The 56,282-nt window shown below is 38.2% G+C and overlaps 2 protein-coding genes and 1 long non-coding RNA gene across 3 annotated transcripts; all 3 read right to left on the bottom strand.

Annotated features, from left to right (window-relative positions):
* Window positions 1-1,621: 1,621 nt before the first annotated feature.
* LOC134660251 (uncharacterized) lies at window positions 1,622-7,859 on the bottom strand. Its single transcript, XR_010097861.1, has 5 exons — window positions 7,676-7,859; window positions 7,053-7,138; window positions 3,463-3,572; window positions 2,291-2,341; window positions 1,622-1,754 (listed from the first exon to the last, which is right to left on the bottom strand). It is a non-coding gene; the product is annotated as an uncharacterized LOC134660251 (long non-coding RNA).
* Window positions 7,860-29,621: 21,762 nt separating this feature from the next.
* LOC134660071 (uncharacterized) lies at window positions 29,622-32,766 on the bottom strand. The gene is made up of 5 exons (XM_063515771.1): window positions 32,564-32,766; window positions 31,661-31,666; window positions 31,347-31,467; window positions 30,559-30,630; window positions 29,622-29,762 (listed from the first exon to the last, which is right to left on the bottom strand). Exons 1-5 carry the CDS (start codon window positions 32,764-32,766, stop codon window positions 29,622-29,624), a joined length of 543 nt encoding a protein of 180 aa, XP_063371841.1.
* A 252-nt stretch (window positions 32,767-33,018) lies between these two features.
* Window positions 33,019-54,770, bottom strand: LOC134660070 (uncharacterized). The gene is made up of 13 exons (XM_063515770.1): window positions 54,670-54,770; window positions 53,764-53,853; window positions 52,844-52,882; window positions 51,680-51,860; window positions 50,112-50,279; window positions 48,466-48,620; window positions 47,850-47,976; window positions 39,839-39,934; window positions 39,320-39,372; window positions 38,093-38,243; window positions 36,927-37,098; window positions 35,308-35,426; window positions 33,019-33,203 (listed from the first exon to the last, which is right to left on the bottom strand). Exons 1-13 carry the CDS (start codon window positions 54,736-54,738, stop codon window positions 33,019-33,021), a joined length of 1,605 nt encoding a protein of 534 aa, XP_063371840.1. The 5' UTR covers window positions 54,739-54,770.
* Window positions 54,771-56,282: the final 1,512 nt, after the last annotated feature.

The following is a 56,282-nucleotide window of genomic DNA, read 5'->3' as shown; positions in this document are numbered from 1 at the left end:
TCGCCGCTCGTTCCTCTCCACATTTACTAACACTCGCGCAACGGTAGTAAAAACTAGCTAGCGCCTTGTGTGCGTGGTGAATGGATACGCCTCCTTTAGACAGATTTGATGTCTGGCTTCTTAATCTGAAAGTTATTGTGGGGCAATAAGGCATGTTTACTTCGTTTTCGGTCAGTGCGGGCGAGTAGCATGCGAGCGTTTGCTCATAACCGGCGGCGACACATACCCTACTCGCATCGCCATTCTAACTTGTTCTGTGTGTCGCACTAATAATATGGAAGAGTGATAGAGAGAGATTAGAGGAGCTAAGAAGCTAAGGATTGGCTAGGCACCCTGTACTTCTCGATGAAAAATAGTTAAAATATAGCTGGTCAAGCAGATCTTGTCAGTAGAAAAAGGCGGCAAATTTGTAGGCGCGATCCGATATAGTCCCATAGACAATTTGAATTTCGCGCCTTTTTTACTGACAAGATTTGCTTGACCAGCTTTAGGTATTTTACTAATTAGATGTAACTCGACCTACCGGCTTCCCTGAAAATAAAAAAGAAAGCTTAAGATGGCGTATTTAATCGTGGTTATAAAGCAAAAAAAAGAAAATACTAAAAATTCGGTCACGATCTATAGACAAGGTAAAAAGATTTTACAACATTCAGGAACATCTTTAGTTTATTTTTTATTAAAATAAATGATTAAGACAAAGTTGGGGACGTGAAGTCAAGTTATTTTAGAATTCGTAATATTTTATTTTGAAATTATTTTTGCGCAGCTATACTTACTATAGCTGGTCAACCAAATCTTGTCAGTAAAAAAAGGCGCGAAATTCAAATTTTCTATGGGACTATATCCCTTCGCGCCTACATTTTTCAAATTTGCCGCCTTTTTCTACTGTCAAGATCTGGTTGACCAAGTATATATCTATTTCGTGGTAACCCCTTAACGCATGTAATAAAAAAATATTTGTTTAAATTCGAACTTTAACAGCTGTCAATAAACTTGAATATTACATCCGCCATATATGGCTACGTATGCGGTAAGGGGTTTATTTGAATATTTTACTTGGCCGTAATTGGGCACTTGGGCACCAACGGCGCCCTACGGAAGATAGTTTTGCTAAGCCAGAGGGGCTACCGCGAAAACCGTATTTAGCAAATTGCGGGGATCTTTCTCTTTTACTCCAATGAATGCGTAATTAGAGTGACAGAGAAAAATGCCCGCAATTTGCGAACATGTAGGTACTTCCAGCAAAAGAAGTTACAAAAACATCGTCAGAAAATTATCAGTAAAATAAAAAAAACACAAAAAAAAATATAATAAGGTCAACTGAGGTAAATGCGTCACTCGAGGTAAATGCGTCTTTTAAAGATTTCTTCTAACCGGTACATTTTCATGAAAATGCAAAATATTAAACAAATTAATAAGAGTTGTAGGCCGCCCGTACTGGAAGCGACGACCTATAAATTAAAAAATAGACGAAAAAAAGTTTTTTTTGAAGTGAAAACTTCTTTAGCGGCGCTGTGCACTTTTTGTGATGGGGAAACATGTTAAATTCGCGAGAGCGTAAGACGTAAGACGTAAGATGTCATTGAGTTTTCACTTCTGTCGGCACTCGTTGTTTTTTTTACTTACAGCGTGACCTCCAGAATATTCTTGGTGACGGTCGCATCTCCGTCCTTGAACTTGGCTTGGTAGTGGCCTGCGAAGTCCGCGGACATTTTGGGAATTTTGACTATTATGGTCTTTCCTTGCATGTCCACCTATAAGAAAATAGTATATGTATAACGTGCCTGGCAGTAAAGTAGGTACGAAATATCTTAGAACAAATGAAGACCGAACTTCGGTTTCATTTGGTCTAAGACGAAGCGTAGTTAGGGCAGGCGTGGGTCACTCCGCGATTTCGTCGCTTTGCTACAGGTAGCTAAAAGTACATCCGTTCCGGCCCCAATTTTGGGGAAAGCCATAAGCCGCGCGTGGCGCTGTCGCCACCTAGCGGCCATATCTGTGCTGATCGTAACAGACGCGTTTTGTTAGAGAGTGAGTCTTCTGTACTTAGTACTATTATTTATTCTGTTGTTAGGGTTACCAAATCCAAATTTGGAATTTCCTGACAAAATTCCTGATTTGCTGAATTTTTACCTGCCGCTCATATCTGTATTCCGGGCCCATTTCTGACAAACAGCCAAGATTCCTGACATGTCAGGAAAATTCCTGACGTCTGGTAACTCTAGGCGTAGTTGAAGTCGACACACATTTGAGTCGCTTAACTTCAAAATGGTGCAGTTTTACAACATACCTGAAAACCATCATCTGCATTCTTTGGCACAACTTTCCCGTTAACATGGACCTGTAGAAAAAGAAAATACTTATATGTTTGTACGTATACCTACCTTATTTTAATGAAAGAGTTTTGACGACGCATGTTGTGGATACTATTTTTGTGTGTATACTTCGTTTTTTTTAGGATTAGAAATTTGGTAAACAATCTTGACGTGTCTTTTAATTGAAAAACACATTTTAAAAATAAGTTACGGTAAATATGTAACAATTATGAATCTAATACGATCTTTTATAGTCTTCCGCTTTCATAAGTAATAGTTATTAATTTTTAAAAAGTGTTTTTCAATTAAATGACACATCAAGATTGTTTACCAAATTTCTAATCCTAAAAAAACCGAAGTATAGCAACTATGACGAAGCCTGCGCTGTGGATTGATATTGTATTTTCTTTCTACCTGGCTCATAGAAGGTAGCATCCTATAGAAGTAATCTACACGTGCCTCCGTGAGGGACAAAACATACGCAATGCGACACTATGATTGGTCGAATTTATTTGTTGCCCACCATAATCCATACTAATTTGTGGTGGGGAATTAAAAAAATGTGAGACTGTGACAAGGACAGACAATAATAGCACTTTCGCTGCTACTCTTACTGATACATAAGACTATCCCGTTCTGTCAGTTATCCCTACCACTCATGCCCAAGCCAGTTTATAGTTATACTAGATTCATGACCTGGCTATATATTGGTCTTTCTTTTTGAATTGAAGGAAATTCAAAACCTCACTGCGGTTAGAATATGCACGGAATTTTTGAATGTTAAAACCAAGTATGGTAAAACCTTAATCGACCTTAAAAAAAGGGATAGTTTTTTTTTATTCTAATGTTGCAGACATAACTGGTTTGTTAGAAAATTGATGTACTTTCAAGGCACAATTGCGCCCAATACTGCCCTCCTAAGCTAAAAAGCGGTATTTGCATATAGTTTTCTTTGAAAATACGCCTGAAACAAAAGTGCAGACTCACATTAAGGATGACTCACGTTAGACCGGGCCGTGTCAGGGCCGCGCTTACTTTTATGACAATGACAGGTGATCACGTGATGCTTTCCATAGAAAACGAAGCGCCGGAAGCTCCGGCCCGGGTACGGCCCGGTCTAACGTGAGTCATTCTTTATATCCCTTACCTCCTCTACATCGACTTCCTTTTCAGTCTTAAATGTGATTTTCTCATTAAATGCTTCGTCTGGTTTTGCAGTCTTCTTTTGTACCTCGATTGTAATATCTGAAAATTAAACTAGTCAGTATATGCCGTATATGGGGCATTATCTATGAAAAGGGACCTTATTGTCGATGGCACTTACACCGCACAACGTCGCGCGCCATTGTATTTATATCGGAGCATCGTTACTAATGGCGTAAGCGCCATCGACAATAAGGTCCCTTTTCATAGATAACGTCAGATATAAATGTACTACTAAAACAATTTACAACTAATATTATAAGCAGAATGAGTTGAAAATAGAGTTCCCGTTGATCCGGTTATAATATTAGCTAAAATTGGTCGAGCATTAGAGTTTTCGTTCGCCGCGACATCTATTGTCAACTAGCAGTACTGATAATGTCCGCTACTTGACGCTAGATGTCGACTACGAAATAACTCGCGCTTTGGTAATAAAACTGATGTATGGAGTTACCACTCTTACTTTACTTATATTTCTCTATCGGCACGGCAGCCAGAGCGTGCAGTGCGGCGCGTCAACCAGGATGTGATGAGCGGAGACGAAAAGAGACGCGCGGGCACAGAACAAGTTAGAATGGCGATGCGAGCAGGGTACGTGTCGCCGCCGGTTATGAGCAAACGCTCGCATGCTAGTACTCGCCCGCGCTGACCGAAAAACGAAGTAAACATGCCTTTTTGCGTCACAATAACGTTCAGATTAAGAAGCCAGACATCAAATCTGTCTAAAGGAGGCGTATCCATTCACCACGCACACAAGGCGCTAGCTAGTTTTTACTACCGTTGCGCGAGTGTTAGTAAATGTGGAGAGGAACGAGCGATGACACCGGTTCCGATTTCCGATACTAACTGCGCGCGATAGCCATTCTAACCTCTTTAATATGTTCTGTGCGCGCGGGAATCACCAGTAAAGTAAGAACGTTAAACACGAAGAATTTCGTACATTTGTCGCTATTTTTGTCGCACGCCCATAATTATTGTTGTCCTGCTCACACTGTGGCATTGACTGCAATATAACTGAGCGTGCGACAGAGATAGGACAATGCAAGTCTATATGGTCTATGTACGAAATTCGTTTCTCCATCCCTATTATTTGGTAATTAGGTAAGCTATTAGTTGATTCCCGCATGTAGGAGACATGCGGGAATCAATCAATCATCTCCTCCTTTATGGAAAGGCAGTCTAAAAAATGCAAACGTAATTCGCAAGCGTAGAGTCATAGATTAGGAATCCTCTAGACGGAGTTTAGAGCAATTATTTCATGAAACCGATGCTGCCAAAAATACTGGGGTGCGGGGGACGAGGTGAGCGAGTCCCGTGCCGTGATTGCTCCGTTCAAAGACACGGACGGCACACAAAGACACTTTGACTCGAACATAGAGTAAAACTACCGTATATTTGTGGCAGAGGGGGTAGCGCTACTATGCTCAGTCTAGAGGATGTCTTGTCTGTGCTTAGAGCTAAACCGTATTAACTAAAAAAAACACTGTTTTAGTTACTCTATTTTCCTGATCCTATATACAAGTATTACCACAACATTTATTATGAAGGTGAATATTGAAGCTACTAACATATAGGTAAAACGTATAGGTATCTAAAGCTATCAAAATATTAGTATGTTCACGAAAAAGGAACTTACCCGGAGCTAAAATACAAATATACATTGAATTTAGTAAATGTGTAATATAATATGTTTAACTTATTCATTGTTACATTTCAGGTTTTGTTTTATTAAATCATAAATAGGTACTTACAATCGTCTGCAAATTAAAAAATAAAACAATTTTAATTCCATGAAAATCATTTAAGTCAGGGACGATTTTTTAGTTAGCTACATATTTATTTTAATCAAAAATCAAAATATACTTTTTGCGTTGTGAGTTTATAAATTGTATGGAGATTACAGCTGTTCCCATATTATAATCACCCTTTAATTGACGTTTCTTTCTACTTGTAAAAATCAATCCATGAATACAAATACTGGTACCGATTAAATAAATTTAATTGTTATAATATTTTTATATTTTTTTAGTTTTAATATTATTTTATTGGGAAACAAACAGCTTCTAATCTTACACACTATGAATTAATATTAATAAAACACAAGACAAAACAGTTTCCACTAGTTAATTAAAGCAGATATGTTCAAAGGGAATTAGGTACATCATGAAAAACAAAAAACACAAAAAAATTATCCAAAGCAATCAAGTAAACCGAAAGTTATTGAACTGGCATTTTAACTGACACTTGCTAGTTAAATCGAGAAAAAAAATGTACATCCTAAATGTAAGTGTAAGGCCTGAGTGGACGCTCTTGTTGTGCGTGCAGCGGGGCGGGGCGTGCGGCGTGCATGTTAACAAATGCGCACGTATAGGAGCGGCCTTAGTGCACGCTGCTCACATCACGCGTGAGCCCACAGCCACGCTGCACGCCCCGCCGAGCGAGCGGCCACTCAGGCCTTACACTAAGTGTGTTAGGTACATCGTTGTTATTACTGAGTTAAGGTTTATATTTTATACTAATAAGTATATACTATTAACAGAAAACATTGTAAACCGTACAATCTCAAATACAACAGCGGTCTACAACAAAAGGTAGAACTTCAAAAAAAAAACCGGCCAAGTGCGAGTCGGACTGGCGTTCCAAGGGGAACCCACGGGTACATTAAGTCCGACTCACGCTTGACTGCACATTTCTAATAGGTTTTCCTGTCATCTATAGGTAAAGAACTATTTTGTGTATTTTTTTCAAAATTTTAGACCCAGTAGTTTCGGAGATAAGGGGGGATGGTCATTTTTTGCCTATTTTCTTGAATAACTGCTAAACTGTTTATCCTAAAATTATAAAAAAAATATATTTGAGATTCTTACAATGAGCTCTTTCATTTGATATAAAACCAGTGATAGGACAAATTTGCGACATTGCTCGCAATAATGTGGACATGACTCCAAAATTGATTAAATAATTAATCATTTAATTAATTTCTTACCTGAGGTTTAATTTTGATTCCTAATCAATAAAAAACACAAAGATTTCTTATAATGTAAATTTATTAAAGAAATTAATCAGTATGTTTTCCAAATTTTCTGTAGGTACTAATTTTTTTTATATCTATAATATATTTAAGTGCTATTTATTGACGAGGGAACAAAATTAAATCTCAAGTAAAAATTTATTAAAATAATTAAATGATTAATTATTTAATCAATTTCGGAGTCTTGTCCACATTATTGCGAGCAATGTCGCAAATTTGTCCGATCTCTGTATATAACACGATATAGTTTGAAATACTTTATTTTTTAATTTTCTCATTTACCCCCCAAAAATGGCCTCCATATTTAAAATTCATTTATTTACGTTACACCTCCATCTTTGGGTCACAAACTTGCATATGTGTGCCAAATTTCAACTTAACTGGTCCAGTAGTTTCGGAGAAAATAGGCTGTGACAGACGGACGGACAGACAAACGCACGAGTGATCCTATTAGGGTTCCGTTTTTTCCTTTTGAGGTACGGAACGCTAAAAAATGTACTTACTCTCTATAACAGCTACTGGTTGGCTGTGCTCTTTGCCGCTTACATCAAACTGTCCCATATACACACAAGCGTCTGTATCTGCGAACCTAGAATCAATAGGCGTACGAGTATAACTTGGATGCTTACTTTATTAAGAGACATCGGTTTGTCGGGAGCAAAACGTAATAACAGGTATTAACTCACATTTATATGTAGACGGGTCTATCGCGAAATTTTATTTACCGACGTTTCGACATTTCACTGGTCGCGACCAACCGTGGTCGAGACTAACTGATGTCCCAGCAAAATGTCAAAACAGAGATTAATACTGTGATTATAAATGTGAGTTAATATGTGTTCAAAACGCGAAAGTTTCCGCGAAATATTATAATAACAGACCAGGTAGTTCCCGAGGGGCTACCGCGAAAACCGAAATTCGCAAACTGTGGGGATCTTTCTTTTTTACTCCAATGAAGGCGTAATTAGAGTGACAGAGAAAAATGCCCGCAATTCATTTGAAAAAACAAATAATAAATAATAATAGTAAATAAATAATAAATAACAAATAATAACTACACTTCACTTCTTTGAGCTAGCAGCCTTCGCAGTCGTATGGTTTTGTAAAGTATACAAGTACAACTCACTTCTCAAAAGCGTAAGTGATCTTCTTAGCCGCCGCATCGGCCTTGACTTTATCAGCGGCAGCGTCAGCACCGTTGCACTTCACACCCTTGTACTCGCAGCCTTCGCAGGTATATGCTGTTTCACCAACGTCGCACTTTTCGTCCACTTTGCAGGACTTGGCTGAGATATCTAACTTGATGTCTGCGGATGCTAAATTATAAAAAAAAAAAAACAAAATAATGAATATACTTGGTCAAGCAGATCTTGACATTAGAAAAAGGCGGCAAATTTGAAAAATGTAGGCGCGAAGGGATATCGTCCTATAGAAAATTTGAATTTCGCGCCTTTTTTTACTGACAAGTTTTCGTTGACCTATGACGACGATCGTTGATATATACATGGGCCATTATATTTAAAGTCGTCCCCTACACTTTTTTTCAAAATTGGGAGTTTTTATTTTATTTCTACTCAGAATCATGAGCTCTTTTGATCCTAATAGGAGAAAAAAAGTGTCCCAAGATTTCCATACATTTTTCGATCTTTCCATTCGGAAACCGCCGTACAAAGTCTATGAAAAAATGGTAACCGAATGGGGAAAAAACCTTGGGACACTTTTTTTCTCCTATTAGGATAGAAAGAGCTCGTGATTCTGAGTAGAAATAACATAAAAAATCCCAATTTTGAAAAAAAAGTGCAGGGGACAACTTTAAGTAAAATGGTCCACATATTCTCTCTCTCTCACATGACGACTGTAGAGGCCAAAATTACAAGACAGAAGAGAAATACAGGTAGATAAAAAAAACTCAACTTACTGTCTCCAGTGCCGCTATCTTTATCTTTATCTTCATCATCTTTATCTTTAACTTTATCATCTTTATCTTTAACTTCAGAAGCCCCAGCTTCCCTGGAACCAAATATGAGCAATGAGACGGCAGAAGCTCTAAACCGCCGAATTTTTTTTTATTTTTTTTTATTTAGAAATTTAAATCAGGCAACAAGGCCCATATTACAAATAATCAAGCAAACACATTTTGGGACCTTGGTGTCAGGATGCCTATAGTGTATTTACAGATCTAAACACTAGAAACATTGCCATTAATCGGGAGAATGTAGCCAGCATTATGGGTACCCTTCCAGGGACCAGATTTGGGGGATTTCTTTCGTTAGTTTTTATTTAATTAATTAATTTTATTGGTCAAATTTTAGATAAAAAAATGAGTATAGTTTGACAAGAGTCATTCGTCAGTGGAGAGTGCAGCATAGGTAGAAACTAGAAACAAGGGCGTCACCAAAGTTAATGTATGTAGTAGAAGTTTTTCTTACAAAACTTACTCGCTCATTAGGGTTCCGTACCCAAAGGGTAAAAACGGGACCCTATTACTAAGACTCCGCTGTCCGTCCGTCCGTCCGTCCGTCCGTCCGTCCGTCTGTCACCAGGCTGTATCTCACGAACCGTGATAGCTAGACAATTGAAATTTTCACAGATGATGTATTTCTGTTGCCGCTATAACAACAAATACTAAAAACAGAATAAAATAAAGATTTAAGTGGGGCTCCCATACAACAAACGTGATTTTTGACCGAAGTTAAGCAACGTCGGGCGGGGTCAGTACTTGAATGGGTGACCGTTTTTTTGCTTGTTTTGCTCTATTTTTTGTTGATGGTGCGGAACCCTCCGTGCGCGAGTCCGACTCGCACTTGGCCGGTTTTTTTTTGTACCTATTATGACAATGGGGTTGGCAACTGTCAAAGGTTTGCATAGATGGCACCATCATAGCTTGCCCCTTTTTCTGTGAGATTTGGCTTAAAGAGCTGGCATCCAGGGCATTAAAAAAAAAACAAAATTTTGACACAATTCTAGGGATTGACAGGGCAAGCTGTGATGGCGCCATCTGCTAAATACTTCGACCGGCCGACCCCATTTCATAACTATTCGTAGGTGTATGATTTGAGAATAGCAGAAGATGACTACATGTACATACATTTCGACCTCCAAAACGGTCTTGGTGACATCGGCCGCGCCGTCTCCCTCTCCGACCTTGAACTTTACTTGGTAGTGACCCGCGTGTTGCGCAGACAGCTTGGGAATAGATATCTTTATGGTCTTCTTGTCCTCGTCTACCTTTTATCAAAAAGAAAAACAATAGGGTATTTGACTACTAGTCAAATCAGTTCCTATTTTCGAACTGTCAAAACGATTTTGCTACTATGGAATTGTGGACGTCACGAAATTACCTACTCTTTATAGTTTTATACGGGTTTTAAAATAGAAATTGTGTCTAAAAATAACTGCTGTCTACGTTTCTCTATTTAATCTTCTGGTGCTTTATTTCATGCATGGTGTAAAATAGAGTATTTTCCTACTAGACAAATCAGTTTCTTTTTTAGAACTGTCAAAACGATTTGCTAATATGGAAGTTATAATGAAACATTACATCGTGACACCACGGTCAACTCACGTACTTTTTATATTTCTATCCGATTTATTAAATAAGACTTGTGCTTAGAAATAACTGCTGTCTACGTTTTTCTACTAATTATCTGGTGCTTTATTTCATGCTTGGTGTGAAATAATTTATTTTAAATACAGGAAATACCCTATTGTTTGATCCGAATAGGGCTCCAGTGTACAAAAAGCTGCGCATTGTTCCTGTAACATTACTATAACTTGTATTTTTTTTAATGTACAGTTTTGCAACTTACCTCATAACTAACGTCCGGTTTGCCCTTTTCCACAACCACTCCGTTAACGCGTACCTACAGAAAACGATTAAATGTAAGGAGTTAGTTAACATAAATAATAAGTTATATTGCATCCTTGCTATTTGTGTAACTATAGAATATTTATTAAATAAATAAATATTTTAGGTAATCATTTGGTTATTTTTTTTTTGCGATGGGAGGATGGGAACGTTAACTGCATGTAAAAATACTCGAGTAAGTATAACGGGTTAGCACTGATTAATATACTTGGTCAACCAGATCTTGACAGTAGAAAAAGGCGGCAAATTTGAAAAATGTAGGCGCGAAGGGATATCGTCCCATAGAAAATTTGAATTTCGCGCCTTTTTTTACTGACAAGATTTGGTTGACCAGCTATAACTAATATCATTTCGCAAAGTAATTTATTTAAACTTTATTGCACAAAATATATAAATATGTATATACAGCAAGTATAAATGGCAAAAGTAGTAATATAATGTTTTTGTTTTATTTAAAGCTCTACCTGAACTCAATACATCTGCAGGAAGACATTTAACATTTTTTTTCTACTCCCGTAGGTACTTTTATGTATCATTTAAAGGGTCGTGCACACACCTTTAAAACCCTACCTTATAGTTGTCAAGACAAGTCTTTAGTCTATTCCCTAAAAAATAATTTGTGCATACACGCAGTATCTTTTTGGCGATTTTACGATACTTCGTGTAATGACCACTTAAAAAATATTGAATGAAATACCTACAGTGTTTCCAACCTTATTTTAAATGTCATCTCTGACAAATAAGTGAACCATAGACAAGTTTTTTTTTAATTTCATTCATTCATTCATTCTTTTCCCGCCCGTACACTCTGTTTTTGCTACTTCTTGAATTAAAAATATTTGTTAAATTTACAATTTTATTTCAAAATAAGTGCTAGGTCGTAGAAAAAGTATTGTATGCAACGTTGTTTAACTGAGTCAAAAAATACTCGTGGCGCTTTATTGACAATTTTCGGCTTCGAGCTTCGCCTCAAATTGTTACTCACGCTACTCGCCTTTTTTGACCTCTCCAACCTCTCCAACAACGGTTGCATAAAATACTATAAATGTAATTTAGGGTGTTTTTGTAGAATATTTTGTATTGTTGCTATAACAAAAAAATAAAAAGGAATACCTCCGCTACTTCAGTTTTCTTTTCACCCGAGAATGTGATTGTCTCCTCCACGGCCTCGCCTTCTTTTGCAGTCTTCTTTTGTTTGTCGAGGGCGACGTCTGAAAATGAAACGCGTAAGGTCGCGTTTTCACTATTAGTGTAAGGCCTGAGTGGACACTCGAATCAGAGCGTTCGGCGGGGCGTGCAGCGTGGCGTCGGGCTCACGCGTGATGTGAGCAGCGTGCACTAAGGCCGCTTCTATACGTTTGCATTTGTTTAACATGCACGCCGTACGCCCCGCCCCGCTGCTGCACGCCCAACTCGAGCGCCCACTCAGGCCTTACACTTAGTGTTCTGAGCGTTTTTTGAGTAAATATTTGCTCTTCCCATTTATTATTGCGCAAGCTACAATATGGGAGCACGCCAAGTTTTTTCAAAAAATGTTTTGCCTCCGCCAAGTCCAAGTCACGTAATTAATCGAGATTTACAGTCTATATATCATATTTAATAAAATGAAGAGACAATCGTTGAAAGCGCCCTCTATAATTTGCTTTTATCGGCTTTTTCCTTTAAAAAAAGTTTAGCTTTATAAAACAAAGCGGCTGCGATTAAAACAAAACTATATTTTATACTTTGCCTTCGATTAAATAAACATAAGTTTGTTCACGTAAGATTTACCCTTAGCTGAAATAAACATTAACAAGTTATTTAATTGCGATTTAAAAAAAAAGTACACAATTTTTTTTATTCAAACAATGATGAAACTAGCTCGTTAATTTAAATTTACGATATTGTTTTTATTATTTTAATGATATAGGTATACTTACAATCGTCTGAAAAATAAACAAACAACTTTTAAAATGGATGCAATATAGCCAATATTTTTAGTCCTGTTATACAGTGTTATACAAGTGTGTCGTGATGCCGTCCGCAAACTAAAAGGCCGTTAGAGGATCTTACAGTCAGCAGCAGAAGTTGCTAAGCGGGCGAGCCGGGCGAGGTGTTCAAAACTACCTTGATAAGCTTTTATTCTCTTAACAATAAAGTCGCGTTGAGATCATTTTGAACACCTGGCTCGCTTAGTAACTTTTACTGCTGAATGTACGACATTTTACAGTCTGTTTGTGTAAGATTGTCCTATAATATTTATTTATATGTAATTTCTATTTTTAAAGTACAAATAACTCACTATATTGATATAAACTAACAGGATTTTCACTCATAATTTATATAATGATAAAGTAACTCACTGTCTATAACAGCTACAGGTTGGTTATGCGCATTGCCGTTAACATCGAACTCGCCCATGTACACACAAGAATCCGTGTCTGCGAATCTACATTAAAAAATAATAACATGAATAATTATATTCTAAAAATCTTAACTTGTTAATAAGTTAATTTAAGCGTAGAATTGCAGTGCGCCTGCCGTATGTTTTCTCACCTTGTCCCATCAGTAGAAAAGAGCGGCAAATTTAAAAAAATATACGGACGAAGGGTTATATGTAGTCCCATACAAAAATTTGCCTTTTTCTACTGACAAAGTTGATTGACCGGCTATATTAACAAACGAAAATTAAAATCGGGATGACAGATAGGTACATTACTACGAAGAGTCACGCGACTACTTCCAAACATTATTTAAGTTTCGTTTAGCGTTTTCTAATAACGATTGTTATTTTGGCTATTTGATGTAGCATTTTTTTGTTATTGTTTATATTTCTGGTAATACAACATACTAGCAGCAGCAGCACTAGCTTTTAACGGACAGTCTTCGCAGCCGTATGGTTTCCAGTGTCTTTAAACATGTCTACCTAGGTGTCTTTACTTATATGTTTTTATCCACGTTATTGTATAAAGCATAGATAACCTTGCTTGCTACAGAACATGACAAAACCAACGCCAACATTAGACTTTACATCTTTTAAATTACAGTCTTCACAATAGTAAGGTTTGCTGCAGTGGTTATGTATTATGTACGTCTATTATTATTATTACTGCCATCATTCTGCTAATTTAAAACTGGCTAGTCAGGAAAAGTTTTTATACTTTTAAAGAGTTTTTAGGTTATAAAGAACAGCGAATTGGTGTAAATAATAGATTTAAGATGTATAAAATAAGTTAAAAATAATTGTGACCTGTAATACCTAATTACGAATGAATGATGTCTATGTCAATGTCTAAATACTTACGCTTTGAAGTCAAAAGCGATTTTCTTCTTATCTGCATCAATCACAACCTTGGCAGGATCAGCGGCAGCGTCGTTGCATTTGACACCTTTGACCGTGCAGCCTTCGCAGTCGTATGTTTTTTCTTCTTTGCACTCTCCTGCTAAAGCGCAGGACGCCTCGTAGACTTCTAACTTGACGCCAGCCGGTGCTAGAGAAGTGATTGAAGTTTATAGTATTTTATTATCAAGTTTTATTAGGGTTCCGTACCCAAAGGGTAAAAACGGGACCTTATTACTAAGACTCCGCTGTATCTCACGAACCGTGATAGCTACACAGTTGAAATTTACACAGATGATGTATTTCTGTTGCCGCTATAACAACAAATACTAAAAACAGAATTAAATAAAGATTTAAGTGGGGCTCCCATACAACAAACGTGATTTTTGACCGAAGTTAAGCAACTTTGGGCGGGGTCAGTACTTGGATGGGTGACCGTTTTTTTGCTTGTTTTTTTGTTGATGGTGCGGAACCCTCCGTGCGCGAGTCCGACTCGCACTTGGCCGGTTTTAGTATTTTCAGCATCATGCTGACGCCAAAACCATTTGACAAATTTTTTAGAATAATTATAACTTAGGTATTATTAGTATAGTATAATAAATTGGTTTAGTTTATATTTTTGTACTTTTTTGTGGCAATAAAGCATTTTCATTTCATTTAAGTTTTTTTTTTACTGAGTACCGTTTGGTACCGTAAAACCGTCCAACACTACATCTCACCACCACTGCCTCCACCACCTTCATCGTCGTTTTTGCCGCCATCTGTCAACATGGAAAGTTATTTCAAATTCAAAAGGGAAGAGAACTTGCTTAAGGGCCACCCTACACTAGCGTCTTTTGAGCGTCGGCGTCTAGTCTATCGAAAATGGCGTCGCTGCGCAGTTGCGCCAACGCTGCGTCGAGCAGCAGCCATAGAGTTGACTAAACGCCGACGCTCGGGAGACGTTAATGTGGGGTGGCTCTAATTGGGTGGTGGTGACAATCGCTTGCGTTTCGTCAGATACGAGAACGAAATGCGTTCTGTCTCCCATCACTCTTCCATGCTCAGAATAATAATTAGTTATTATTCTGAGCTTCCATTGTGCGACAGTAACAGTTGCGTTTCAGTGGTAGCATGCAGCAAAAACGATTGGCATGTTATGTTGGTTACGAAACCAGGATGCTCAAACTATAGTCTAGTCGATCAGCCCAATTTAACCAACACATTATGATAATACTTTATTTTTATGTAGATTCAACAAGAATAACATTAAATAATGCAAGATTTAGACGACTTTATAACTCTATAAATAGGGTTAGCAACTGGCAAAGGTTTTTATGCTGGCGCCTCTTATTATAATGATACTACCACACTTTGTTTTGCCAAAGTCATAGCTAGCGTAGACGGACTCTACTTACCCATAAAATAAAAGTGGTTAGAAGAAAGTAAGTAGTTGCCTAAAACCTAACCTTACACCTAGTAATACCTTTTGTATCATGGCCTTCGGTATCTGTAAATATGAAGCATTATTGGTATATTTTATGAAAGGGTTAGAAATCTAGTATTTATATAATTATTATTTTTAGCCCTATACATCTCTAAGGATAATTTGATTAACTACTATATATTGTAATCTTTTAGTTATGATGACACTTAGAGACATTTACATCTCTAAATAATTTTAGATTATAGTTTTTGTATCTTTGTGTTTTTTTTTCAATACTATTGTTATTGCGTTTTTTGTAATTCGACATTTAGAGGTAATAAAACTCGTGTTGACAGTTGCAAACAGACTAAATTTATTTTTCAAATATACCGTTATCCAAGATACAAGTTGTTGCTTAGCCATTAACAGATGGCAGCAGTAGTATACAATATATGATGATTTTGTTACAAATTTAACACCACCACCTAACAAAATCAAAAAATAAACTTATATTTATTATACAGCTGTAATGCCTAATAATTTAACAAATTTATGATGTTTGACAGAAGTCAAACTTTTTGTTAAAACATCTGCTGGCATTTCAGCTGTTGGCATATACTTAATTTTAACAAAATTATTTGCCACAGCTTCTCGGACAAAATGACAACGTATATCTATATGCTTTGACCGCCTGTGTAAAATTGGATTTGCAGCCAATTTTTGTGCACTCTGATTATCGTTGTGCAAAACAATGGGATCACAGCTACCTAAAATTTCTGTAATGAGATTTTTTAAATAGATAGCTTTTTTACACGCTTCTGACATGGCTACAAATTCTGATTCAGTACTAGAGAGTGACACAGTTCTCTGTTTTCTACATTCATAGGATATTACACTATTTGACAATGTAAAACAAAACCCAGAATATGACCGTCGGTCATTGACATCTGACCCCCAGTCAGCATCTACAAAACATTCCAGAGATGAATTGTCCTTTTTATACACAAGACCATAATTTTTTGTTTTATGTAAATACTTCAAAATTCTTTTAGCATGTTTCCAATGATTTTCATTGTGACAATTATTAAATTGGCTTAAATAGCTCACACTATATGAAATATCAGGTCGGGTCAAAACTGATAGGTACATTAAACTACCTAACAATTGTTGATATGGATATTTCTTATCTTTACATACATTTTCAGATTTTTCACACTGTAGATTAACTTCCATAGGAGTTTCTGCTAACTTACTGTCAGTCATATTAAATCTATGGAGCAATTCAGTTACATACTGTTCCTGATCTACTGTTATCATACCATTTTTGACCTTGACCCTCATGCCTAAACATTGTTTTAATTGACCTAAGTTTTTGATCTTAAAATTAACACTTAGCTCCTGTACTAATTGATTAGTAGCTGGTTTACTGTTGGAGAAAACAAAAAAGTCATCAACAAACAGAGCTATGATAATTTTAGTATCACCTTCAAACTTAGTAAACAAACATGGCTCAAATTTAGACTTTTTATAGCCAAGACTATGCAAGTACTCCTCTACTCTTTGATACCAAGCCCTAGACGACTGCTTGAGCCCATAGATAGCCCTTTTCAATTTTAAAACTTTATTATTATTATCATCACTGCAGTCAGGAGTAACAGGCTGATTCATATACACTGTCTCATCCAAAAACCCATTTAAAAAAGCAGTAGTTACATCCAAGTGACTTACATCTAAATCAAGTTTTACAGCAAGAGCAAACAAAAGTCTTAATGTAGAGTATCTAAGCACCGGAGAAAATGTCTCATGGAAGTCGACACCTTCCTTTTGGGTGAAGCCCTTTGCAACTAACCGCGCACGATATCTCACTTTATTTTCTAAGTCTATTTTCTTTTTGAACACCCACTTACACTGAACCACTGTGCTATTCTCAGGATAGTCCACTAATTCCCACGCACTGTTCTCTTCAAAAGAATTTAATTCTTCTCTCATAGCCTCCTTCCAAAATGAAGATTCAGGGCCATTCAGAGCTTCTTGAAGACTAATACCTCCTTCAACTGAGCTTTGACTTGATTCCACACACATATTTGTGAATCCATATCTCTCTGGTTTCCTTCTTATTCTCTTGGTAGGTGTGTCACTGGATGCATCTTGAACTGGTGCATCTTCAGTCGCTGAAACGCTTACCTCAATGGGGTTAGGCCCATGGTCATCTGGGCCACTTGGAACCTCAAAAAACTCTGCCTCATCAGATTCAACTGAGGCATTCAGTTCTTGTCCGCCATGATCTGAGGTATGGGCATTTTGCTCCATTTCAGCTTGAACCTCTACTTCTGCCGAATCCACCTTCTTTTCAGGACATGAAATATCAATCTGCACGCTGCTCTCTTTCTCGACTCCCTCTTCAATTATAATTACATCTCTACTTGTAATTATATTGTTGCTATTAGGATCATACACTCTATAGCCTTTGACATTATCAGCGTAGCCGACAAGTATACACTGCTTTGCTTTCTTGTCCCACTTCAGACGACGCTCCTTAGGTATATGGACCATAACTTTACTTCCGAAGATACGTAAGTTACTTACATCTGGCTTCTGCCCCGTCCACATCTCATATGGTGTTCTGTTATTCAAACCTGATGCTATAGACCTGTTTTTTAAATACACAGATGTATGAACGGCCTCTGCCCAAAACTTCTTGTCTAGTTCTGCATCAAACACCAAACTTTTAGCCTTCTCTGCGATCGACCGATTCTGCCGTTCAACAAGGCCATTCTGTTCACTCGTATATGGGTTGCTCTTCTGATGTACTATGCCTGAGTCTTGTAGATATTTATCAAAGATTTTATTACAAAATTCTAATCCGTTGTCTGTCCTAATGGACCGAATTTTCTTTGAAGTTTGGTTTTCAACCAACAATTTAAACTGCTTGAAGTGTTCGAAAGCTTCATCTTTTGTTTTCAAGAAATAAACAAAAGTCATTCTACTATAATCATCTACTAAAAGCATAAAGTATTTTGAGCCTCCTATAGATTTTGACTCCATAGGCCCACATAAGTCTATATGTACCCTCTGAAGAACCTCCGTGCTCCTGGTACCAATGTGAGAAAATGGTAGCCGAGCTTGCTTAGCCTCACAGCATACCACACAGTTTTCTTTGGTAATATTTATCTTGTCTTTCACTGACATTCCTGTAACTGCACCTTCATTCATTTTATTAAGGTCGTCACTATTAATATGACCATATCTACGATGCCAAATTCTTGCCGTCGTCGATGACAAAAAACAGCTGTTCGATTTAAGTAAATTCAGCTTATATACACCTTCAACTAAGTCCGCTGTAGCCACCAATACGTTATCTTGGTTGAAAATACGACATCCGGTTTTCTCGAATGAAACTGTATTGCCCTTGCGCAAGAGTTCGCTAACTGACAATAAATTCGTTGCTAAACACGGTACATATAACACGTCCTTAACTGGAATCTCGTATTCAATACCCTCAGCCTCTGTGGTGATGCACAAATCGCCACTGCATTCAACTGGTATTACGGTTTTATCTGCAACCACGATCTCATTAACTCGAGGATTGTTTGACACATTTGTCAACCATTCTTTATTCGGACTCATATTTGAACTCGCTCCCGAATCCACGTAGAAATCAGACGCGCTGAATTGCGCACTCAAAAATACTGCACTAAATGCGTTTGATTGCTTCCGTTTTTCAGTTTTATCGATCATTTTACATTGATTTCTGTAGTGACCCGGCTGGTGACACGAATAACAAACAATATTTTTCTTGTTCGACGACTTGACATTGACATTGACGTTTCTCGCCATAGACTCGTTTTTAGTGTTGCCAGGTTTCTGCTTCTGAAAACCTTTTACTGCAAACGCCCCGCTAGACTGCGGTTCACTCGATTCCATATCAAGCAGTTTCGACTTAATGACATCTGCGTCGATAGAAATGCCTGAGTGCTCGATCGCCATTATCATTGGCGAAAACTTGTCCGGCAATCCTGCCAACAGTAACGATCCAATCCATTGTTCGTTTATGCACAGACTACATATATACAGACGCTGCTATCCCATACATTCAAATGTGACCGCCTAAAAGCGCACCATTACCAGATGGCGTCACTGAAAAAGCACTGTTGCCTATCATGGATACAAGATGGCGCTGTGTCACATCCAAATCATAGAATTCCTAACGACATCTATACGTCTTCATTGAAAGTTAGTAGACATATGTCGTTGCCAACGATTAGAAGTAATCAACAGATGTCGCTTTATAGCGTATTGAATAAATCATGAATCTAGTTTAAAACTGGATCAAGCATGAGGGGTGGAAGGAAATGACCGAACAGGATAGTCTTATGTATCTTTCAGTATGAGTAAAGAGAGTTCGGGCACTTAAGGAGTACAGGGAGGGAAGGGAGAGGCAGGGTACAGAGAAATAGCGTAGCCAAACGGTATAACCATAAAGTAATTTCGGAAAACGATACTGTGGTGATGATAATATTTATATATTATAAGAATGCTACATAAGTCTTGCCGAAACTATTTAAACCGGCTGAAAATAAATACCTGTCATAATAATTTTGCGCATGCTACCATTGGTGCATGGCAAAAGGATTAGACATTACTACTGGCGTAAGTCCGTCTATATGCCACCATGCCACTGGTACTTGAGCGTTTCTTTATATTTTTTTAATCCAATTGCTCAAAAAGTTTAGTTTTTGTAGCTGCAAATCGTGCGTAAAGTTTGATTTTTTTACACTAGTGCTAAAAAGTAATCTGATTGATACATTTTAAATAAATGAGTATTATGCGAGACCCGCTTATAAATGACCCACCTGAACAACGCGCGATTGGGCATAAAGGAGTATTATTCGAGACCCAATAGTATTACTTGAACAACGCGCGACAGAATGAAGCTGACGTTCGTACAATACACTTTATACACTTAATATAAATGTAATTAATTAGATATATATCAATATAATGAAATAACAAAAGATTCATGTTTTTTTACATATAGCTGGTCAACCAAATCTTGTCAGTAAAATAAAGGCGCGAAATTCAAATTTTCTATGGGACGATATCCTTTCGCGCCTACATTTTTCAAATTTGCCGCCTTTTTCTACTGTCAAGATCTGGTTGACCATGTATAATTATATGTTCTGAAAATTAATTTTATTAATTTTAATAATACAATTTCTCTTCAATTGGCATAATGCTGACAACAGTGACAACAGAATCCACATTGAAAAAAATGGCAATTAAAAGTAAAACTTTTTTTATTCCCTTCCCGCCTTTTTTATTCAACATTTAAAGTGATTTATGTTTGTAAGTAATTGCCAAGAAAGCATAAGTTATTAAATAAAAATGAGTGATTCAGACGATTTTGGAGTTAATTTAACGCCACCAGATATCAAAGCAAAGGCATCCGTTGTAAGTGACAGGGCTATAACCGCGAAAATCGAATTTCGCAAATTGCGGGCATTTTTCTCTGTCACTCTAATTACGCCTGCATTGGAGTAAAAGAGAAAGATCCCCGCAATTTGCGAATTTCGGTTTTGGCGGTAGCCCCTCAGTATATTTCCGGAAAAATCGAAAGCTCGGTACTCGTGCAAAATGACATACTTCTCGCACTTATATCGAAAACTACTATTTTTTGCCATTTTTTATATTGTGATCTTTTTTGCCACTTTTGTGTTATTTGTACTCAAATTCACGAGCTCTTTCGATCCTAATGAGATAAAATACCTCAATTCATGCTCAATTCACTCTTATCGTGCCTTCTAAAAATTTACGATACAAGTTGCATTGCAATAACTATAAAAAAGTAACTGATTTGACTAGTACGAAAATACCCTATTGTAACAATACGATGCGACGTTGTCGAGTTAAACTGGACTCGCTTCGCAGTAACTCATAGCAGTTTGGCAACGTCGCGTCGTGCTTTTATTTTTAAGCAACAGATTTGTACATGATTTGTACCATCTTAGTACCTATACATACAAAGATATGTTTTCATAACGTTCCTTTTCAACTTCTCCCATGGCAAAACCCGTACCTATCAAACCTGAAATTATTATACAAAAGCATTTAATGTTTGTTTTAATAAACTTTTTCTGTTATAATTAGAATAAATATATCTAATTTTGCGTATATTGACCAGGCAGGTGTTTGTATCACTAATTATGTGACCTATAAGTATAGACAGACAACAGCGTGCACAGAAACGTCAAAAACGGCATCAAGTAATGATTATTGCTATTTTAAAATTAGTCCCCTACTTCAGGGTAATGTTATACGCCTGTTCCTTAAAAAAGCTGAGGGCCTACCGCGAACCACGTTCGACGTGTTGCCTCCCTGTCACACTTACGTACGAATTTACAAGTGCGACAGAGAGGCAACACGTCGAACGTGGTTCGCGGTAGGCCCTCAGAAATGGACACTGAGGCATAATTATCATTATTTTGGAATTTAAGTACTATATAATATTATTTGTAGTCTTTTGGAATATCATATTTTATTTGAACTAATAATATTGTATAATAATAAATCATAAAAGCTCTATTTAGGGACAAGAAAGAACTTTCAACGGCAACACTAAAAATAAACTGTCAAATAGTCAAGTCGCCACAAAGCGGCACCGCGTTTGTTGGTTGCCTTTGCTTTGTTTCTGTTTATACAAACTTATTAATTTCATATTATAGCTTCATTTGAACTATAGTACAAGTACGTGAATAGAATACCTAGACGTGTCTTGCTTGGTGCAGTTGCGTAGGTATGCTAAAAGGAAAGTTGGAAGACCGATGTGGCGCTTTAAAGACTGTGCTAAGCGTGACATGTGCCCAAAATGTGGGAGGTCGTGCCGCTCACGCATCGGCCTCCACAATCACCAAACCCGTTGTCTAAACAGCAATGCATAAATCGTCTGCAATAGACGAAAAGACCTGTGATGATGACGTGAATTGCCGATGTAGTAACGGAACACTACTAATGGTAAAACCTACATATTAATCTGACAGTGTCTACTGTTTGCCAATAAATGATAAAATTGATAAAAAATTAACACTTCAGGTAAGTTTGTTTTGAATACAAAGGTTAATTAAATAATTTATCACCACACCAACTGGTAAAGGCCCCCTTGATTGTTCAAATACTAATGAGAAAATTGCATTTATGATTTATCCCACATGTGGGGCAAAGTAATCAGATCTAAATTTTGAGTTTCCTTATGTTAGCTGGTAGAATTTACTTTTAAATGATGATTTTGAATTATAAATTCTTTATAATGTTCATGTGGATTTGATTTTTTTGGTATTTTATAGTTGGTATTTTCCCTGCATTGGCATGGTGATAAATTCTGTGTTTCATTAGGTGGCAATGTTTGTTTAACCCTCGTGCCTTGAATTCTCACAACGCTCAAGATTCCACTTCTCGAACCACTCGCTACGCTCATAGTTCAAATCTTCTGCTTGCCCTGGAATCAACATTAGCATGAGCGGTTAAACAACTGCTTTGCCCCCTTGCCCACTAATAACTATTGTCAAGTTTTATTTTAACCCCCCATGCTAATATTGATACCCGAGCAAGCAAAAGATTCCAAAGTATTTAGAGTTAGAGCAAGAAAGAAGAAAGGTACGTCATAATTTCAAAGATGTTTGACATTTAAAATAACACATGTACTGCGCAGGCGATCAATATCGCTGCATACTTTTCTTGGTCTAAATCTATACAATGGTTAGTGTTTGCAAACAGACTCCAATGTGAAGGCAATGTGTATTAAACTTTATTGTGATATTATTACATTTTATATATAAAAAATATGTTTCTGATTTCAGGACCCAGCCTCTAGCCACTAGAAGTTACAATGTATGCAACAAGAGAGTGAAGATGAAATAGTCAATGCATCTCTGTACAGTCGCCATCAGATATATCGGAACGGCCAAGGTGTTCACAATATCTGAACACGCACTCTAACGCCCTGACAATAGAGGCGTGTTCAGATATTTGTGAGCGCCTTGGCCGCTCCGATATATCTGATGGCGACTGTACCACAAGTAAAATATTTTGAGTGGAAGATGGTTGAGATTGATTCCTGTTTCAACGGACAGACACATGCTATGAAGATTCTCTTAAAAATAATAAAATACAATTAATAAATTCAATGTTTAACATGATAGTGACTTTATTTTGTCTACCCACTAACAACCAATTTGTTCAATGCTGGCGGGCAATGGCGGTAAACTTAAATATTTGATGTGGTATGAAGCTAAATGTTTTGAACATAATGGCAAGCCACTAAAAAGTTTTAATCCTAGATTAGCCATTAAACTGTGGCTGCCAGTCTGATTTGTTAATTGTTATATAAGTACAGTCAGCGTCATATAGTAGGTAGCATCCAAAGTATTCAAATAGTTCGGTACACCATATTATTTGTATGGCGTACTGAACTATTTGAATACTTTGGATGCGACCTACTATACGACGCTGACTGTACTTAATTTAAATATATATAAATTGTATATTATTTCTACGGCCTCCTAGCTAGTCAGTAGTGACAGTGACCCTGCTCTGCTATGTGCTATGAAGTAGGAGGTCCTGGGTTCAAATCCTCATAGGACATTTATTTGTTTTTTAATTGTGTGTGTATATATTAATGGTCTATATCTATTCCCATCTGTCCACACCTCTTGTATGGCGGCGGGGACAAATGGGCCACCACCATGGGACACCATATTAATACACTTTTAGGGGGATCCGAACCTAGGACTTCCAGCTTTGATATGATCATAAAATATAAGATATGTATGTATTTACATTTACACATTGTATTATTGCTCTCATACATATAGGGATATTTTTTTAAATGTCGGATGTCTCTTCTCTTTTGAGCATGAATAGAAGCAGGGGATAACTGACAGAACGGGATAGTCTTATGTATCTTTCAGTAGGAGTAGCAGCGAAAGCGCTATTATTGTTTGTCCTTGTCACAGTCTCACATCTTGTTTTATTCCCCACCGTAAATTGACCACCGTGATTGGTCGAATTCATTTGTTGCCCACCATAACAAATAAATTCGACCAATCATAGCGGCGCAATGCGACGCTATGATTGGTCGAATTTACATGTTTTGTCCCTCACGGAGGCACGCGTACACCACTTCTATAGGATGCTACCTTCTATGCTTTTGAGCAAGTTTTTGTCACCTGCCCTGCTATTCAAACTACTCAAGAATTTACAATGTTTTGTTACCAAGTAGGTCGATTAGTGTAAGACTGTCCTAAAATATATGTATAGCTATATGAGGACAATTTTGTAATGCGTAAGGATAAGTAAATTAATATACAAACAGCAACACTCCTAACTGTACATCGGTACAGTTAACACTTAACAGTGTGGCTGATGATACCATGTAGGTTTAATATATTTTAATTATTATCACGTTTCTAAGAACAATAGTACATTATTGTCGAGGTTCGGAAGTAGCTACTTGCAAGCTGAGGATTCGTTTTAAACGGACGACCTTGGGAGTCCGTTTAATTGAATCCGAAGCCAGCAAGTAGCCTTCCAGCCGAGTCATATATAGTGCTTTTCTCAAAAATGGTGCAAGAGATATTTTACAGAAGCAACGTTCTAATTTTCACAGAGAAAAGTAAAACCATTAAAAAGATTTGCTTGCCGCCTTTAAAAAAAATAGAAGTGTATTTTTCTGCTGAAAATACGCCAACGTATTTGAGACACCTAAATAGTCGCGGTACCAACATTATATTAATAATAAGTGCTGATCATCTGTTCGGCTGTTTAATGGACCTATGCCTTCATTTGATATGGCCATTTAAAGTTTTAAAAAGTTTGGAACTCGTTTAATAATGGAATTTGTATGCAACATTGCAGTCCCGAAATCGAGACAGCAATGTTTTTAACTTTTTAATTTTTAGAATGACCATAAACTACACACTTCGCGACCTATTTTTTAACCGGCAACGTCGACTTTGCCGTCCATTTTTGAGAAAAATTATATTATTTATTACTTAATAATGTTGATATGTTGTCTGTGATATGATCATAAAGTATGAGGATTTACTACAGTGACATCTATTGATAGTCTTTCTCAAACAATCGAGCTATTTAGTGTGTTACAACGGCAAGAAACTAACTGTCTAGTAATGCGATAGATGGCGCTTAGAATAGTTCATGCCATTATTTATTTATTTTTTTCTGCGTCGATTTACTATGTGTAAATGGATGTTTTAAAAGGTTTTTGTTGTAATATGCTAAATAAATTAGAACTATACATGTTAATTTAAAAATTGGCAAGATTTGAAATAACACAAATATATATTTAGGCCCAATGGTGCTCTGAGTGACATCTCTTGGATTTTTGTGGAACTAAGCGAGGCTTGTATGGGCCGATTACTCTATACTATACTTACTTTATGGTTTATGTCAAATCCCGTACCTTTCAACCGCTGAGATGTTTCAACAACTTGGGTTACGTATGACGTCATTGAATCACAATTCTCCAGCCTAATTGATATTAAATTACGAAGAAGGGTAATTTTTCTGGAAAAACCTCGATCATCAAACATTGATTTTAACTTGTCCCATAATTCCTTCGTGGTCTTCGTACTTTTAATATGGACGTATAAGCTCGGGTCTATTGTTAAAACTAGCTTCGCTCTGGCTTTTGCGTCCAACGTTTCGGCTGCCGCAGTCGCTGCCGCCGTAGCCGGTTTACTTTCGTCTTCTTTTTTGCTTAGGATGACATCAGTCATTCCCTCCAAGACGAGCAAATTCTCAGCCGCAAACGCCCACTCATCGTAATTTTCACGGCCCTTCAATTTTGGCACATTCGCGATGAAATTTGTAGCCATATTTTAACAATTTAACACTGCACAACTGAACAATAATTCTGGACTAATCTGATCGCTTTTACTTTACTTTTTGTGAAAAAATTGCACTGGACACATAACCTAATAAAACTCGTGTTGACAGTTGCAAACAGACTAAATTTATTTTTCAAATATACCGTTATCCAAGATACAAGTTGTTGCTTAGCCATTAACAGATGGCAGCAGTAGTATACAATATATGATGATTTTGTTACAAATTTAACAAGAGGCTTTATACATCTCTATGTTAGTTTGATTTGATATTTACGGCTTAGTTGTATTTTATAATTATTGATGTGTTTTTTTTTTTGCTGTATGTAAATTCCATATTGACGTGTAAAAGTGCCCTTGTGGCCTATTTGCTGAATAAATGTTGATATTTGATATTTGATATTAGCCACATCAGTATTTGTGCCAAAATTAAAATGTCATACATAGTTTCGGTGAAAATTATAGTTTTAGGGTTATTTCAAATAAGCAGGCGGCAATACATACCCGATTCAGATTTATGTGTGTCGTCATCTAAATTGCAAATAAAAAATGATTAATTAATAATTAATTAAAAACGACACTCCATATTAACTCTTGTAAATGTAGACAAGCAAAAGACAAATATACATACCCAAATTTGATCCTCCGCCACCTGAATCTAAAAATATTAATTAAATATAATATTAATCAAGACGAAATTACACACATACACATATATAATACAATACAGTGTCATGTCTCTAGGTCTCTCTACACTTAGCCCCCATTCGCACGGCAGCTTTTTCAACGCGCGTTAAAAAAGCGTTTGAATGACACAAATGGATACATGTGTATTTATTCACACGACACGCGACAGCGGTGGCGCTTTTTATCAAGCGTTGTTGGATTTTCGACTTTAAGCCTTGGTCGTTAAATCTAATTTAGAATGCGGACAGATTCAAGCGCTTTTTTAACGCGTGTTGAAAAAGCTGCCGTGCGAATGGGGGCTTAAAGTGCTCTGTGTGTGTGTGTGTGTGTGTGTGTGTGTGTGTGTGTGTGTGTGTGTGTGTGTGTGTGTGGTAATTGCCGGTTAAGTTAGGAGCAACGAATTCAATCATAAAGTAAATTCAATTGATCGATCAAGTGTCCCATTCGCACATCGCATGCGATTATCGGTGACATTTTTAGAAGCCGTAAAAAGAGATAAATTTCACATATTTGGAGTTAAATAATCCTCGAGTCCATCAGCATAACAATTTCGAAGTTAGGGGTTAAATTATTAAATAAAGGATGTAGTGAAATTTTACCACATGGCAAACTTATCAATCGACAAAAATCTCTATATTGCATGCAATGATATTATATAATCATAGATAGGTTATACTCATACTTGAGGAGCACAAAAAATACTTCCATATTTATTTCTGTGCCTACGAAGAAATTTGTTATTTTTGATTAATTTTCTCATTCTATCCATCTTTGTCACACTCGTTGTTAAACATAAGGTCGTCTCTTTCTCTTTCGGTGCGCGGGAGCTCGTTAGCGCGTGCACATTTCTCGCTTATCCAGCCGCGATTAAAGGCAACTTGTCCAATTTGTCACAAGTTAAGCGCTTCAATTTTGGAACGCCTATAACCTATCTTGAGTTATAAATCATTGATTGCATGCAGCATGCAGTGCAGTGTAATACTGATAAAACTGATAAAGTAACTTTTATTCTTTTAATTTTTTTTTGCTTTAACACGTTAATTATGTTGATTTTCAACTTACCAGAATGTTCTTCCCTGAAATAAAATAAATGCTGAATTAGAAAACAAGCCTCATTATAATGTTTTTAATTTAATTTTTTTTTAGTTATAAATATTTCATCTTACATTAAAATAAAATGTTATACCTAACATATAACATAATACCAATTTATTTCATTGAAAAAGACAGTAAAAAGACAAATATATAACTTATGAACTAAATATATCTATGAATACTAAACTAATACTAACAACCCTAAATATATCTAAAACAAAACAAGGAATATAAAAACTACTAAAAGAGGCCTCCACGCGCTACCCCCGTCGCAAAGGTGCCCATCACACTAGCTGCATTACCGCGTTGAATTGGACAGCCTTTGCACCAGGAAAAACCCCGAGCGCGGGTCAAGGCCCCTTTCTTGCAGGCGGCGACCTACCTCCCCAAGGAAGGTTTTTGCCTCAGCGCACCAACAACCGGACGTCTCTACGGCTACTGGGACGAACAGGTAATAGGCTACCTACATGACTAATTTTCATTTATGGTATCAATCGATCGGGTTTGTTTTTAGGATCAAATGTCTATATGGGACCCATTGCATTAAAGTAACACAAAACACAGAAATTGTAGTCAAAGGCCGAGTCGCACTTCAGGCGCGAAACGCCCTTAACAAAACGATAAATGAACGTGACTTCAAGGTCTCTGTGAGCCCATCTTGTCGTATGGACAAAACAAGAAAATTGTATATAGTTGCTATACAATATTTTTTTGGAATCGAATGGTATCCTTACTTTTATCGTTCGTCGATCGTTACTTTCCGTTTATCGTTTTTGGAAGTTTAAAAAAACTTCAATTTTGTAACTTTCAAGTCCTGTATTTTTGTAACATTTCCATATTTTATTTTAATATCCAGATTATTCTGATAAATTGCTTGTTTGCTATCTACTTTACTAGATTTTGTTATAAAATTCAACATGTGTCATCATCCCTATAGTGACGACTAGCACTGCTGAGTACTTTTGATGTTTATATAGGGCCGCCAACTCAGCGGCTGCGCCCGCCGGCCGGATGGTGCGACAAAGGTGTGGGGGGCCAAAAGTGCTTACACACGTAGCGTCCCAAAGTAAACACTTTCCTTTTTCCCGTGGCACCAGTGTCAACATATAACATTAATCTACAACAACTCTTTATACCTACTAAAAAAATTAAAATACATAGCTAAGTTATCGTTGGTGTATCTAAACGTCTTTCCAAAAAACCTCAATATTTGTGACCGTGATATTATAGTATTTTATGCAACCGTTGTTTAAGAGAGGTCAAAAAAGGCGAGTGGCGTGAGTAACAATTTAAGGCGAAGCCGAAAATTGTTAATAAAGACGCCACGAGTATTTTTTGACTCAGTTAAACAACGTTGCATACAATACTTTTTCTACGACCAAGCACTTACTTTGAAATAAAATTGTAAATTTATCAAATATTTTTAATACAAGAAGTACCAAAAATGGAGGGTACTGGCGCGAAAAGAATGAATGAATTAATGAAATTAAAAAAAAAAAACATGTCTATGGTTCACTTATTTGTCAGAGGTGACATTTAAAATAAGGTTGGCAACACTGTATTTCATTCAATATTTTTTAAGTGGTCATTACACGAAGTATCGTAAAATCGCCAAAAAGATACTGCGTGTATGCACAAATTATTTTTTGGGGAATAGACTAGAGACTTGTCTTGGCAACTATAAAGTAGGGTTTTAAAGGTGTGTGCACGACCCTTTAAATGACAAATAAAAGTACGGGAGTAGAAAAAAAGTAGAAATACGGTTATTAAAGGTATTTTTAGCATACGTTAGGTATATCATTAAAACAATGATACTAACAATGTGACCTCCATAATGTTCTTAGTGATGGTTTCATCTCCACACGCGAACTTGGCCTGGTATGTGCCGGCGTACGGCTCCAGGAAAGGGCCTATGTGGATGTTTATAGTGTTCTGAGTGACCTGAAAAGAATTTGCAAAAAATATTTGGTAGGTGCTCTTACATCTAGTGTGATAGGTCTCCTCTGTGCTTCATATTTGTCTAAATGCAAAACTAATCTAGTGATCTATGTATTTGTACCTACTCAATGAATAGTCCCTGACCACCACGCTAAATTTGCCAAACTTGGCAGTGAAAATACATACCTACATATCTTTATAAACTCTATAATTGATGTAGTACTTGGCATGAAAACAGCGTGTTCCTAATCTACATGTATGCAGGGCCAGATCTAGGGTAGAGCGAGTGGAGCGACCGCTCTAGGCGCCGGATGGCAAGAGGGGCGCCAAAATGGCAAATGAGAAAAAAGTTTTAAAAGACGCGAGTGTGGGGGGGGGGGGGTGGAAAATACGCTTGAACACTTCAACGAAGGGTGCCAAACCCCATTTCGCTCTACCCTGATCAAGGGCTCGGGCCGGCATGTATGACTTAGGGTCACTTGCGCCATCCAGGGTTAGCCACTAAACCCGGAGTTACCAGTACAATCTAACCTTGGATGGTGCAAGTGGTCCTTAAGGGTTAGAGCCCTGAGGTAAGGATAAGGGTCAAATTCGGTCAGAAGCTTCATCTTAGATTACCTTAAAATAAAATCATTTACACAAAAATTGCTGTATAATATTGTTAAACCCTTCTCCTGGATTATTAGGGAATATTACGCAAAACTCTGCGTAGGTGGCGCCACTCCCACAACAAGTCACAATCTAAGTAATACTCCCTATTGATTTAAAAAGCCTTACTTGTACGTTACGTTCAACTTACTTGGAACATAGCTTGGCTAAGTGTATTTGATCTTCTAGCGGATTGCTCCAAACTGATTCCATTCACGACTACCTGGTTAAAAGTAGGTAATATTTAATCAAAAGTAAGACAACATAACAACATATAGACAACATTGATTTCAGTAAATACCGTCATATATAGCCGTCATAGGGCAAGAATTTTCGTATTGTATACGACTTTGAGTACGACACACAAAGGCAAGAGCAGAGGCGAGTGGAACTCGACGCGAAGCGTGATGAGTTTAAGACCCGACCACCTGCGGTAATAAACTACAATTTCGTCGGAGGGGTGCTGACCTGCGGTGAGTGGCTGTACGTACACTGCAAAAATAGGCTACGTCAGCCACCTGAGAGCTCACGATCGTCTCTCTCACTAGCCAACACAAACTCAGCCGCCGAGGCCCAAACCGGCCAGGAGTCAGGACGTAGTAAGTACGAATTGGCTTACCTGTAGGCATAGACTAGGAATCCTCTAGACGGAGTTTAGAGCAATTATTTCATGAAACCGATGCTGCCAAAAATACTAGGGTGCGGGGGACGAGGTGAGCGAGTCCCGTGCCGTGATTGGTCCGTTCAAAGACACGGACGTCACATCACACAAAGACACTTTGACTCGAAAACGGAGTAAAACTACCGTATATTTGTGGCAGAGGGGGTAGCGCTATTATGCTCAGTCTGGAGGATGTCTTGTCTGTGCCTGTAGATGATTATAATTATAAGAATAAGAATGATTTATTGCAGTACTGTGTACATTTGTAGATTTGTTACCTCTCTGACGTCACACGCGTCATTTTCTGCCTCGAACGTGATTTCCTGGTCCAAGCTGTCATCTTCTTTCGGTGCCGGTATTTTCACCACCTCGGGGATTTTCACAGCTAAACAAAGTAATCTTTGATATTAAACGCCAATCGAAAGTTCAATCTTATATCAGTCGAGCATTTCGTAAAATTAAATGTTTTAATTAAGAATAAAATAAAATAACTTACTTGGAGCTAAAAATTGAATGGGAATAAATCATTTGGTTATATACAAGTTATATATGCATTTCTTTAAAAAATCAATTCAAAAGAAAATCTACTCACAGTGATCTGAAATATAAAATAAATTATTAGTAAAATATAATGTGTCATATGGAAATTGAAAGAAATAAAAATCCAATCCACGTTTATAGTTTCAAAAAGATTTCTAAGTTGTTTTTGCTAATTGCTACAATTGTTATTTTATTTTTAGGGTTCCGTACCCAAAGGGTAAAAACGGGACCCTATTACTAAGACTCCGCTGTCCGTCCGTCCGTCCGTCCGTCTGTCACCAGGCTGTATCTCACGAACCGTGATAGCTAGACAGTTGAAATTTTCACAGATGATGTATTTCTGTTGCCGCTATAACAACAAATACTAAAAACAGAATAAAATAAAGATTTAAGTGGGGCTCCCATACAACAAACGTAATTTTTGACCGAAGTTAAGCAACGTCGGGCGGGGTCAGTACTTGGATGGGTGACCGTTTTTTTGCTTGTTTTGCTCTATTTCTTGTTGATGGTGCGGAACCCTCCGTGCGCGAGTCCGACTCGCACTTGGCCGGTTTTTTTTGTGTACTTTTCATCTAATGTTGTTATAGCTATTATTATGTATTTTTATGGTTTTTATGTATAAGAATACGACACCACTGAAGGACAGTGTCCATGGTCATCAAATAAATTTTAAAAAAAAGGACTTACTTTCAATAATTGCCACGACCTTCTTATAAACTGTGCCTTTTACATTGAAGAAACCCATGTAGACACAGGAGAACTGATCCGCGAAACTGTACAAAAATGGTATTTATTTGTAGACATATTTGTGTATACATATAAAGCAGTTACATTGACGCTCTTTAGAGCCTACTGTCAGACTTTCTACACGTGCAGCCTGTGGGTGAAGTTTACACAACGGGCCTACTTAATATAGGTAACGCATTACGCGTTAAATAATCATAATCAGAGTAACATCTTAAGAATGCTGTTTCGGCTGCCGAAGCTCTGCAGCGCGTCTGGCATGTTCGCTGAGGCGCGACTAGATGACTTTTTTGTCATTAGGCGGGAAAGAATCGCCTCCATGCTGAGACGGGAGCGCGGCAGCGCCAACAGTCTTCTCGGGGTGTTGGCCGCGCGCCTTGACTGCCCGGTTACTAAGTTTTGGGTGGAGGCCATTGGGAGAGCGAAATAGACCATGGCAACCTGCGCTCCCGGTCTCATAGTGGCCACGTCTACCTAGCTCTTAGTTTTTGTTGTTGTTTTGTTATTATTTTCGTTAGTGATTTTCATAGTTTTTAAGATTCGTATACTAACAACATTATGGATCAATGATCTGTAATAAACAATTTTTTTATACGCCACTGATTATGCCATCCAACTACCGACATTGACAGCTCGTTGCACAGTGTTCAATTATTTGTCAGTTACTTACCTGGGGAAGTTGTAACTAATTTGCTGTGACTGAGGAATGATGGTGACGCGGCCAGCTGCAAGGACTGACTGCCCGTTGCACAGTATGTCAGTCAGTTGGCAGTCCGCGCATTCGTATTTGGTAATGTTGTTGTAGTTGCCTTGCACGTCACAGGCTACTTCGAATCGGTTCAGGTGTATCACTGTAGTACAATTCATGGTAAAGAATAAATATTAGGTACTAGTAGTCCGCCCCGAACTGAGAACTCGCGGTTCGTCATAAACTGTATAATAGATTCATAGACGTAAACTTAGTTATTTACCTACAATACAACCAAAAACACGACCGAAGGGAGTGTTTTAAATCGACACGAGTTGCGAATTACCTATTCGCACGTGTATCGTACAACGTTTCACAGTACATGTGGCACTTTAAACTTTCGACATACGCACGGAAAGTGCTCTTTCTCGCACTAGTTCGGGAAAATAGCACCTTATGTACTGTAAATTTAATTTTCGACACGATTGAATAAAAAAATGTGGAAATTCAAGATGACGGCAATTTTTTTAAAATTTTGACTACGAATTTAAATTAAAGGGCCTTTCAGGTCCGCATACATCAATATTCATTATGATCGGGACAAAAATGTCGTCATTCAAGATGGCAGCCATTTTATAAAATTAAAGGCGGCCGTTATATATATTATAATATTATTACATTATTGAGTGTGCTACGTTGTTGGTCATTACACTTGAGACGATATTGTGCGCGCGAGCTGAAAGGAAACACGCGATAAGGAAGCCGATGTATGTAATGACCCAAGCACTCGTGTTTCATACGACGTTAATCAACTCACTTGCGAGGAAAAAACAAAACTTAATATTAATTAAATACGATTACGACTTTGTGATTACTTACGATTTTCTGAAATAAAAAATAATGTATTATTTTCCGATAGGTATCACTTCGATTATTCCAAAATTAATTTAATAAACATAATAATATGATTATTATAGCGAACAGCTTTGTTTTTGGAATTGACTAGGTTGAAGAAAATATTAATATAAAATAATACGTACCCACGTCTAAAAAGATATTTTAGCATTAATTTATATTCTCTGGAATTAATAAATAAAATATAATGTCATTGAAATAAAAAATAAACAAGTACTAAAGTTTTATTATTTAAATATCGTGCATGACAAACTTACCATTTTCTGAAAATATCAAGCAACTTTAATAATTTAAAAGTAATTTATTTAAAACATAATAATTATAAAAAAGCACTTAAATTAAAAATGTATAAAGAATAAATTAATAATGTTTCTACAAACCAGGAGCTGCAAATAAAAAAAAACAATTTTAAAGTTAGTATTTGCATGTATTTGGTAGCTCTGCGGTAATAGCAAGCCAACCATTTAGTTGACCATTTGCTTCAATTTCGAGAATAAATTTCCAGCTCCAAAAGTTAAATTTTAAAAAGAGCTTTCAAATATGGAAATTGGTTAATACATGTTCAAATACATACACTAAGTAAATGCCCCAAGCGCAAGGCCGCACTGGCAGAGTCGCCATGTGAGGTGTGAGGTGTGACGTTGAAATGATACTACTTGCTCGGAGTATATATCTATATTGACTAAAATAACATTTATAAGTACGCGTGTGAGAGTAAGGCGTAGCTCACACCACAAGGCCTTGCTTACACATGCTTACACATTCATCATACAAGAAAGCCTTTAAAAGTGTTTTAATTTATCTTGCTCTGAAACCGGTGTATTGTTTATCTACGAAGCTGGTTAAAAGTGATACTCTTCGACTTTTGAGTGTGTAACATCTAAATTTTAGAGTTCTTAAACAGATTATAACGCGCTTCACACATCAATCACATCATACTTAGTTCAAAATCCTAATAATACTCGTATACTATAAGTGTGAGTCTGACTGACTGCACTAGGATTTTTTTTTTAAATCGCAGTTAGGAAGACTGAATAAAAAAGTGATGAGTGAAGCGTTTGACTCATTCAATGTTCACATATATCTCAGGACTGGCCTTACGGGCACAAAAATGGTACTAGTTCAGCGGTTTCACTCATGAATTCGGACCAATCGTGCAGTCTAACGCCATCTAACGCAACTAGTTGCGACAAATCGCGCCCGTGATGCGAACTCATCAACCAATCGCGTTGTAGCGGTGTCACACCGCTGTACTGGCCCCATTCATGCCCCATTCTTATTGCACGTAAGGTCAGTCCTGAGATATATATACGACAATGGTTTAACTACACATAAGTGCCATAGACATGTACCTCGGACAGTCAGTATTTTATGCCGCTCCTCCTGCCCCCGGCTGTTTTCAAACAAACCGAAGTAATCACCGAAATCTTGCGGTTGCGGGTCTTTTACGTTGATTTCTATAGTTAATTGCCTGTGGAAATAACAGTTATTAAGCCTTCTGTACCTAACAATATATTATTAAATTGATTAAGCTGTGTTAACCTTTTGTTACAATTATAAATACTTTTCTGCCCTCGGGCCGGAAAGCGGCCGGCCCGCTAGCCTAAACGAAGTTGCCTGTTTCCGGATCCGTCGAGCAGAAAAATAAATAGTATACACAATAAAGTGTCATTCAATAGAACTTGCTAACTATATAAACAAAAGTTACTAGTAATTTGACATTCAGTGTCAATTTTAGTATGGCGGTTTGTTTAATGACACTATACACATATATAGCCTGACCAGTAATATATGATAATTGTCAAGAGGGCGCTGTTATTCTCATGTATAGGGTGACAATTCAGTGTAGTATGAAAAAAATAGTTCCAGTGAAATTCCGCAACATGGCGCACCCTCAATAGATCCTGGTTCACCTATACATAGGTACATACCTCGGCCAGTAAATAAGAAAACCTAAGATCATATCATATGTATTGTCGGCCGAGGTGAATATTTACTGCCCTGCGAGCAAAGAAACAAAATCACTTCACATATAAAAATATAACCTAATTGCTTCACTGTCGCAATTAATGTAACTCCTAATTAATTAAGCATCCTAATTGGGTCCTTTGATCCCAACAGCAGTAAAACGTTCTAAAAAATTCTTACATTCTTCCATCTTGTTTTAAATTTGTCTAATTACTTACCTATTTGGCATTCTGCAATAATTAAAATGTTATAAAATTAAATTTTATTTTATATACTATAAATTATTATTAAAATAAACTTTTAACACGTTTAACGGACAATATTATATAATATCCCTATAACAATGAAATAACAAATGATATAATATATAAAGCGCCGCGATTCGCGCACGAATGTGGAGGGGGCTTAATAAAAGCGGTTGAACAAGATCATACACATTGTTGTCGCAGTTGATGATGATTGATTATTATTAACTTCTGTTTAATCAAATTTAAACTGTTATGAGTAGGGTTACCAGATCCAAATTTGGAATTTCCTGACAAAATTCCTGATTTGCGAAAAAAAATCCTGACGCTGGTATCGGCGGGCGACTGGGGGGTCTAGCTGTAGTATGCGATATCTATACTTGGTCAACCAGATCTTGACAGTAGAAAAAGGCGGCAAATTTGAAAAATGTAGGCGCAAAGGGATATCGTCCCATAGAAAATTTGAATTTCGCGCCTTTTTTTACTGACAAGATTTGGTTGACCTATATTTATTGTATGCTTTATAAGTAAATTTGAATACAGTACCTTTTTAGACACATATTGTTAATTCACTAAAATTCCTGACATTTTCGTATTCCGGCCGCATTCCTGACAAGCGGCCAAAATTCCTGACATGTCAGGAAATTTCCTGACGTCTGGTAACCCTAGTTGTGAGGCATACTAACATTGAATAATTTTACGGTTTAGAGTGTTTAGACTCACTTCTTCTACGTAACTAAATATAGCAACAAACTCACTGTCTAACTCTAAAGCGGCTGGTCGCGATGTTGTAAACATTGTTGTCTCTCGCCCGCACCATGAGCCCGTGAACCCGGCAGTTGTCGCAGGTGATGGGGATGGCGGAGCTGTTCACTTTCTGCCCGTGGAGGGCGTCGATCGTCTTTGCGGTTACTTCTATGTTGCTTGGCACTGAACAATAAATATGTACCTACATTATTAAAATTATTATTTTACATATGCCTTTCTATTAACCGATTCGATGCGGACGGCACGACAGGCGTGTCATCAATGTTTTTAACGTGTGGCGTATGACACGATAAGCGTGCCATCATGTTCTATGGCATGCCTGTCGTATCATGAAATAATTGTTCGCCGCCACAGCCAAAAGTTTTCGAAAATGGAACACGCAACGAAACAGTTTCTATGGCGGAGCTGAGAGAAAACGTGCGAGAATGGTCCAGCGGAGCGCAGAAGAGATGTGGAATGTGGATAGCAACCACTGCTAATAGTTGACTCCCGTACGTCTACTCTCATGTCCCACTTGGAAAAGTTGCCTAAGTGTGTAGCGGCAAGGAGTACCTAGTAATAGCTAACACGTTTTAAGGATGACTCACGATGGAACGTCCTGCCCAAAGTGTCCGACATGTCATCACCGATCACCCAACATTCCATCACTACCCGGATTTTTAGCGTAAGTCATAGTGATGTTAAGAGCAAAGTACCTATTCACTGCCCAGATTATGATGCAATTGATAATAAAAACGAAAAAGAAGATGTGTATGTTAATGACGCGAGTCTAAGAATGTCTATTACGATGCCGAGAGTGATGATGCTGGCATTAAATATCATAATAATGACGATGATCAGGAGTCTTGTGATGATTGAAATGATAAAGAAATATAAATATTATAGGACATTCTTAAACAAATTGACTAAGTCCTACAGTAAGCTCAAGAAGGCTCGTGTTGTGGGTACTCAGACAACGATAGAAACACATAAATACATAGAAAACACCCAAAACTCAGGAAAAACTATCTAAGCTCATCACACAAATAAATGCCCTTACCGGGATTCGAACCCAGGACCATCGGCTTCACAGGCAGTCACTACGTCCAAGCCAGGCCGGTAATGATGGTGGTAGTGATAGTTAAGATGAAAATACTGTTAATTCAAAAGAACTCACTTAAAGACAAGAACTTCATAGGAGTCGGCTTGTTGTTGATGTTAACGATGGCGTAGAAGATCCCGAAGAACTTCGGAGAGAACTCGTCGAAGGACAGCGTTATTGTGATGCTGAAAGCTCCGATCTTCGCGGAGAAGTCGTTTTGACTGATCTGTCGAAGAATTAAGATGAATAATTTTATATTAAAGGAAAAAATGGAAAAAGTTACGCTTCCGGCAGGACTTGAACCCGCATCCTTCACAATCCGTGTGTTGCTATTAACCAATTGAGCTACGGAAGCCTACCAGGACCTCGCAAATCTTTCCATTCCTTCCCTTATGCATACACGCCTTTGGGGTGGCTCTGCTAGTTAAAAAAAAATAGATTTAAGATGAATAATTTAACGGCATTGAAGTATATCTCACGACGGGCCTTACGGGCACTAAAAATGGTATTAGTTCAGCGGTGTCACTCAATAATTCGAGCCAATCGTGAAGTGTATCGCAACTAGTTGCAACCGATCGCGCGCGTGATGCGAACTCATCAACCAGTGGCGTTGTAGCGGTGTCACACCGCTGTACTGGCACCATTTATGCCCTTCTTACTGCCCGTAAGACCAGTCCTGAGATATACGTCAATGTTTAACGGTCTCTCAGCCTAGTCTATTAGTGACGCTGCCACAGAATAAATAATAGTACCGTACAGAAAGGACACTTCCTACACAACCGAAGTTTGACAGCGATTCAGGGCGAATCATGCTAATTCCTTTCTAATGTATCGCACTATCCCTAGTTGGATATTTAGGGTTGTCAAAATTCAAGTCTTTATAAATCTTATCTGTGGTCGTGCATGCAAAAGGACTTCAAGTGCTCTCAAGTGTGGTGCCAACCCTAATAATTGCTCGGAGCCACAGACAATCCAACCTCTAGACATAGCATAGTCGCGCTACCCCCTCTGCCACACATACGGTAGCGTTACTCCATCTTCGAGTCAATCCCGTGCCGTGATTGGTCCGTGTCTTTGAACGGACCAATCACGGCACGGGATTCGCTCACCTCGTTCCCCCGCACCCCCGTATTTTTGGCAGCATCGGTTTCATGAAAGAATTGGCCTAAGCTCAGTCTAGAGGTTGGATTGTCAGTGCTCGGAGCAAAACTTAGTCGAATGGATTTTGCCCGAAAGGAGGAGTGTCTCCCCACTGACCCTGCCTACGAAACCGGAGGTCCTAGGAGATCACTAAGAACTTACCTTTCTTGATTTTCCCTTGCCGGTCTTGATTTGGATCTTTTCTAGGGTAAAACCTAAATAAACAAAAAATTTTAGCTAAGTAAGCGAAAATAAAAATCTCAACAGTAAATATCATTTAGAACTAAAATTAAATCATGCTTTCTGTAAAAGTGGCAGTATTACTGAAACTAAGCTAAACCTAGGAAACTTTAGTATCTAAATGTGACCGAAATCCATTATTAAAATCCTCTGAGTTCCTCATGGATAGTTTATAAACGAGTATATATACGATCCAATGTGCATTATATTTTTTACGGATATCTGTATCAAGTTGCCCGTAACATATTATATATGTATTATAAACTTACTGTTGCTACTAACATAATGTTTTGTAGTCATTGCAGACAAAGTTATGTATTTTTTTTAATTATGTAATGCTTGACGATCATGATGACAAGAGAAACATAATTTTTAATGTTTATCATGAAATAAAGAAATGATGACTGAAAAGAATATTACTTTTTTTTTCATTTTACTTACTAGGACTCCGTCTTCCGCCGTGTGGTATGATGATGGTTCGCGGGCTGCTCGTGTACGACTGCATGCTCGGGTGTACGAATTCGTTTATGCTGTCCTCTGTCAACATTTTATCATATTTGTATGACTAAGTATTCTATTCTGATTGTGGTTGGAAACACCGAAGGCAGAAGATCACGGGGTCGTTCACCAATAAGATGGTCCGATCAAGTTAAAGACTCGTCATCCTTTCTACACGGTCGTCAGACGCGTTGGACAGAAACCGATGGAGGCAGATCATCCGCTCCAGATGCAACCCTGATACTGACCACGATCCTCAGACATGAGGGACCGACCGAGGGACCAGAGAGAGAGATTGTATTCATAAGTACTTGTTGCCAACTCGAATAATAGTTATTTGTACAACAAGAGATCAAAGTTTGATATTACTTCGAGTGCTTATTTTGAGTCCCGTGCAAGCGAGAGATTCTATACTAGATTCACGAGCGTAGCTCGTGAATCTAATTTAGAATCTTGAGCGTAGTAAGGGACTCAAAAGCGCACGAGATGTAAATAACTTTGATCTCGTGTAGTACACAACATTTTTCACCTCAGCGCAGTGTAACCTCCCACTACCTATCTTACTTACTTACTTAACTAACCATAATATAAACACCCCCTTAGATTTACCCCTGAAATATGGCCAAGTGATTTAGTCGTGATCGTCTAGTTTAGCGTTAAGACCCCTCGAAGTGGACCGCGGTACCCTAAGTTCTTTAATGAGTATCAGCTAAATTTTGGACTCTTGACTATTTACAATTACCTGGACTGTAGGAAAAGTATATTATGATATTGGAAGCATATTTTATTATGATGTTAATGAATGACTTACTAGAAAAATTTATTAAATTACAGAAATAGTACCGAAAGTTACCAGAATTTATTAGTGTAATGTAAATGTTGCTATATTTTACTTCGAATAATATTATTTAGATAAATGCAGCATACATGGTAGTATGAATATAAAAGAATTAAGTTTGGTAAAATGAGTTTAAAAATGGGGTTGGTAAAAGCCTGCTACAATCTATTAAGCCTCCGGGATAACATATGAGTAGCACTCCTGGGGTAAGCCCATTTACACCCTAGCATTTAATATTATTATCTACCAGCTTCTATACGAAATATGCTACCCATACGCTCGATGCAGGACTGGGGGCTCCTAGTCCAATCAGCAAGGTCAATTGGAACTCCTACCCTACCTCTTTAGCCAGACGGGCTATGACCAACACTTCGGAACCTATGCGTACCTAGATGGCTATGGAAAGAAGTGTCAAAGTATCCATCAGTCATCAAAATTACTATTCTTTTTTATTTCAAAAGCTAGGGATGCGAATCCCATTTCCATTCCCCAGAACTAAAATATAAACTGTATTTCTAGTCTTTTAGAAGTATAAACGAAGTACTAAGTTTATTTGTTAAAAATATACTATATTTTATGAGACTGAAATATCAAGATGAGCATTATTTCACTCAAAATATCCTTTGGATTACTCTTGCCTGCCAAAGGTTCCCTAAAACAGCTAGTCGTCGATTTTCTATCTCCGAATAGACTGTGTTCCTAATCCCAACTTGATATTTAAGATTTAATTGTGTAAATACCTTAGAAACATGATTGAAATACTCAGTACCTCGTCTTTACACCAGAAAACCAGAATTTCATAAATAAAAATAGAGATAAGATTTTACATTAATTATTTTCCCCAAATAAATTAAAATATTGGAAGATTTAAGCAACTGAAACCCTATACCCATTTACGCACAATTTTAGTATAGCGAGACCGTAGTTGAAGTTCTTTAAAAGGAGAAATATATCAATTTTACAGACCAAGACTAAAATGAACCCTAAATTCCGAATAATTGTGTGTGAATTTACCCTAAACCTACCCTTTGTCCCTACTCTAGTATAACCAAAGCACAGTTCGTACTTACCATCGACCTGGTACTTTGGAATATACGCAAGTGTATCCCTACTAAGAAGCTGTAAGAGTTCGGCGAGCGATTCCGAGAATGCAACCTAACAGCTCGTGGACTTGTCTCCCCCCATGGCGGGTTGCACAAAGGCAGGGTGGCAACATGGGTAAGACAGGGCCCTATTATGTATATAAGTGGTATAAATAAATATATTTAATATACGAAGCCTCCAAATACTGTAGATTTCAAATGGGCCCAGATTACTCCGGATGATGCGCACGTGACATCCCCATTATTCATCTAACAGCTGGACATTGGAGAGCTAAGGAGGGAGACGTTTTTCACCTTCTATGTTGGTAAAGAGAAGGTGCCAAGATAACCCTCATCTTGGAACAAAAAGACTCCTAGACAGCTCACATTTAACACCGCAAGGGGTGAGCGGTCCAGTCGGACAAACAGTCAGTCCAAACAATGATCTGGTTTTTAAACTATATAGCAAAAGACCCCATAGTAAAACACTAAAATAACTAGGTTCAATTTTACGAACCAAACTACTCACAAAATCAAACTAACTAAACACAGAAGTGAAATTCCCTTAAACACCGCTATCTAAGTTCAGTTTTATGACGATATTGTCCCCACAAAACCAAACACAGACACGCCTTCCAAGCCCCTGTTATGCAACGATATTGTCCCTGCATAACGTGACGGCACTTAGAAAACACAGTGTAGAAAACTTCACTATAACAACACACAGTAGCAAAGAATCCCCGCAATAGCCCAAGTTCAGTTTTACGACGATATTGTCCCCGTAAAACTAAACACAGACACGCTTTCCAAGTCCCTGCTATGCAACGATATTGTCCCTGCATAACGTGGCGGCACTTAGAAAAACACTGCGTAGGAAACTTCACTATATTTAAATCCCGTACACGGTAACAAAGAATCTCCACAAAAGTCTAAGATCAGCTTTACGACGATATTGTCCCCGTAAAACCAAACACAGACACCATTTCCACGCTTAAATTCACCAGGATAATTCCAAGCGAAAACAAACATAGCAACAGTAGTAGAGGAACTTTGCTCACCGAATATTTAAACGCCCGAGAACCAGAGTCACTGCTAGCCGATGGTTGAAGAATGAATGACCCGCTCGCAGCGCGCACCCGTCTTTTATACCCCTTACTGGCGACCTATTAGCGACGCAACGGCGACCTATTGGCGACAGGCGACGTACTGGCGACAGGCGACGTACTGGCGACATATTGGCGACAGGCGACGCAACGGCGACCCATTGGCGACAGGCGACGTACTGGCGACATATTGGCGACAGGCGACGTACTGGCGACCTATTGACGACAGGCGACTCAACGGCGACCCATTGGCGACAGGCGACGTACTGGCGACATAACGGCGACATAACGGCGACATAACGGCGACATAACGGCGACATAACGGCGACATAACGGCGACATAACGGCGACATAACGGCGATATAACGGCGACATAACGGCGACATAACGGCGACATAACGGCGACATAACGGCGACATAACGGCGACATAACGGCGACATAACGGCGACATAACGGCGACATAACGGCGACATAACGGCGACATACCAGCGACATAACGGCGACATACCAGCGACATAACGGCGACATTCTGGGACAAACATTAATCAGAAAGTACCAGGATACCATGACTGAGGAAGAGGTTATTTGCCCCGTACCTATTAGCGATATGCAACCGACGACCAGTGATTTATTAAGACAAATGTTTACCAAAAGTACCAGGCTACCATAACCGAGGAAGAGGTCAAAAGTCGTAAAGTTCGATGCTACCAAAATCTATCCCTTTCACGCTTGCGTCTTAGAGAAAGACGGAGATATTCTCAATGACGTCTACGCACACATTCACAGGCAATAATCGGGTAGTCAGTTTGAGTAGACTAAATTGTAATAAAAAGGAACGCTTTATGGCCCCTCTACATGCACGAATCTGCAAACATTATTTTACTTTGGGATACTTTTAGTCTCTTTCCGAAAAACACTCCCGTGTGGAAGTATTCTACGTTCACCAGTAGCAAACATACTCAAAACATAGCGGGAAGTTTAAAATCTTAGAAGTTTTTGGACTGTTTGTATTAACGCTGTACTAGGAGTTCAGACTTCAATACGACCGAACGTCACGCTGTCAATGTCACTGTTATTCTAATGCCAAAAGTTGACATATTTGGGTTAGTTTCAACTTGTGATGGTTATTTTACGCAAGTTATTAATCTAAATAGCAAAAATTTATAGTGGGTTATATATTTAACGAGACCACAAGTGGCAAAATATGAAAAAGTGTGCTTCAAGTTGTAATTGTTACACTATCCATTGGAATCATGTACGAAATACGCGACTGAAGGGGATCTTAGTATTCAAGGTATTTCTTTCTAGTTTGCGGGTTTTGTAATGAACAATTTAGGTTAATTTTAGGCAATAGGTATACGACCAGCCACAGCAGTGAGAACATACCTATTAGACAACTTGAAAAATGTAATCCTTGTTCATCACTTAATACCTGCACTCATGTTTTCTTAAGATATACAAACAATTAAGTTTAATTACCGCAATGGAACACAAAAACAAAACGTAATAATAAATTCCATTAAAATAATATAGAAATAACAAACATTAACTAACACTTCAAACGACAATTTAAAAAAAAAATCTTTGTAAGATACGGTCCGAATTGCGGATACGTACTATTTGTCAACTATGGTAGAAATTCTTAAAAGTAAAATAATTAATTTTGCGTGATGATCTGTGTATTTTTTGAGTTCGTTATTTTAATTGTACAATAAAATACCTAAAATATAGTATTTTATCAGTTTTTATCAAATCTTAAACTTTATTTTTATTTATTAATTATTAAGAATTCATACTCGTACGTGGTTTGGAACGATGCGGTCTGAAGTTTTTCGGGGGTCTATTATAAATCGTGAATATACTGTTGAATGTTGTTTTAACTTTTTTTTGTCTATTTCTTTTTGCTAACAGTGTGAAAGGGACAGAGATAATAGAACCCAAGTATTTCGAACTTTTATTAGACCCCGCATGTTGAAATGACATTTGACTATAAAGGTCACTTGAATGTCATTTTGTCTCACTCAGTGAGCAAAATCGCATTTTGCTCACTGTTTTTAAGAATCAAAGTACCCTTGTTCGAGCTGCTGAGGTGAAAATAATATTTTGAATCTTAATTCTATGAAAACCAGGATGATTCACGCTAGACCAGGCCGCTCCGGCCTGCCCGGTCTAGCGTGAGTCATCCTTTAAGTATAGCCAGGCGTGGCTCACTCCGCGATTTCGTCGCTTTGCTACAAGTAGCTAAAAGTACATCCGTTGCACACCAATTTTGGTGGCTAGCTATAAGCCGCGCGTGGCGCTGTCGCCGCCTAGTGGCCATATCTGTCCATCGTAACAGACGCGTTTTGTTAGAGAATGAGTTTTCTGTACCTAGTATATACTATTATTTATTCTGTGGTATAGCTCAAAAACTGAAAAGTATAGGTTATAGTCTCGTAGTTTTAAACAGCTTAAATCGGTAATATTCGCTACAAATATGTATGTCTTGGCAGCTCAAGTCGTAGAGAGTTGTCTGGTACCCTAGCGTTGCGAATTTAAGTCTTGCCAGAGTATTTTATATGTTTCGTTTATTTCAAACAAATGCGGATTTCTTTGCTTGCTTCGTGATTGCTTGTTACAAATTATTTTGTATCAAATTTGTACCGTAGGTTCCATTATATGACTATAACTTTAGGTATACGTAAACTTACCGGGAATAGCTGAAATAAGGATAAAATGGCATGTTAGGATAAGACTAAAGGTAGGTATGTAATGTACATATGTATTTGTAACTTTTGTATAAAGTTTTTCTCCACGCTCAAGATTCTTAATTACAAAATTACTCACTTGTTTTAAGTCACTCGCGCGACATGTTTCAATGTTAGCATGTCTCACAACAGTTTAAATTCGATTACAAAATTACTACTTGTTCACAGCCTCTATTTGATTTTCTTACTTTAGGTGAACAAATAACAATTTGTTCATTAGCATTTTCGTTTTTGAATCAAAATGATGAATATAACAAGTATAGGGGTAAGTATAGGTATTCCCAGTTGTCCCCGCCCACGTGTTCGCCGCCAAAAGGTACATGAGGCGGGGACAGATAAGAATGATTCATATGAATGCACCTATTCCCGTCTATGCCCGGCGAAGACAAAAGCGAATATATTTACATATATACATATAAATAAGTATAATATTTTACAGTACATATGGGGCTACTTTTCCGCACTAGTGCGTAAAATAGCACTTTTCGTGCGTATGTCGAAACTTTAAAGTGTAAAACGTTGTTCGATACACGTGCGAATAGGTAATTCGCAACTCGTGTCGATTTAAAACACTCCCTTCGGTCGTGTTTTAATTTATCGCCACTCGTTTCGAATTTCCTCTTTTTCGCACTTGTATCGAAAATAACTATTAATGATTGAAAACTTACGTGGAACAATTTCTGGAAAAATATTAAGTACATCACAATTTTTATAATAAAAAATTAGTAAAAAATGCAATAAATAAAAAAAAATATTATTCGTATTACACAATAACTCTTATTTAAAACTCACCATCTTCTGCAATATTAAAAGCATTTATTAATAAAATAATGAAGTAATAATGTAAGTAAGTAGCTATTTTAATCCGTTACATTAGTATTTTTCTACTGTAAAATAAATAAGATCAATTTTTTTTTGTTCTTCACTTTCCAAATTCGCTTACACAATTCTACTGTTAAATTTAGCCTATTGTTACCAGACTCAACCTATATATACTTACTCTACATAAATAAACTTCCAAGTTAGAGTCGGACCAAGATAACTGTGCATGGCATTTGCAATTACAAAGTGTGACGGTGGCACCAGCTAAGTATAAGGTCAAATTTCTATGTAAATAGACGTTTATACTGTCACTGCAACACTTCGTTTTAAGTGGATGCAAAGTTATCTTAAACAGACTCTAGAGCTCTAAAAAACACAATAATAACAAATTAAGAAACAAAAATTAATAAAAGGAAATATATATTATGTATTTATTTATTATAATCAGTTTTAATATTTACTTACTCTCGTAATCTAAAAATAAAAATATATCGTTGTAATGAATATTAAATTATAACCCACGTAAACCCAGTGAAAACTAGATTCAAATTATAAAACTAAAATATTTTTTTTGTTGTACACTTACCATCAAATGCTGGAAAAAAATTTAAACCGTAAGTCTTTCTGACTCTGAGATAAAAAATATAATTACCTATACAAATAAATTTTAACGATATGCAAAAAATATAGGTATACATAATATTGTCTATGATTGTGTATACTTACTGTCAGCTAAAAATATAGTCAGATAATTAGTATAATGATAAAATTGTACACAATGAAACCACATAAATACTGTGGTGTTGGAGCGAAGAATAATTTAATTGTATAAAGGTGGATTAGGGTAATTCCGAAAGAAATAAAACACTAAAATTGTTATGTACTTACGAGCATCGGCTGTAATAAACAAAATATAAAGAGGTAACGAGAAAAGTTTATTTTATTAAATATCTACTTTATGATTAACGGTAATCTCTCTCTGTCACTCGTCTATATTAGTGCGACAGAGAGACTTGAGCGTATTGTTTGCTACGGCGTAAACGATTGGCATATTGACTAGGCACCCTGTACACTTCACGCGGACTCTATTCACAAGTAAACCTTGGCTGTTCTAATACCTACCAGAGCCCGTACCATGAGTCAGAGACAGTATCAAAACTGACATTTACGCTATCGAGAACGTAATTTACTTTCTATACATCTCGTTCGCACTAATATGCGAGTACGAGCAAGATGTATAGAAAGTAAATTACGTTCTCTACGGCGTTTATGTCAGTGACAAACTGATGGTAGCCGTACAATGTTATGTCCCTACTTGTCGTTGTATATATTTTTGTATGTATTGTTGTTGTTATACTTACGCCACAGTTCGCTAGCAGGGGTCGCCATGTCAGGTGAGGGTAGACTGAAAATGTAGCCGATTTGGCATGGGTTCCAGTGGTCGCACACCTCTCGGTCCGGATCCAGTTCCGTCACGTATTTGTACGTCTGTTAATAGGAATATAAATTAGTATTAGCATTTTAACGAACACACTAACTTTACGTTTCTTGAAATAAAAAGGAAGAGCGCAAAGTGCAATACTGTTGGGGGCAACATGCTTGTTGTTAATTGGGACGAAGTGTTCATGTCAAGTTTAAGTTTCCAGTCTAAGCCACTAGCGGGTAAGAGGGTATGTGAGTTGCAAGTTCAAGTTACGCTCAAAGTGATGAATTTTTCCATTCCACCCTTGCTTCAAAAATTGTTAGGTATTCACACCTGTATGATTGATTTACCTCCAGGCTTGGTGATGTATTAAGCATGACTCACCTTAGACCGGGCCGGGCCGGGCCGGAGCTTCCGGCGCTTCGTTTTCTATGGAAAGCACCACTTGATCACCGATCAGCCGTCATAGAAAATGACGTGTCGGACGCCTTGACCGGGCACGGACCGGTCAAACGTGAGTCATCCTTTACCGAGTAATGGCAATATTCACTCACCCGATCCGGGTAATACCGGTAGTGCACCACGACGTCCTCAGTGTCTTCCAGTGAACACTTGGTGGTCGTGTAGTTGAAGGAAGTGCGTTCTATGGGCGCGCAGCCGTACACGGTGGTGCCGTTGCGGGGTAGATCTGGGCCTTCGATCTTGTGACCTGATAACGGAAAGTAATAATTAAATACAGTCCGTTATACTTATAACTCTCAGAATTATATTCGTTTTTGGGTAAAATCGGACGTAGGTAATCGCGTAGTAGAAAATGACAGCGTCTTAGTGCCACTTGCACCATTCCACTAACCCGGGGTTAACCGGTTAAACCTGGAGTTACTATGGTTTCCAGCATAATTTGACACTTGGTTAACGCTTTAACCGCATAACCCCGGGTTAGTGAGATGGTGCAAGTAGCCCTTACTGATTTAGTTGCAATCCAACACTCAAAGAGTGTAGTCGTCTTTTCAGCCTTAAACTATATAGAGTATAATTAATACCACCATAGGTAACCAGTAGGTAAATATTTAAATAATTTAATATTTAAGCAAGGCATCGTTAGCAGACGCGTCTGCTTAATAAAAAATTAGACCCTTCTCTTTTTCCATCCAACAGGAAAAAGCAGCGTTCTCTGTCACATCATACCTTTCTCTGTCCCTCTTACCAAAAAGCATCCCGAAAAAGGCTAGGTAAAATAGCATCTTAACATGTTTGATACGTCGAGTGCCTAATTAGCACAACTCGACATAAACTGGCGACCAATTTGCTAGATGGGTCAAACACATTTAGAAAAAGGTCACTTCTGTGGACGATACAATCAAAGTTAACGACTCTGGTACAGTCACGCTCCGTGATTGTTACGCCATTTAGGGTTCTAGCTATTGGACATGCCATAGCGTAAGGCTTAGCACGCACTGCGGTTTTTTCTTGCGGTTGCGGTCAAAATGTAGCAAGTTGCGTGCGTGCGCTTATATAGAATGCCGTACGTTACATTTTTTGCGGTAGCAGAACCGCTTTTTAAAAACCGCAGTGCGTGCTAAGCCTAAGTATGGAACAACCAATTTAGCTAGGACCCGAAATGGCGTACCTAACAATCGCGGAGCGTGATGCTACCATCACGCTCCGTACATTAGATATCCCGTTTTTCTTATTTTTAGGTCTCAAGTACTGAAAAAATTTATCCCGCCTATAAAGGTGCCGCGTAAAAATTAGCTTTAGGTTCCCTTAAATTTGCGATGTATACAGGAAAGCGAACGAGTTTGCTAAAAAATGTGTATGATCCAGATATGGCCACATATTGTCCAATCATTGACTACGAGTAACTTACGGTTACAAAAAACAAAAGTGACCGACATACTCACTAAAATATACCAGCAGAAGTGGAGATGGACTGGCCACATGTTGAGAGACAAGCAGAAAAAATGGTGTAAGATCGTAACGGATTGGTACCCAAGAGGTTGCACACGGAGTCAGAAGTAACCTCGAACAAGATGGCAGGATGAACTCAATCTCACAGCGGGCCCGAAATGGAGAAGAGTGGCCCACGACAGACCCCAATGGAAAGAGCTGCCTCGGCCTTTGCCAAGCGGCACACTGAGCTTAGAGACATACTCTAACTCAGAACAAAAGGGCTTAATAGATAATAGATAGAACTTACGGTTGCAGAAAAAGTATTTGTTCTCAGCATTATAAAGCTCCTTATCCTCTGCGCTGAGACACGCGTCATACATGATCTGGGTCGGCGTGATGTCGTCCTCGCACATGATCATGCCAGAGCCGTCGGGCTCCTTGGGGGCCCGGTTCGCCGGGCACCGGTACATCAGGCCTGGAAGTATTTATAGCACACATATTTACAGCACAGCAGCAGCACAGAATAAGTAATAGTATTATCATACAGAACGGCCACGCACCGCCCCGCCCCGAGTCGGATTACCTCGCCCCGCGACTGGCCGCGACATGTGCATAAGTCGCTCTACTGAGAGCATGCCAGAAGTCCGTCAGATACACAATGACGCGTGTACAGACGTGCCGCGCACACATATAAACGCAAATCATTTTTGATGTATGGCGTGTCCGCCCTGTGGCGGCAGCAGATATTGGTAGCACAGATATTTGTTCCTGAGTCATGGTTGTTTTCTATGTATTTAAGTATTTGTATGTTATATATATCGTTGACTATACAGCCATGAACGTAAGTGTCGTTACCAGGATGCTGCTTAAAACATCTTACATAGATGAAGAGGCCTATTATTATATCGTTGTCTGAGTACCCACAACACAAGCCTTCTTGAGCTTACCGTGGGGCTTAGTCAATTTGTGTAAAAATGTCCTACAATATTTATTTATTTATGGTGTGAGTTTGATTAAGCATTATTAACACATTCATTGCCACCCAGCCCAACAAGACATCCGCGCCAGGCCACAACAATTTCGTCATATAAAGCTGTAGTACCACGATCCCATCGGGTCGTCCGGCCTGGGAACGAAATTATAAAATACCCGATAGGTTTTCGGCACTGAATGTGTTAAATTTAGCCTTTTAACCGCCATAGAGTTTTTCATTGAGCGTACTCGTGTCGCCGGCGGTACGAAGTTACACAAAGTTATGTCTTATTATTTTATCAGGCCGCGGCGAAATGCGCCCGATTTTGTATGTCTTATATATAACTTACCTATGGCGTTTAAAATCCCAAACACAAACGCGATTTAGCTAAACCTTGTCTAAGAATCACACACATATATAAACTATAAAGCGTTGTCCGCCTGATTACACGTGGGCGGAGGTCGGAGGATCTTGAGGATCGGAGACAAACTGCGTGTGCTTCTTATTATGGCGTATATTGGGAAAGTGTCATGAGTACATTACAAATTCGCAATCCTAAAATAATTATAACTAATTACAGCGCCACCTATGGACTGTATAGGGAACTATGTAATGTACCTTCTGGAGGCGTATCTATGTACATCGATAAGCCATCTAGGGATTCTGTTAACTGCACACGTTAACACTGCCGTAAATTTCATTATACTTAGCGCCACTTGCACCATTTCACTAACCCGGGATTAACCGGTTAAATCAGGAGTTACCATGGTTACTAGTACATTTTGACATTAGGTTAACGGTTTAACTGCTTAACCCTGAGTTAGAGGGGTGGTGCAAGTGGGCCTTAAACATGGCCGAGAAGTATTAAATGAACGAGAAATGTTCATGCTAAATGACCTTACCTTTCCTAATAATAAGTGGCGGCTTATTTCTCATCTCCGCTATCGTGACCCCCTTCTCCCCATTCTGTATGGCGGTCATCACTCGTTTATGAAGAGTAGTTCTTCGTTCCTGCTCAGCAATGATGTACGGAAGCAGCTCTTCGGAGAGTACGTCCACTTTCTTCTTCGCTTCGGCGTTCATCTACACAAATAGGTACGAGCATGGAAGAAATTTTACAGGATATTATATTTTATTTTATTAGGATTCCGTACCTCAAAAGGAAAAGCGGAACCCTTATAGCTGCGGTCGGCAGCCTTTTAGCAGCCAAGGGCCACATAGTGTTAACGAAGTTGACGCGGGCCGCACTTTTTTTAATATTTATGACTAGACTAGACATTGTCGTTTGTCAATATTACATACAAAATAGCCAGGGAGGCTCGCGGGCCGCAAGTGACAGGTTCACGGGCCGCATGCGACCCGCGGGCCGCGGGTTGCCGACCGCTGCCTTATAGGAACACTCGTGCGTCTGTCTGTCTATCTGACCGTTCATCTCTCCGAAAAAAAAAACACAAAATAGTTCTTTACCATGACAGGAAAATCTATTAGAAATGTGCAGTCAAGCGTGAGTCAGACTTAATGTATAACCCTTAGAACGGGAGTCAAACTCCATATGTTGCATTACAATAATGTCAAAGTAGGTACTTGTGTAAATGGAGTTTTAAAACTAAATATTTATAGTATTTAATATTACCTATAGGAAAAATGAAATATAGATGGTCAAGTAGAAGGTCAAGTAGCTGGTCAACCAAATCTTGTCAGTAGAAAAAGGCGGCAAATTTGAAAAATGTAGGCGCGAAGGGATATCGTACCATAGAAAATTTGAATTTCGCGCCTTTTTTTACTGACAAGATTTGGTTGACCAGCTATAATTCGCTGCATCTGGCAGGACTTGAACCGTTTATCATCACTAAGTACATAGTATAAAACAAAGTCGCTTCCTGCTGTCTGTCTGTCCCTATATATGCTTAGATCTTTAAAACTACGCAACTGATTTTGATGCGGTTTTTTTTAATAGATAGAGTAATTCAAAAGAATGGTTTATAGTATAATTTGTTAACCATTGCGAAGCCAGGCGGGTCGCTAGTTTTCTAATAATTTAACAATTACGTAAGAATTAATTTTACCCGATCAGCATCCTTGTTGAATTTGATTCCAGTGCCATCCTGTAAAAAAGTAAAATGTTTAATTTAAATCTTACTTATATTAACATAGGTAGGTACTATTTCTTTCCGATTATTTTTATTCGGTAGACTGAAATGACATTTCATAGTATGAACATCATGTGTCATTTCATACTATGAAATGTCATTTTAGTCTACCGAATAAAAAAATAGACTTTAGGTATCACTACGCTACAAATCACTAATCTGCCAATATGTTGTCTGTGCATAGACGTTACAGGTCAATGATGGATACCCGGTCATTCTCAAAAAATATTTCTGCGATCTAATTGCCGCGACCCATACCAAATGTATGTAGAGTCCAATGATTTATAACTCAAGATAGGTTGCGTTCCAAAATTGAAGCGCTTACCTTGTGACAAATTGGACAAGTTGCTTTTAATCGCGGCTGGACAAGCGAGAAATGTGCACGTGCTAACGAGCTCCCGCACACCGAAAGAGAAAGAGACGACCTTATGTTTAACCATGTTTAACAAAGATGGATGGAATGAGAAAATTAATCAAAAATAACAGATTTCTTCGTAGGCACAGAAATAAATATGGAAGTATTTTTTATGCTCCTCAAGTATGAGTATAACCTATGTATGGTTATATAATATCATTGGTAGAGTCGTAGCAATTAGACGCAACCGCAGACATATTCTCAAAGAATGACCCGCTTTATAAACGATACGATACGTCATTAGGCATCTTGTACAAAGGAATTTTGATTTTCGAAAATGAGATCGTTCGATTAAAAGTGTATTAGGACATGCATCTTTAGGAATTTCGTACATTAGATATTTTGATTTTCGATGTTCTGTTTTAGGAATTACGTACTTAGGAAATTTGATTTTAGAAATTATGCTACATAACCATCTTACCACTGCCTGCCGCCGGACTATGTTGGCGAGGTACCGGCCTCTTCTTGAAGCAGGCAGCAACACGCTACCGGGTACCACTTCATCCCCTGTCTGAAATACAAACAAAGACTGTTGGGTGCATACAATTACTTTACTTTTTAGGGTTCCGTACCCAAAGGGTAAAAACGGGACCCTATTACTAAGACTCCGCTGTCTGTCCGTCCGTCCGTCCGTCCGTCCGTCTGTCACCAGGCTGTATCTCACGAACCGTGATAGCTAGACAGTTGAAATTTTCACAGATGATGTATTTCTATTGCCGCTATAACAACAAATACTAAAAACAGAATAAAATAAAGATTTAAGTGGGGCTCCCATACAACAAACGTGATTTTTGACCGAAGTTAAGCAACGTCGGGCGGGGTCAGTACTTGGATGGGTGACCGTTTTTTGCTTGTTTTGCTCTATTTTTTGTTGATGGTGCGGAACCCTCCGTGCGCGAGTCTGATTCGCACTTGGCCGGTTTTTTACTTTACTATACTTTTACTTTACCAATAAGGCCTAGTTCACCCTCTGGGTTGAAAGGTCAGAGCCCGTACCATGAGTCACTGACAGTGTCAAAACTGACATTTACGCTATAGAGAACGTAATTTACTTTCTATACATCTCGTTCGCACTAATATGCGAGTACGAGCGAGATGTATAGAAAGTAAATTACGTTCTCGATGGCGTTTATGTCAGTGCCAAACTGATGGTAGCCGTACAGATGGCAGTCACTTTCGTAAAAATTAGTGCCCACGTCAATTCCTGAGAATTTGCCAAGCGGACCCCAGGCTCCAATGAGCCGTGACAAAATGCCGGGACAACGCGAGGAAGATGATACTTGCGACAAGATACGTCCGAGGTGTAATAGAAAAACTTAGTACTTACCGGTGGGTACCCGCATTTTATTAAACTAACTATACTTAGTATATATAAAACTATGTGCACCGTCCCCATTGTGAATCGCCCGATGACTAACAGGCGAAAATGTATAACTTTCCAATCAAACTTAATTGGACCAATTAGTTAAGAAACTTGTTATTTTTTACGATTTATTTTAGATATAAATAATAGGTAAACTATACTGACGTTTTTGTAAAGTACCTATACTAGCTTTTTCACGTAACTTTGAACCCATGAAATTTATTTTTCACCACACCTACTGGTAAAGGCTAACTTCATTGTTCAAAAACTGATAGCAAAGTTGCATTTTATTCACATGTGAGGCAAAGTAATCAAATGCAAAATGCAGTCGTTTTCTTATGTTTGCTGGTAGAATTGACTTTTTAACCGACGAAATAAACGGAGGAGGTTCTCAAGTCGAAGCGTATATTTTTTTTATGTATGACCACGCATAATAAATGATGATTTTGAATAAAAAAAAATTAATAACACTCATTTGGATTTGATTTGGTGTGATTTTGCTTGATATGTTATCGTTGTCAATATTTTCATCGGGTTGGTGTGGTGAAACATTTTGTGATTCACTCGGGGGCAAATTTTGTTTCACCCTCGTACTTTGAAACCCTCGCAACGCTCAAGATTCCATTTTTCGTACCACTCGCTCGTACGCTCGTGTTCAATTTTGGAATCTTCCGCTTCATCGGGTATCAATATTAGCACGAACAACAACTTTGCCCCCTTGTAAAACAAATAACTATAGCTGGTCAAACCAATTTGTCAGTAAATTGGTAAATAGGAACAAACAAAACTAAGATACTCATCCTCGTCTTTTGGGTGCTAGTCTCAGAGCATATAATGGCTCCTCTACACGATGGGCCAACGCCGGCCACTCCAAGGGAGGCATTTATGCGGTAGAGGGAGCAAGTGATATTGCTATCTCATTCTACCGCATGGCTGCGTCCCTTGGAGTGGCCGGCGTTATACGCGGATTAGACTCTCGCGCGAGCCACGAGACGAGCCGCGAGCCGCGCCACGAGACGCGAGTCCACCGCTTACACTCGCGTTCGGCTTGTCATTCGGTTATAAACCTTATGCCGTGCCGTCAGTGTTTAAATTATATTATGTCGACGAGCTTGCGAGCCACGAGACGAGCCGCGAGCCCACCGCTTACACTCGCGTCTCGTGGCGCGGCTCGCGGCTCGTCTCGTGGCTCGCGCGAGAGTCTAATTTGCCTATTAGAGAGCGGACAAGCCGCCGGCGGCCGTGTCGCAGTTGTTAGCTCATTGAGCATACAACGCCGCCAGTTCGCCATCCGTTGTTACCGAGTGTGCACGCGCGCTGTTCACCGAATAAAGTTCTGTTTTTTTTTCCAAAATGCCGAGTTGTGCAATAATTACTTGTAAACATCGCAGTGATTTGATTAATTTCCACGCCAATGGGATCACTTTTCACAGGTAAATACTACTTATTTCAAATAAAACCACGAATTCAACGTAATATTCCGACTTGTACCCATGTAAGCTTACACTTGCTTATCATTTAATATGTTCATTATACATTGCTGCTGTACAAGTAACATGATTGCAAAGTACAGTGTT

Source organism: Cydia amplana, chromosome 26, assembly GCF_948474715.1.
Source record: "Cydia amplana chromosome 26, ilCydAmpl1.1, whole genome shotgun sequence".
Taxonomy (NCBI): domain Eukaryota; kingdom Metazoa; phylum Arthropoda; class Insecta; order Lepidoptera; family Tortricidae; genus Cydia; species Cydia amplana.
Note: the sequence above shows the minus strand (reverse complement) of the source record. Positions and strands in the feature narration are given on the sequence as shown.

Excerpts from the sequence above, each read along its gene's own strand:
- LOC134660070 (XM_063515770.1), bottom strand. The coding sequence starts at position 54,738 with ATGGGGACGGTGCACATAGTTTTATATATACTAAGTATAGTTAGTTTA. Across the intron at positions 47,977-48,465 it reads ACCGGTATTACCCGGATCGG|ACGTACAAATACGTGACGGA; the intron begins GTGAGTGAATAT and ends TCCTATTAACAG. Across the intron at positions 37,099-38,092 it reads TATGAAGTTCTTGTCTTTAA|TGCCAAGCAACATAGAAGTA; the intron begins GTGAGTTCTTTT and ends TTTATTGTTCAG.
- LOC134660071 (XM_063515771.1), bottom strand. The coding sequence starts at position 32,766 with ATGGCCTCCACCCAAAACTTAGTAACCGGGCAGTCAAGGCGCGCGGCC. Across the intron at positions 30,631-31,346 it reads ACGCGTGTGACGTCAGAGAG|GTAGTCGTGAATGGAATCAG; the intron begins GTAACAAATCTA and ends ACTTTTAACCAG. Across the intron at positions 29,763-30,558 it reads TTAGCCAAGCTATGTTCCAA|GTCACTCAGAACACTATAAA; the intron begins GTAAGTTGAACG and ends AATTCTTTTCAG.